Source organism: Lactuca saligna, chromosome 2, assembly GCF_052625555.1.
Source record: "Lactuca saligna cultivar CGN05327 chromosome 2, ASM5262555v1, whole genome shotgun sequence".
NCBI lineage: Eukaryota > Viridiplantae > Streptophyta > Magnoliopsida > Asterales > Asteraceae > Lactuca > Lactuca saligna.
In genome coordinates, this window is record NC_136418.1 from 130686498 (window position 1) to 130758586 (window position 72089).

At 38.1% G+C, this 72089-nt stretch overlaps 1 protein-coding gene across 1 annotated transcript; it reads left to right on the plus strand.

Annotated features, from left to right (window-relative positions):
• Window positions 1-1815: 1815 nt before the first annotated feature.
• Window positions 1816-9857, plus strand: LOC145030087 (uncharacterized). The gene is made up of 4 exons (XM_078978514.1): window positions 1816-2731; window positions 3210-3337; window positions 3470-4220; window positions 9529-9857. Exons 1-4 carry the CDS (start codon window positions 1816-1818, stop codon window positions 9855-9857), a joined length of 2124 nt encoding a protein of 707 aa, XP_078834640.1.
• The last annotated feature ends 62232 nt before the right edge of the window (window positions 9858-72089 follow it).

Genomic DNA, 72089 nt, shown 5'->3' on the forward strand with positions numbered 1-72089 from the left:
TTCAACCCTTTATATTAAATACTTCCCGGTTTAGTCCTTAAACTATTTTTCTTGACATTTTAACACCAAAAATTATTGAAATTAATATTTTTCAACATATTTTTCATAAAAACAGTTTAAGTCCTTGAAAATGCAGTTTTCACGGTTTTAACCCCTTCTTTTCGCAATTTTTACAATTTTGGCCCAATTTGGAAAATTTTTGTAACTTTGGTCCTTTTTAAATTTAAAAAGCATTTTAAACCTTTGAAAAGGAGTTGGAACACTTATAGTCCACTGTTTTACAGAAAGTTACAGTTTTGGCCCTCCAAAACAGAAAAATTCGCATAATGGGCCTTATTGGGCCGAAAATTACAATTTTAGCCCATTAAGCTTAAAATTTATGATTTTAGTCCACTAAATGAGTATATTTCCAGAAATTTACTTATGAAAACTGTTTTAGCACACTTCATCCATCAGAATCTGTGAAATGTCGTTTTGGACCCTTATTTTTGCATTTTTCACATTTTAGGCCCAAAATTTGTGTTTTTAACCCAAAGAAATTATCATTAACTACTTAGCCAAATTTTTTCTTGAAGCACTTAGTGTTTAGAAATATATTTGAAGTTAAAATCATGTAGCACAAGTTACATCTCGGTTTTGATGAGTTTTGAGGCTAGATCCAACATAAAAACACATAAAAGCATACATATAAGCATAAAAATCATACAAGGCACACAAATACATATAGATCTACACATATGACTTGTATTCTCCCCCCAAAAACAAGTGAAAACAGAAAAGAGGGGGTATGAAGCTCACCTTGGGGTGTTGGTTCGGTTTTTGCAAGGGAATGGAAGGAAAAATGAAGTGCTTTTGGCCTTGGTTCCCTTTGATGAAGATCTCGAGTTTGAGATGGTTCTAGGATGCTAGATCACGATTTTTGCATAGATTAGGGAAGGATTTTGATAATAAAAGAATTTAAACCATAGGTCTATGCATAATCTTACCTTAGGAGATGATTTACTTGCAAAATCCCTTTGGAAAGCCTCTAAATTTCGAGATCTTTGGAGAAGGGAAGGAGAGAGCTTCTTGAGTGAGTCTAGAGAGAAATGAGAATATTTTGTGTGTGTGTGGTGATGCTCTCGGCCGAACAAGGAGAGAAGAGGGAGAAGAGGTGATCTTGATATGATGTTTGCTTGGAAACATGTGTGGCATGCATGGAAATCCAACATGTAAAAGTGAGGTGTCAACCCAAGGTCAACTCCCCCTTTTTCCTTGGGCTTGGGCCGAGAATGGAGAGAGGAGAAGGAAAAATTTGGGCTTTTGCCCCTAAGCCCAACATTAGAGGTAGTTTAGGGTATTTATTGGACTTATAAAATAAAATTGTGATTTTTATGCTTTATTAAGCTAGGTTAGGTTAAATTATGGATCAAAACTTGTGTTTTATTTCATCCTAGGTTCTACCTAGCCCAAATTATTGAAATAAACGAGTGTGGGTCTAATTAGAGCCCAATTAGGGTCCTAAACCCATGATAGTCCAATTGGAAGGTCATTGGTCCATTTGGATCCAATAAGGAAGTCTTAGTCCAAAATGGACTTAACAAGAGCTTCTAGAGTCTCCAATTGTTTGATGACTACTTATAGTACTTGTATTTGATTGAAGTTTTTGATTCACATTAGGTTGAATGCATAGATTACATGGCTCAAAATTTACAGTTGTGACAAAGTGAATTATGGAACACACTTGAAGCAAAATATATTGCAGAAGATGCTTCAAGTAAAAAGTTCATTGTTTCTGATTTCAACAATTATAAAATGGTTGATTCTTGATCTGTAATGGAACAATATAATGAAATCCTACGAATTTATGGTCAATTCAAACAACACAACATGTCCATGGATGAATCCTTTGTTGTTTCAAGTGTGATTGATAAACTTCCACCCTCATGGAAGGATTTCAAACACCATCTGAAACATAGAAAGGAAGAAATAAGTTTGATTCAACTTGGGAGTCATTTGAAAATCGAAGAAGGACTTCGTGATCAAGAGAATGACAAAGGAACTGGAAAGGGCAAATCTGATTTTGGACATCCCCAAGTTCATATGGCTGAATGTGATAAAGAAGACAATTCTAATCACAAGGGCAAGAGTAAAAAACGTAAATATGAGGGTCACAACAAGAAGTCCAACAAAAAGTACAAGGATTCCAAGGAACTTGTGTGTTGGAGATACCATCTGAAAGGGCATATGAAACGTGACTGTCAGGTGAAACTTGGAAATAAAGCTGCAAGTAGTAGTGGAAAAGATGGTGCTGGTGGTGGCAGTGGATCTCATGATCAATCTGCAACCAAAGGTCAAATTTCTATTGATCTTGTAAGTTCAGTATTCAATGTTATGCTACTAACTCCAGAAGTTTCTTTTGTACAGGGGGTTGATACAGATTCACGGTGGCTTGATACCTGTTCTACACATCACGTGTGTAATGATGAACGGTGGTTCACGAAGTTGAACATAGTAAATAAAGGTTCTTTCTTACATATGGCGGATGAAGGATCAAAGCCAATTTTAGGATATGGTGTTGTTAGTATTACATTTACTTCTAGAAAAACAATTAATTTGTTTGATGTGTTGTATGTTCCAAAGGTTCGAAAGAACCTTGTGTCTAGTTGTTTGTTGAATTGTATGGGTTATAAACAAGTGATCGAGTCGAACAAGTATGTGTTGTCTAAATGTGGAATATTTGTGGGATTTGGTTATTATTGTGATCGTGTTTTTAAGTTAAATGTTATAAGTTGTTTTGCATCACATGTCAAATCTACTTTTATGACTTCTGCATCTAATCTTGATAACTCTATGTTATGGCATAATAGATTAGGACATGTTCATATTAAAATAATAATTGAAATGTCAAAATCCGGATTTATTCCAGTTTTTGACATTAATTCTAAAAAAATGCAAAACTTGTATGCTAACTAAAATCACGAAACAACCGTTTCCAAATGTTAATAAAAAATCCAAATTGTTGGAATTGATTCATAGTGATCTATGTGATTTCCATGCTACACCTTCCTTGGGAAATAAAGAGTACATTGTTACCTTTATTGATGATTCAAGTCGGTTTTGTTATGTATACTTGTTACATTCCAAAAATGAAGCTTTGGAAAAGTTTAAAGTATATAAAACCGAAGTCGAATTACAGTTGGGTATTTCTATAAAATGTCTTCGGACAGATAGGGGAGGAGAGTGCATGGATTCTGAATACTTTCAATCGGTTGGAATTATTCATGAAACCACAGCTCCTTACAATCCACAGCAAAATGGTGTTGCTGAACGGAAAAATCGAGTTTTAAAAGAAATGGTAAATTCGATGCTTTATTTTTCGGGTTTAAGTGAAGGCTTTTGGGGTGAAGCTATGCTCACAGCCAATTATGTACTAAACCGGGTTCCTAATAAACGGAACAAAGTTACTCCTTATGAACTTTGACACAAGAAAATACCAAATTTGAATTATTTTCGGATTTGGGGATGTCGAGCAGTTGTGAAATTACCCGAACCTAAAAAGAAAAATTTAGGTGAAAGAGGAATTGACTGCATATTTATTGGATATGCAGAACATTCCAAAGCTTATAGGTTTTATGTTATAAAACCTAATGATTCATATTCCATTCATACCATTATAGAGTCGCGGGATGCGATCTTTGATGAGCTGCGGTATTCTTCAATTCAAAGACCAAAAGATCTGATTCCAAGCTCAAGTGAGGTGCCTAAATCAGATGGTAAGGAAGTTGTTTTAGTTCCAGAAACACAACAACTTCGTAAAAGCAAACGAGGTCGAGTCGCGAAAAAATTTGGCGATGAATTTCAACTATTTTTAGTTGAAGGTTCGAGGGATAAAGTAAAGAAACAATATTCATATTCCTATCATCTTGAGACTGATCCAAAGACTTTTAAGGAAGCTATGGAGTCTCGAGATGTTGCATTTTGGAAAGAAGCGGTTGATGAAGAGATGCCATCCACTATGGAGAATAATGTGTGGGTGTTATCTGATTTACCTCCTGGTTCTAAACCTTTAGGATGTAAATGGATTTTCAAGAAGAAAATGAAGGTAGATGGAACCATTGATAAATTCAAGGCTCGTCTGGTCATACAAGGTTTTAGACAAAAAGCCGGTATCGATTATTTTGATACGTATGCATCGGTAGCACGGATTTCTACTATTAGATTGTTGCTTGCTTTGGCAGGTATTCACAATCTAGTGATACATCAAATGGAAAACTGTTGTCGTTTTATTTGTTGTGTGGATATGTCCGGGAAATGTATAACTTCGTTGAAACACAGAAAAACTGAAAGTACGTGTTCTTCTTTATTCTCTCTCAAATTTGATTATGTGTTTTCTGCCTAAAATCAGAATCGTTTCTTCAGGAATTATCCTAGTTTGGATTTCGTGATACCCAAGGCAATTAAGGTCGAAATATCAAACAAGGAAAGTGTATCACACGATTCCTATTTGTGATCCAGATTTCCTATAACCAAATTTCGAAATTCCCCAACATATCAACTATTAATTAAAAAGTGGGATAATGACTTGAAAGGGTAACGAACTTTCGACTTTTGTCACATTTAGTCACTAAACTTTTTTTCGTTATCTATTTGCCATTGAACTATTGAAACTGTTCACATTTTACCCTTATGACCGGCTGTTGCCGGTCATAAGGGTAAAATGTGAACAGTTTCAATAGTTCAATGACAAATAGATAACGAAAAAAAGTTTAGTGACTAAATATGAACAAAATCGAAAGTTTGTTTCCTTCTAAAAAGTTCAATGAATAAATGTGAACAAACATCCTCTTGTATTATGTTTTAGCAAATTATTTATTTTTGTTAAGTTGTAGCAACATTTGTTGATAAAGAAATCTATGAAATAAAAAAAAACAAAACAAAAACAAAACCCTGAAAATATATTTAAAAAAAAAACAAAAAACCAAAACCGAAATAAAAAACCAATGGTTTGACATTTTCCAAAATAAAAAATAAAAATTTCCAATCTGATTTTGGTTTTACAAAAAAATAAACCATTCTCACTGATGTGAATTATGACCATTGGTTTGGCATGCGAAATTTGTATGTAGTTACAACATCGTCTGAACTCGTAATTCATAGTAAGGGTTAGAGTATCATCACATGAATACGTAGTTACAACATCGTCTGAACTCGTAATTTGATCACCTACAGGTTATGGGCCTGCTGGTGTAATGATGTTTCCACTGGGTTGTCTAGAATAATCCGTGGTCGTCATCTATACTCTGGTAGATGACTACATCGCTACATTGCTGGTTAAGGTTATGGTATCTCCTTTCATCCTACATCACATATTCATCATCATCTATTTACCTAATTAGCACCACCTTTCTATCATCACCCATCTCTCATCATTTTATTTCATCACACACCAACTATTTCATCTACCCATGTTTCATTCGCAATATATTTGTAGATATAAAATAAATATACCGTTTAAATCTTTTAAAACATGTATAAAATCGTTCATCCAGCATAGACAACAAGTATTCAAATAATATGCACATATAACACGTAATTTATATAAAATACTTCATATCTATGTGTAAGATGAAAGTAACTATATATACCATAAATGCTTCCAAACTTTGAACCCCAAGGTTTACTCTACTAAAGCTTCGTATTCTCGGCTCTCTGAACCTAGAAGGGTCCAGATCTATCACACCAAAAAGCTCAAGATAGCTCTTCCTCTCACTTTACACACTCAAGCTCGCTAGGGTTCTCACTTACGGGAAAGGTAGTCGCAATTGAAGGCCATAAGTGCCTTTAAATATGGCTTGAGCCCAAAGATTTAGGGTTTCTGCCAACAGCGCGGACTCGTCGAGTCGCCTCACCGACTCGTCGAGTCCATTCATTAATCCGAGTCATCAGTAGCGACCTTACTCGACGAGTTGAGGCGTCAACTCGTCGAGTCTCTCTTCTTAACTCAAAAGAAAAAATACTTAAATGATGATACCTGGAAATCCGGATGTTACATTTTGTTTTTTTATTTCATAGATTTCTTCATCAACAAATGTTGCTACAACTAAACAAAATAAATAATTTTGCTAAAACATAATACAATAGGAAGTTTGTTCACATTTAGTCATTGAACTTTTTAGAGGGAAACGGACTTTCGATTTTGTTCACATTTAGTCACTAAACTTTTTTTCATTATCTATTTGCCACTAAACTATTGAAACTGTTCACATTTTACCCTTATGACCAGTAACAGCCGATCATAAGGGTAAAATGTAAGCAGTTTCAATAGTTCAATGTCAAATAGATAACGAAAAAAAATTTAGTGACTAAATGCGATAAAAATCGAAAGTTTGTTACCCTTTTAAATCATTATCCCTTAAAAAGTAGGTTAGCTTGTCTCCCAAGGGAATAGCCATGGTAATGTTGTACTTCATTTTTCTTTCCTTTTTATGTGTTGTAACATAAACAATCCATAAAATCTGTTTGTTTCTTAGTAAGCTTAATTAACAAACTGAATGTAATTTAAGATATATATTAGCGATGCATTTTATTTTCAACCGTTTGATTGTTTTCTAGTCTGCTATTTTGTGCATATCTGATGCAATCTTCCATTATAGTATCATGGATTATGCTATTTTGTGCATAGTTTATGCAATTTTCCGTTATAGTATCATGGATTATTTGTTTTTTGTAAGTTTTGTTAGAACAGTATTATTATTAACACAAATACGTTGCCTTTTGTATATGAGAAAAATTAAAGACTTAAATGCTTAAAACCTATGTGACATGTCTGTGTACATTGTGTCTAGTAGTTGTAGCAACTCCACATAATTTATGGCTATTTTAGGGTTAACCCGATATCCTATTAACCCGAAACTCAATTGATCCAATGCCGACTAACCTGTATCTTAGTAGGGTTGGGTTTCGGATGAAATTGTTTTTATTTTTTATTTTTTTTATAAAAATCTGACTAACTTGACCAGATGAACCCGAAACCTGATCGGGTTCATCCGATTAACATATATGAGGCTAACATGTTAGAGCGAGCTGCGAAATTGTAGTCTATCTAAATTTTCATGACCATTTTGTCCAATATAATAATAATAATAATAATAATAATAATAATAATAATAATAATAATAATACAATAAAAGACAAAAGACAAAAGAAAAACAATAAAAAAAATCAAATCAAAATGTAAATAAAAGGGAAATATACATGAAATCAGAGATAGCATTAAGTCATCTACAATTTCGTGTCGGAGAAAATGACAATTTTTTTTATACATACATAATCTGTGCGCTTGATGAAACTACATGCATTATCGTGTAGTTTCGCTGGTTAAAAGTGGAAAAATCTTAATGTATGGCTAATTCATGGAAAATAATTAAGAGAAATGGCTAGATTTGTTATTTTTCCCAAAAAAATATTCACAAAAACAACATACTAGATTATGGTAGTGTTTGACAAATATCTATTATGATAATCATATATTTGATTACGGATATTATTGTAAATTACAAATTAATAAAAATGTGAAATCCGGGATAAATCATGTTGACTTGCAGTAAGAAAAAGGATGATGTTGAGATAAAAACGTGAAATCCAAGATAAATTATATAAGCTTTACGGAAAGCGAGACATACAGTAAGAAAAAGGATGATATCGCATTAATTCAATCTTGTTGACTTGTAAAAACACGAAATTCGAGACAAATCATCATACCGTTAGAAAAATATGAAAAATGACGTCAGTGTGATTATGCTACCATGATTTTGAAGGTATGGTCTCACCGTTCGCTGATTGCTATATTTAAACAACGCATCATTCTAAATCATCAGTGCAATTAATGATTAATTTACCGATGAGTTGTGGACTTTTGATCTATTTGGTAAGTTAATTGACGTGTGGGTTCTTAATTCTTATCAATTTAGGTATTTATACTTTGGTGAGTTTGATTAGGAAACCAAAGTGACTTATGGTTGGTTATAAGTGCAACATGTGGGATGAAATTCCTTATAAATACGTAAAAATTTAAACTCAGAGGTAAGTTTTTTCTTTTGTATTCTATTTTAAATGAAACTTTTTCTTATTAGTATTTTACAATATATAATGAAAATACGAAATATATTTTGTATTGTTTTGAGTTAAGGAGTTAAAATGTCTAAATTTACTAAATTGCATAGGCCTTCTAGAATTTCACATACGATCTTACCTCTTTATATAAGGTTCATTGTTCAAGTTATGAGGGGCTTCAATTAGGAGTTAGCTTGGAGATGGTATGTGACTTCTTTGAGTGTCTTAACATATCACGTAAAGGACGAGCCCTCTCCTCCTACCCTTGTAAAGCAAGGAGATGCAGTGGGTAAAGGACGAGCCCTCTCCTCCTACCCTTGTAAAGCAAGGAGATGCAGTGGGCAGTAGAAACTCATTTTGTTCATATGCTCTAAATGTTTTGTATCACTGAAAATAGGGTGTTTATTATATTTTTTCGCGGTTGACTCAGGAGATCAAACTTAAGACTAGGTTGTTAGTGTAACTTCGATAAGAAATCTGGAACGATCAAAGAGGAAAAAAGTTGTGTATCATGTATATGGTTGGAAAGTTTCGGAAGTCTAATTTCCAACTAAAGAAACGGTAAATCATTTGATTTTTTTAATGCTTGTAATTTTGTAGATTGTTTAGTGGATAGATTCATCCGATTTTGATCGATCGTTTTGCTTCCAATAGTCTTTTAAGATATCTATGCATGCTAATGAACTCTAAGTTATCTACGGAGTCTTTTGATCATCCAATGGTTTGGAAAATGTTCCGAAATGACTATAAATCATTGAACTTGGGATTGGAGTCAATATGATAAGTTTGAGAATTTTTTTTAACATAAAGAAGCTATAAGTGGGAAGTCCTCGTGTTGCACCTCTCCTTTTACCAAATGGCTTCTAACCTAACGGTATCAAATGTTGTCTTCCCTCTTTCAGGTTGAGGGTTCAAGTCTCATCTGATACATAGGTAGATTTAAGAGTAGTTTAGGATCATATTATATTTGCTGTTAAAAAAAAGCTATAAGATTTATTTATTTATTGTATCTTTTTGGTGGACTCAATGAGTTATGAATTTACCATATTCTTTGTATATTTGATGTGGATTCCTTGATGCTGTGGGAATTCAATCCCTTATTTGGTTTAGCAACATTTGTAATCTCTTTTGGGTGATACCTAATATGACAACATCATGTTAGTATTAGAAATTTTAATCATATCATATAGGGATAATGACTTAGGAGGGTAATTAGGTTTCCAGTTTATCCGTATTAAGTCACTAAGGTTTTTTTTGTGCGTATTAGACCAATATGGTTGTTATTACCGTTTAAAAATAGTCATTTTTACTGGTTTTTTCCTGTTTAACCGGTTACAAAGTGAATACATGTTATATACGAGTATTACGTGGTTATTAGGCAATTACATGGATTATTAGGTGACATTTAATTTATATTTGGTCTCCTTAAATTAGGGCAAGACGAATCCCCAATCACTTTCTCTTCACTCTCACTCAATCGTTCCCACTTACTGTTCTTACTTCGATCAATCCACGATCAGATGGCTGAAGATGATACATCGGTCGTTGAAGTCCAGTACAACGGGATGTTCATCAATAAATCGTTTATCTATTTTGATCCAGATAAAAAGGAGATAATGTACGCCGATTTCAGGGAGAAAGGGTATGCTGAATTTATTGCTCACCTCATCGTGATTACTAGAAGAATGTGCAAAGATGTATACTATTGTCCAGATGGCCAAACATTGTATCAAGGATTAGCCACATTGCATAACGAATGTTGAACTCTTTTGTTTTCTTATGTATGCATAAGCATGTGATGTTCGAATCTTTTGATATTAAATGTAATGTTGTACTAGACTAAGGGACAAAACTATCCAGATTTTGATGTTCTTTTGATGCTGAATGGGACACCTTTTTAAGGGAGTTTGTTTGTTGACAATATTACCCTTTAATATATTTTTTTGCTTTAAATCTTTTAACTAATTCTTGGTTGTTGAATCATACACTTTACAGATGTACTTTGCCTTTAATTTGGTTGTTCATTATAATTACTGCTTTTGCATTACACTGACATTGGTTGTTCATTATAATATCATTTTAGATTTCAATACACCATATTAACATTACAATTACAGATTTCATTACCAAAAGCTTCATTTGCATTCATAAATATGATTTCATTACATTATAGGTACCCTTACAATCAAAATAACAAAATTATGGGTACCCTTTATATTCAAAAGATGTCTACTGCATCATAATTCCATTCAATATAACTTAACAAAGTACAATACAAACAAGACAATCAAAGCTACTTTATGCCATTTCATCATCTTCTTCATTTCATTCAGCTCATGACTAAGACCCAAAAGCTCATCTGTAACCAGATCTTCAATAACCCATTCCCAAAATCCACAGTTTCTCCCTGTTCTCTATAAAAAAAATGAAAAAGAACAAAGATTTAGGATAAATGTCATAACTTACACACTTATAACAAAGATTTAAAGAGAGAAAAGCTTCACTCTTCAAAATTGGCCATTACCAACGAATTAGGGCATGTTCTGAACCTTTTCCCCGGATTTTGTGGTGTCGTGGAGACTCGAATCTGACTCGGGAGCCCATAGTAGCACATGATTCGGTTGTTTGAGGTGGAGGCGATGAAGGTTTGCGACATCTTTTTCTGTTCTTCTTCAACTCTTCAATTTAGGCCATAAGAAATATGGGACATTGTTTGAGGTGGAGGCGATGGGGTGGTTATAGGCATGCCACTGGACACGTAAGCTGCTAACTAAGCTAAACATGAAGAAACCGGTAAAAATGACTATTTCTAAATGGTAATAACAACCATATTGGTTTAATACGCACAAAAAAACCTTAGTGACCTAATACGAACAAACTAGAAACCTAATTACCCTCCTAAGTCATTATCCATAGCATATATAAGATTAGTCTTGGTGGATATAAAGGAAAATGATGAGGTTGATCCTATCGATGGAATCGATTCACTCTACGACACTTTTCCAGTTTATTTCACATACAACAAAGACAAGGTAGATCCTGTATATGATAATGATTAGGAAGACAAATCATAACATGTTTATGACTCGAAGGAGGATGATGAAACCCTGAGTAAGAATCATCTTTTGTGGATATTCCTTGTGTATTTATGAAAGCAATATGGATCTTCATGCATCAACAATTACAAGAAATAACTTTAAAGAAAAGGAAGTGTTTAAAGGAAGGGCTATGATGGGGAACTCATTTTATGCAATAAGGGAGAGATACTATCCTTATTAAAAATATCAACCACTCTGCTATAGGATAACTTTGTTTTCACATGGCACTGCCAAAAGTTTAAGATCATTGGAATTTTAAAAAGTATATATGGGTTTGATGGTACCCTTGATCGGAGAACTTTTTAGACTCCTTGGGAAGATGTTCCACACCTTGATACCACTCTCACTAACAAGACAATTTTTCAAAAGGTTATTGAGTGGACAAAGTGAGAGTACAAGAACGATCTAATGCGCAGGGACAAGGTTTGAGAATTCAAACCTTGAGTGAATCCTTAAGATCAATGTCTTCTTGCTAATAAATGTTCAAGTCAAGCCTGGAAAGACCAGTCAAGTCTTAGATAATTTGTTCAGCAAATGATCAACTCATTAAATGAAGAACGAGAATAAATAATCAAAGTAAAGCTAATAAATGAAGAACAAGAAGAATGTTTGAGAGAAGTATTAAAACAACTTAGTAAAAGCCAAAAGTAGAGTGAATGATCCGTAGTTGACTTGTATTGCATGCTTCTTTAAATAGGAGTGAAGGATACATCGAATTAACTAGAGTGTTTACATAGGACTGGACAATAGAGGCGAGTCTGACATTCTGATTGTCCAAATACAACAAAAGACTAAGTCCTATGAAACGTTACATCAATACAAAGACAAATACAATAAATGCAATATGAAAAAATTGAGTTGTTCTGGATCAGCATCCATTCCGGACATGAGAGTCATTCTGGAATGTCTTCATCTTCGCTTCGACTTCTTTCCTAGTCAGGACAGGTTCCGGACCACTTCTCCATTATTTACTCCGGAACATTTACTCCGGAATGTAAGTACTTCGGAATTTGGATTAGGATTGCTAGAGGTTCACTTTTTGGTTCCAACAATCTCCCCCTAAGTGAACTTAGCAATCCAGTGAACTTAGTTCATTTATTCCTTGATGAAGGAGTATGCTCTGTGTAACAGCCGGGTTCCCAGGTATATATTATTTTATTTAATTATTTGGAATTATGAGAAGGAAATCGGCGAGTTGATGCGTAGACTCGTCAAGTAGGGTCGCGACTGTTCATCCGGATTCGCTTTGGACTCGGCGAGTCCATGAGTGGACTCGGCGAGTCCACGCTGTTTAATGAAACCTTAAATCCCTAGGTTTGGAGCCTATTTAAGGCCACTTATATCCTCTCATTGCGGCTACCAGTCCCTTGAGAGAACCCTAAGTGAGCCAAATCGTTGAAAGGAAGAAGAAGACACTTTTGATCCTTGTATCTTTGGTTTAGCAAGAAAGAGGTGCAAGAGCAAGAGGGGAGGTGCGATTCTAGCAGTTCCAGGGATTCAGAGACTTCATTTTGAGGTAATGGTTCGAACCTCCTTTTGTTTTGGTGTTGATCTATAAAGTTAGGGTTTTCTAACCCCTTTGGAGAGTGATTATGTGGAGCAAGTGGTCCCTCTTCGAGTTTGTGCCTTAGATCTGGACTCAAAGAGGTCCAGAGGCCTTAACCCTTGGAGCTTTATGGATTAGTTTGGGGTTATTGGACTTAGGTTGCCATTTTTGGGACTAAATCACCTTTTGATGCCTTGTTGTTGTTATACAAGCATCAAGTTTCGAGCTTTACGTGACATTCATGCTTGGGAAGGTCAGATCTTTGATTTAGGGAAACAGATCTGACCTCGGGAGGCCAATAGAGTTTGTGCATGGCATGAACTCTCCGAGTTTTTTCTTGAGACTCGGCGAGTAGGGTTACGGTTTCACGTAAATTGTTCAGTGAGTAGACTTGCTGAGTTGGGGGATGACTCAGTGAGTCAGAAGGGAGTTAGAGGATTGGAGTTCAAGGCAGCACGCGTCGAGTTGTTCTTGAGACTCGACGAGTTGAGTTATGGTTGATGGGTTTTAGCCATAAGAACTTTCCTATGTGCGCATGCAAAACCCTAATGCTCGGATCTAGGCTTTCTAATTAAACATGCTTTGAATCCAAGACTTCTAATGGCTAATTAGGTTAAATAACAACATTGAAACAGATCTAGAATCATACCTTTGGATTCCTTGTTGATCTTGCTGTCTTGGAGCTTCTAGAGTCACAAATGTCACTCCTCTAATGGCTTACAAACACCAATAGCAAGCAAGATGATTTAGGAGAGAGGAGAGGGGAGGAATTCGGCCAGAGTATCTCTACTTTTGATGGTCAGTCGAATTCCCTCACCCCTAGGGTCTATTTATACTTGTAGACTCCTTAAGGGTTACAACCTAAACCCTAATTGGATAATCTTCTCTTAAGGCTATCCAAATCCATTCCATAGATAAACCTTTGGACGATTTTAGCTATCCTATATCTCATAGAATTCGCCCAAAGCATATCCCAATGGATTTATAGTCTAAAGTTTAACTATCAAACAATTGACAGTTTATACCCCTTTATTTAATTAATCTCTTTAAGTCACCAAATTAATTCCAATTAATTTATGACTTATATTAATCAAATAACCATATATTATTCCTTATAATATTTACTCTCTCTTAACAAATCATCCATCAAGTTGCTATGGTGAAGGCAACCCAAAAGGACCATGCACAACCGGATCAAATACTTGCCTAATATAGTTGCAGCCTTAGACACTATTCCAACAGTCTCCCACTTGGATAAGTATAGTAACTATACAAGTACAATTCGGTTGGCAATCGTAGCTCTCAAAGACGCTGTCAACTCTGATCTAATCAATCTTGTCCTTTAGATAAGGGATCTTACAGTCCTCTGTTAGATATCATGCTGACAATCCTATGGAATGGTTAGTCAAGCATTTGATTTCTCGATCTCCGATTTATTTGACATAGAACTTAATCAAACACATCAATTTAGTTCTGACCGGGCCCAGCACATAAGTCAAATCAAATCATCGAGTGGCCAAGATATCTCTTCTACCCTCTTAGGATAAAATTTACAGATAAACTTCGACTTATATGCATTTACTTATTCATTAACCAACTATACACAACAATGCGTTTTATAACACCAAGTTACTGATGCGTTTTCGCATTATCAATGCACAATCAATTAACAAATAATAAATCATATATCTAGGTTTTAAGACTATATGATATTATCGTCTTGCGATCACCTTTTATATCGTATTCCATAAGGTGATTCCAGCAAGCGCGGGTTTATTCCAATGCTCAAAACCAGTTCATAAGCACTCATGAACGTTGCAGCAACCCATGCTATGTCTAACACCATTTAGACATTCTACATACCAATTCATGACAATCTTCATTCATATCTACTCCCAACATATGAACGATTGTGGATCATTTGAATAATTCGATTATTCCTAATAAACTCAATTATTCTGGAAGTCAAAACATGCAAAGTGAAACAATAGTTAAACAATTAACATGTGACAGTAACTTTACTCATAAATAAAACTCCTTTATTTAATCATCAAATGTTAATTATATTTATCTATTATACGTTTCTAATACTATCTAATCTATACTAATATCATCCTTCAGCCCAATACTCCTAGCATGCTGCAAGTGCTTAACTCTACTCAGTCCCTTCGTAAGCGGATCTGCTGGGTTATCTTCTGATGATATCCTCTTCACTACGAGTTGTCCTTCTTCTACACGATGTCTAATGAAGTGATATTTTCTATCGATATGTCGAGATCTACCATGATCCCTCGGTTCCTTGGTCAAGGCAACCGCACCTTCGTTATCACAGAAAATCTCCATGGGCTCCTTTATGGCCGGCACAACCCCAAGATCACCAATGAAGTTCTTTAGCCATATTGCCTCCTTCGATGCTTCGCTCGCTGCAATGTACTCTGATTCGCACGTTGAATCAGCTACGGTTTCCTGCTTGGAACTTTTCCATGTCACTGCTCCTCCATTTAGGGTAAAGACCCAGCCCGACTGCGAACGATAGTTGTCCCTGTCGGTCTGAAAGCTGGCGTCACTATACCCTTGCACCTTCAAGTCATCACTCCCTCCGAGGACTAAGAACCATTCCTTCGTCCTCCGAAGGTACTTAAGGATGTTCTTCACCGCAATCCAATGTGCTTTGCCAGGGTTCCCTTGATATCTGCTAACCATGCTCAAAGCGAAGGCTACATCAGGGTGAGTACAAGTCATAGCGTACATGATTGAGCCAACTGCGGAAGCGTATGGTACTCGGCTCATTTCTGCTATCTCAGCTTCGGTTCTCGGACTTTGAGTCTTACTCAACTTGGCATTTCCTTGTATCGGTAATTCTCCCTTCTTTGAGTTTTCCATACTAAAACGTTTTAGTACCTTCTCTAAGTAAGTATTCTGACTAAGTCCAATTAGTCTCTTACTTCTTTCTCTTACTATCCTTATTCCCAAAATGTAAGAAGCCTCTCCGAGGTCCTTCATAGCGAAACACTTCCCGAGCCAGGACTTAACCTCCTGCAGAGTCGGGATGTCGTTTCCTATGAGTAATATGTCATCGACATATAGAACGAGAAAGCTTACTATACTCCCACTGGCTTTGACATATACACAAGATTCGTCTTCGCTTCGTACAAATCCAAACTCTTTGAATTTCTCATCGAAGCAAAGATTCCATCTGCGAGATGCTTGCTTAAGTCCATAAATGGACTTCTCAAGCTTACACACTCTATTCGGATGCTTCGGATCCACAAACCCCTCTGGCTGAGCCATGTAAACATCCTCAGACAACTTTCTGTTAAGGAAAGCGGTCTTGACATCCATTTGCCAAATCTCATAATCATGAAATGCAGCAATTGCTAGCATCACTCTAATAGATTTAATCTTCGCAACTGGTGAGAAGGTCTCATCATAGTCAACTCCGGGAGTTTGAGTAAAGCCCTTCGCGACCAATCGCGCCTTATATGTGTGTACGTTCCCATCCACGTCGGTCTTCTTTTTGAAGATCCATTTGCACCCAACGGTCTTATGTTCGGGCACATAATCAACCAAATTCCAAACTTGGTGATCGTACATGGATTGGATCTCGCTATCCATTGCCTCTTTCCATTTCGCAGACTCCGGGCCTGCCATGGCTTCCTTATAGCTATTAGGTTCATCAAGATTTACTAGTGTACCATCACTAATATACGTGTCCCCTTCGGTAGTAATATGAAAACCATAAAACTGGGGTTGAACTCTAACTCTATCAGAATGTCTGAGAGGTAAGGATTCGTCAATCGGTTCAACCGGAGTTTCCTCCTCGGGTTGAATGCCAGCGGTAGAGGTTCCTTCATCTATCGACTCTTGAATCTCTTCAAGTTCGATTTGCCTCCCACTGTCTCCTTGGCTTATGAGTTCTCGCTCTCGGAAAACTCCTCTCCTCGCAACAAAGACAACATTGTCTTTCGGTCTATAGAAGAGATATCCAAAGGATGTTTGCGGGTAGCCGATGAAAATACATCGCTCACTTCGAGGTTCAAGCTTGTCGTGAGTATCTGGTCTTACGAAAGCCTCGCAACCCCAAACCTTGATATGTGCCAACGAGGGAGCTTTCCCTGTCCACATCTCGTGAGGTGTTTTGGCAACCTTCTTAGTAGGGACTCGGTTAAGGATATGGGCGGCAGTCTCTAAGGCATACCCCCAAAAGAAGATAGGTAGTGAAGCACGACTCATCATAGAGCGAACCATATCCAATAAGGTTCGATTACGCCTTTCTGCCACACCATTCAATTGCGGTGTCCTAGGAGGCGTCAATTGCGAAACTATTCCACACTCCTTGAGATAATCGTGGAATTCAAGACTTAGGTACTCTCCTCCTCGATTGGATCGAAGCATCTTGATTTTCCTTCCCAATTGATTCTCCACTTCATTCTTGAACTCTTTGAACTTTTCAAAGGTTTCTGACTTTTGCTTGATTAAGTAGATATACCCATATCTACTATAGTCATCGGTAAAAGTTACATAGAAGCGGTTCCCATCCTTCGTGGTTGATCTAAAGGGTCCACATACATCGGTATGTATTAGGTCCAATAGCCCCTCACCCCTTTCACAAGTACTCGTGAAGGGTGACTTAGTCATCTTTCCAAGTAAACAAGACTCGCATGTGTCGTCTTCCTTAAGGTCGAATGACTCCAACACTCCATCCTTTTGGAGTTGTGCTATGCGTTTCTTGTTGACATGTCCAAGACAACAATGCCACAAGGATGCTTTATCCATACTAGTGGAAGAATCAATATTCAAAACATCATTTCCTAAGTTATCAACAATCATAACAGTTTCATATATTCCATTACATGGTATAGCTTCAAAGTAAAAGACACCATTTAGATAAGCCAAAATAGAACCATTCTCATTATTAAAAGAAAATCTAAATCCTTGTCTATATAAACCATGAAATGAAATGATGTTTCTAGCCATTTCTGGCGAATAGCAACAATTGTTCAAATCTAAAACCAAACTATTCCTAAGCACTAAAGAATACACTCCAATCTTGGTCACAGGCGACGATCTTCTGTTCCCCATGATTAGATTGATCCTTCCTTGCTCTACATCCCTACTTCTTCTTAGTCCCTGTATATTAGAACAAATGTGATAACCACAACCGGTATCAAGAACCCAAGAAATAGCATGATTAGAATCGTTAGATTTGATTGTGTATATACCTGCGAAAGATGGCTTGATCTTTCCTTCTTTGATCGCTTGCATGTAATCCGGGCAGCTTCTCTTCCAATGTCCTATCTTGTGGCAGTGGTGGCACTCTGCCTCCTTTGGGTTGGAGCAGGGCTTAGAGGGATCAACTTTGGTCCCACTAGAAGAGGCACCATCTCGGGCTTTCACCTTGCGATAGTTATTCGATGAAGCTTTCCTCTTCTTTCCTTTCCCTTGACCAATAGCCAAGACAGGAGCAGTGGACGTATTGGGAGTTGGTGCAACAGAGTTGTCCTTGAAGTTGCTCTCAGCGACCCTCAAGAGACCTTGGAGTTTGCTTAGGGTGACCTCTTCTTTGTTCATGTGGTATGTCATCCTAAATTGGTTGTACATCGGAGGCAAAGAGTGAAGCACTATATCGATCGCCAAGTCTTCACCGAAGTCAACATTTAACTTGCGAAGGCGGTCGACATACCTTTGCATCTTTTGCAGGTGCACGGTAAGAGATTCTCCATGACCCATCTTAGCGGAGATCATGTTAGTGAAAATCTCGTAACGCTCTTGTCTCGCGTTTTGGTGGTATCTCTCCAACAAGTCTTGATGCATCTCGTATGGATACATGTCCCCGTAGGACTTTTGGAATTCGGAGTTCATGGTGGCGATCATGATGCAATGTACCTTCGTTGCATCTCGCTCATGAGTTTCAAAGGCGGTGATTTCTTCGGGAGTAGCAACTTCGGGGTTGATTTTCTCGAGCTTCTCATCGAGGACATACTCTTTATCCTCATAGCGAGAAATGGTGCGAATGTATCTTATCCATTCGCTAAAGTTCGTTCCATCGAAGGTGACCTTTTGGCAAAGGCTCATCAACGTGAAAGAACTAGCAGCAGCGTTGTTTGCGTTCGACATCTTCAATTAGAAAAAGGACAAAGATAGATTAGAATAATAATCCCTAATTATCACCCAATAAGAAAATTAGGGCTAGGATCCAACAATAACATTTACATACTAGAAAAGGGATGCTGTAATCTAACATGCAAATAAATTGAAGGTAAGTGAATGATGATTCACTAATTCTCCATTACAAAACTTAAACTATTAGTCCTAAGTGTTTTTAAGAATTCCTAGGTTCGGATGAGATTCATTGAACTATTCAATGGCATGTTTAAATCTCGATATGCCCCTCTTGTTTGTGACTGGGATGCCGAGGATCACAAAGCGGGTGTGAATTACCATGCAAATTCACATGGTGCCTTCATTGTAACGATCACCTATTCGATGTGCCGGTAAACCACACACGCTCCATCGAACTATGATAAACAATGAATCACCCTTTGCCACCTTCGCTTAGAACCAATTAGTGTGCCGGTAAACCACACACGCTCCACTAACTTCTTAGCAAGGTACAAAGTGTAATTTCATGGGATTGCATCAATTCACTTTTCCTAAAGTAACTAAGATTGGAAAATTTTTACAACGTGTAGTTACTTTGTATTTCTTATTATACTTTTAATGAGAAGATGAGGTTGCCCTATCCTACCCGTTCGGCTAACGACCCTCCACCAATCAAGCAAGCGGTAGGTGTGAGTGTACACCCATTAAGCGCCATTTTATAGGCCGCAACCTTATACCCACCTTATAGATCGGCTTCGTGAATGAGGCCTACTAACGGTAAGACTAGCATTTAGTTATACATATATATATATATTATTCTAGTAATATCATATTAGTATAGCGTTGTATTTTAAAACTTTTTCAAAATCTAGGGTTTGAAATTTAAGTTGTCTAAATTAAAACTTTTAATCACAAATATAAATTTCAAAACTTTAGGGTAGGTTTTAAACATTTAAAACATGAAGGATCAAATAACAAATAATTCCAATTAACAATTAATATCCTAATTATCTTTATTTGATTTATCCAAGATTTCTTTTAAGATAATTATCAAAATAATTAATCATTTATCACATAAGGAAATTAAATATTTTATTAGATGATAAATATCTTTAATTAGATCAAGATTATAGTCATATATATAAAAAAAACGGATTAGGGTTGATCTAATTTGATTAAGGTAAGTTTCCATAAGATAAACATGAAAAAATCCCGGTTTTGCCTAATCCAGACGCCCGGACTCGCCGAGTACAGGCCTACTCGCCGAGTCCACATTGGAACTCGCCGAGTCCATGACTCATAAACCCAAAATCGAATTTTGCAGGTTTGTTTCAGTTAATCAAGCAACAATTTAAAGAAAACCAAGCTAGTCTCTGATACCACTGATGGGTTTTAGCCATAAGAACTTTCCTATGTGCGCATGCAAAACCCTAATGCTCGGATCTAGGCTTTCTAATTAAACATGCTTTGAATCCAAGACTTCTAATGGCTAATTAGGTTAAATAACAACATTGAAACATATCTAGAATCATACCTTTGGATTCCTTGTTGATCTTGTTGTCTTGGAGCTTCTAGAGTCACAAATGTCACTCCTCTAATGGCTTACAAACACCAATAGCAAGCAAGATGATTTAGGAGAGAGGAGAGGGGAGGAATTCGGCCAGAGTATCTCTACTTTTGATGGTCAGTCGAATTCCCTCACCCCTAGGGTCTATTTATACTTGTAGACTCCTTAAGGGTTACAACCTAAACCCTAATTGGATAATCTTCTCTTAAGGCTATCCAAATCCATTCCATAGATAAACCTTTGGACGATTTTAGCTATCCTATATCTCATAGAATTCGTCCAAAGCATATCCCAATGGATTTATAGTCTAAAGTTTAACTATCAAACAATTGACAGTTTATACCCCTTTATTTAATTAATCTCTTTAAGTCACCAAATTAATTCCAATTAATTTATGACTTATATTAATTAAATAACCACATATTATTCCTTATAATATTTACTCTCTCTTAAAAAATCATCCATCAAGTTGCTATGGTGAAGGCAACCCAAAAGGACCATGCACAACCGGATCAAATACTTGCCTAATATAGTTGCAGCCTTAGACACTATTCCAACAGTGGTGGCCCCGCGATTCATGCCTAGTATGACTTGTCAAGCATAGGGAGGGACTCGGCGTGCCAAGCGGGACAAAGTGTTAAAGAACACGTGTGAACTCGCCGAGTCACCAGAGTGCACTCGTCGAGTAGGGTCAAAGTGTGACCGTTGACTTTTAGGGTTTGGTCAATGGAGTACTTATGTTGAGAGGGGGGTAAAATAGCCTTTTTCCCTCCTGAGGGTGCCAAAGGCAGGTTGAGTCTAGTCTTGAGAATTATATTTATAAGAGTATTTACTTTATGTGAATAGGCGAAGACTAGGCAATATTCCTACCGAGTCAGAGTTTTACCGAGACGCTTGAGGTGAGTCTTCTCACTATACTTTACCTAGTGTGGTAACAGATTTATGTGATAGAGTATTTTAGAGTTATATGCTAGTGAAATTGCATGTTATTTATGTGCTATGATTTATTGTGATATGTGCTATGTATGATTCAGAGTTACAGAGTTAGGACCTTCGGGTCCACAGAGTTAGGACTTTCGGGTCGACAGAGTTAGGGCCAGAGGGCCCATAGAGAGTTGGGGCTGGAGGGCCCCACTGAGACACATAGACCTGAGGGTCAACAGAGTTACAGCCTCGAGTGGCTATTATGTGTTAGAGTGGTATTTTGGGGAACTCACTAAGCATTTATGCTTACAATGTTATGTGTTATGTGTTTCAGGTACCAATGATGATCGCGGGAAGGCGCCAGAATGATCCGTACACACGTATACCGGAGTTTATATATATATATATATATATATATATATATATATATATATATTTTGATCTTGGGTTTTGTATTGATACAATGTTGATATAATGAATTGTTTATGATTTAAAAATGATATTTTTATGGATTATAAAAGCGAAAAATTGTTCAAATTTTTACAGTGTTACACTCTGAACAACCACTCTCGGATTTCTATGTACCATGCCAAATGACTTACAAACTTTGCCTTGACCTGTTACGGAGCATCAGACTTGGATGCCCGGGAAATGAACTTCTTCAGAGCTTTGGTTGGAACTAGATGTTTGTCGAGGACTCGAAAACAGTCCTTCTTGTTTGTTTTCCTTATGGTGTAGACAAAACCTAAAACCGGTTCTTTAATGGGACAATCTCCAAGAACTTTAGCCTCCGGAAGAGCAAAGTCAATTTTGGCAACAAATTGTTCAGTTCTGTAATGGTGTGCAAGCTCATAATCACGCCGACAAAATTCCGCAACGTAATCCTTCAGGAAGCTTAGAGTAGCATGGTAGGCTCCCATACTTATTTCATCCTTCTGATTTTCTCTGAAGTAGGTGGCTAAGGTGACGATGCCATTCGGATTCATGGAGGGAAAGTCCACATCAGTAACAGTACAGGGTGTCGGCTTGTTCCGGAGGATGTGAAAACGGAAGAGAGGACAGTTGAGCTCAAATTTCACCAAAAATTTTCTTCCAAAACCCTCCACTTGGGTAATTCTCTTCCTTGACCACACTTCCTTGAGAGGTTGTGCGTGCTTTGAGTAGAAGGCTTTAAGTCTCTCGCGCTCGGTCCGGATAATCACTTCCGGATCATCAGATGGGTGAAGTGGAGAAAATATGGTGTAGAATTTGCGGTAGGGAGAAAGTGTGACAATCGTCAATCTTGAGTCAAGTCAAGTCATCAAGTCAAACCGATCAACTCGATTAAACCTTGTGTATTAGGGTTTGTGTTATGTTCAAACTGTATAACTTGTTGTATTAATGGGAAAACATCACTTGGGAAAAGTCTTGTGTTAAAATTTCCTAAGCCCTAGTGCTAATCAATGAACTAAACTGATAAAAACCATGTTGCATCCTCATCGAGAGTGTGTTGGATCCTTAATCATGACTTAACGCGGCTCAAGAACCTTGCATTGCGGAGCCAAACACTCACAAATGCCACACTTGAAATCTCTATCAAATATCTCTTGGTATGAGAAATCTCTCCAAGAATGTCAAATCTCTCCCAAATCTCCCCAAGTATGTGAAATCTCTCTCAAATATCTCTTTGTATGAGAAATCTCTCCAAGAATGTCAAATCTCTCCCAAATCTCTACAAGTATGTGAAATCTCTCTCAAATATCTCTTTGTATGAGAAATCTCTCCAAGAATGTCAAATCTCTCCCAAATCTCTCCAAGTATGTGAAATCTCTCTCAAATATCTCTTTGTATGAGAAATCTCTCCAAGAATGTCAAATCTCTCCCAAATCTCCCCAAGTATGTGAAATCTCTCTCAAATATCTCTTTGTATGAGAAATCTCTCCAAGAATGTCAAATCTCTCCCAAATCTCTACAAGTATGTGAAATCTCTCTCAAATATCTCTTTGTATGAGAAATCTCTCCAAGAATGTCAAATCTCTCCCAAATCTCTCCAAGTATGTGAAATCTCTCTCAAATATCTCTTTGTATGAGAAATCTCTCCAAGAATGTCAAATCTCTCCCAAATCTCTACAAGTATGTGAAATCTCTCTCAAATATCTCTTTGTATGAGAAATCTCTCCAAGAATGTCAAATCTCTCCCAAATCTCTCCAAGTATGTGAAATCTCTCCCAAATCTCTCTCAAAAGTTCCCGTAACTTTTTAGAATCATTCGGGTCATTCCGACCCTTAACCGGGTCAAAAACGGCTTAAAACGGGGCGAAAACGAGAAAAATAGGCTTTAGGAACCGAAACCAAGAAGAGAGACCCCTTAGGACCAGAAGCGAGCCTCTGTTGGCTGAGGCATGCGAGACCGAGCCTCGATCTCTGCTCCTCTCGGTCTCTGCTCCTTCTCTCCTGTCTGTTCCTTTCTCTTCGCTCGGTCTCTGTCTTCTCACTCTCTGTCTCTACTCGGTCGCTTGGTCTCTGTCTTCTGACTCTCTGTCTCTACTCGGTTGCTTGGTCTCTGTCTTCTCACTCTCTGTCTCTTCTCTTCTCTCGGTCTCTGTCCTCTCGCCCCTCTGCTCCTTCTTTCCTCTCTGTCTCCTCGCGCACTCTCTGTTCCCTCTTCACCCCTCTCGGTTCCTACCCTCTCTCTTCTCCCCTCTCGGTTTCTGCCTTCTCTCCTCTCGGTTTCAGCATCAGAACACCGAAACTCGGCCAGATTTCGGAAATTTGTCACTTTTAGCCCCTTTTTGATATTTTTAATATTTTAAGCCCGTTTTTCGTGATTTTAAAGCGGGATTTTCTCCAGAAATTATATTTTAACATAATAAACCCTAAATATTCATAATTTAAACATATTTTAATAAAAATCATTATCTAAATGATAAAAATCTAATGGGGGATTTATTTAAGGTGGAGTGTTGACTTTGCCTTAACTTATATCACAAGCAACCACCCCACACCCACTCTATGACCAGCCATACCTCCCCACCTTACCTATGTTACTTCAATGTCCCTTACACTCAAATTACACTCATTCCCACGTTTTTAGAGCTGGAACAAACATCCACTCTCCTCATTTTCTCTCATTTGCTCTCATTCCACTAAGTAACAAACACCACTTTTCTCTCAAACTTTTTCTACACAAATTTCGAGATTCAAGGCTGATTTGAAGTGTTCTTCCACTCTTAGTAAGTAAAATTCATCCTCCCTATTATTATTTCACTTCATTCTACTCAAATCTTTGATTGCTTACACAAACTCCATAACTATAATGTTAGATTCTCGAAAATCTTCAAGGCATCTCCAAGTGTTCTTGAATTAAACACTTCCATTCTTCAACAATCATCTACTGAAATCACTTAAGGTGAGTTCATACCCCTACATTTTCATGTTTTCTCAAGTTTTCAGGGGGGGAATACAAGTTAAAACACTAAGAACATAACTAAATTTTTCTAACAGCCTTCATCAGAAAAGTTCAACTCCATTCACGGACTGTTTTGGGCATCTTAAACATTTTTGTTTTCAAAACTGTACAAGGTGCAAATAGTTCAAGTTCTTAGCTTTAAAATGGCTACTTGCACATCTCCATACGATTTTTCTACAATTTATGGTGATTTTTACAAAACTGCCTATCATTTCAAACAACAATCCGGACCAGTCTGTGATTTTGGACTTATTCACCCAAGTTGGAGGTCGTTAAAAATCGTGATAAAAATTATGAGTAAACTAGACACATTTTTTGAACTCTCAGAATTTACAGATCTAGTTTTTGACTTCGTATGATTTTTCTATGATTTTTCCAAAACAGGGCAGAATGGCTAAAGTTAGCCAACAGCATGTAAATATCATAACACTTTGTATTATGTTGAGCAAAGTGTATAATCATAAGTTCTAATTATTGAATGTGTTTCTTTGTTAGTTTATCATCATGAACTGAAACTAAGTCATTCATAATAAATATTATTCATTCATTTTAGAACACGTATATTAAACTATAAATGTATAGTTTGATAAATTCATAACACTAATATATTTCCATAAAAGAGTTCATACATGTTACATACATTTTAGATAAACTATAATAGGTATAGTTTATGATACATCACTCAACACACTCGTAAAAAAAGGGTACATTCATACAAGAAAGATTTATATTCACACACATTTCACGTAAACTTGTTAACCTATGTTGTGAGACTCTCTCTCTCTCTCCCCGTACGTCCGAGTGCGGGACATAATTCCTGGTAGTTATAATCAGAATCTCCTTGAGGGAGAATGTGATACTTGTATATAGATCTATATTGGGTTTGACACCCCACACCTTGCTGCTAGCTACAGTGGGACCTGCAGGTCTACGAGTGACAAATATCATTTCATTTTCGCGACGCCTGAGAAACGTTGTGGCAGGTTCACATAGTCACAGTATGATTATAGCGACTCACCTAGGGAGATAACAATTCATAAAGTTTACGGGATTTCATAAAACCGAAGTAGGTTTTAGGTTGATTTAAAATTTACTTTCCATATCATTTCAAACTCACGACATTTCTACTAAGTAAGGATGATTTCTTATACATTTTGGTCTTTGGTTATAAGGCTACATTTTACGGATTTCAAGGAAAATATCGGATTTTTCTGAAACAAACGCGACATTTACATGTGAAAGACTTCTACTAAGTTTTATAATAAAAGCTTATGAACTCACCAACCTTTGTGTTGACACTTTTCAAACAACTTGTATTATCAGGAAAACACTAAACAGGTAATCAAGTGCTTTTGAGGATGGGACGTTAAGGCGTCAAACTTTTCATATTTTGTCAACATATTGTAATTGATTTTGAACCATGTAATTCATACAAGTGATGTAACTTTTTCAATTATATATATGTTGGTTGTATTACTATTGAAATTGTGGTTATGATACTATACATGAAGTCCTCCACCCCCGGACGTTTCCGCCATCCTTGGTTTGGGGGTGTGACAGATTGGTATCAGAGCGCGGTTTATAGTGAATTAAGTATGTCAAACCACATAAGATATACAAACTATAAACACATTTGGGACTAAAAGTCTCTGATTCTTAAAATGCTTTAACGAGTTGTACTTTTAGAAAACAAATAATTTCTTGTTTTAAAGTATACTTACATGCATTCTATACTAGCATGGTGTCATAACTTAGGAGAACATAAATTGAAAGAGGAGGAGTCGAACGTTATTAGTACGCCTTAGCATGTGTAATCAGTTCTGGGAGGGATATAGCCTGATCAACTATATCCGTCCAAGAAGTAACTTACGCACACTAAGGAATAGTCGTAATGAGCGACAAATCTGATAACCTAATTACACTCCATAAAGAACACGCTAAGAACCAAATATAAACATTTAAAAATACTATAGGAGTATTGGTATGTTTCTATAGCGCCAGGTTATTATTTTCCGATATGTGCTTCTTAACCCCCGTTTCTCGTGCAGACGACATGGCATGATTTCATATACCCGAGGACCCCTATTTTCCCAATCAGGGAAACGCGGGATGGATCGATGATGAGCCCGAGGAGGATCCCGATGAGGATCCCGAGGAGGATCCCGAAGAGGATCCCGAGGAGGAGCCCGAGGGGGAAGACGAACAAGAAGAAGAAGAGGAAGACGACCAAGAAGAAGAGGAAGACGACCAAGAAGAAGAGGAAGACAAAGAGGAAGAAGAGGAAGGTGATGAGATAGTCATTTTTGGGAACGAAGCGGAGGAACCACCAGAAGTATTCAACCCTCCTTACATCGCGAGGGTACCCGCGCACCGTTTTGGATACAACGGACCTGAACCCCCTTGGGTAACAACGATCGAAAGATGGAGCCGACAACAACGCCAACGGTCACCATATGGCTACCAACGAGGTTACTATGATCTCACTCATGGTGGACCGGCTGACAGAGCTCTCCCTGTCATGATACAACGAATAGCAAGTATGGATGATCGTGGTAGGACGACGACCGATCAGGTCAGGGTTATCCTTTAAAGCTTGGATCCAAATGCTATTCTCTAATGCCTGGTTGATTTCTTCCTTTGACCATCCATGTTTTTGCTTGAGAGGAGGTCCGGAATGAAAATCTTGTTGGTCTGTTAGGGGCATTTTGCCTTTGTCTTTCCTCATCGTGTCAATGATCATCTTCATCTTTTCGTCTATGACATATTCCAGAGTTGAGCTTGGAAGAGGTTCTTCCGGAATTTCATCAGGGATCCGGAGAGGAGAGCCCTGGTCAACTGGATCAATTTTGGGAACTGGAATTGGTGGAAGCATTGAAGGCGTGGCTCGGAAGGCTTGGGCAGTGAGTAGTGATTTTGCTTTATCCATTTGAATGCCAATCCGAAAAGCGTCAGGAAGGGAAGATGGCCATGAAGCAACATACCAAATTCATTTTTCTTCCTCAGTCATGACCTTTGGGAACATTTTCTTTGGAGCCTCGAGACCAAGGACAACCTTGGTTACAAACTCTTCATCACTGTCTTCCTCAATATGTTTAGAGGGGGAGGAAATGCGCTTTATTTCTTCATCATTAGAATCAATTTCATCCCGATGTATGAACTCCGAGGCAGGCTTCCAGATTTGACTGGGACCTTCTCCTCCTCTTGCATCGGTTAGCATCCGGATCGGTGCAAGCATCAGCGATTCACTTAGTCCGTCAAAATTTTCAAACACCTTTTGGAGTTCGGTGTTGAGCTGCTTTGTGAGTGCATCATAGGCTTCCACAATGGGGGCTTGAGCTGAAAGGTGATATGTAACGCCCATAGATCCGGGCTAGTCAATTTAGAGATAATAGGGGTCGAAAATGACTTTTCGACAAAGATTATTTAGAATAAATAATCTTAAACAAGTTGTAGAATATGTATCAAGGGTTCCGTACATACAAAGGGCGCCGAAATCCGAGTTATAACGAAGAAGTTATGACCCGTCGAAGTTTCGCGACGGAGCCGGCACGACACCAGGAAGACGTAAATAGTGAATTTATGATAGAGCGAATTTTAGCCTTAGTGATTTAAATTAAAGTTGTATAATATGTTAACCTAAGGGCGTCCATAAAAATAACGCCAAAATCTGACTTTGCATGAGGAAGTTATGATATTTCTAAGATTTGGCTTAGCAGTGCACGACCCGAAACTCGAATTTTAGTTCGAGCGGTTTTTGGCTTACGCGACCTAAATGAGAGTTGAAGATCTCATTAATAGGAACTCAACGGTAAAAAGATAGATGAAAACGGAGACCGTGTGAAGGAGTTGGGAATTCTTCGCGGTCATTTAACAACCTAAAAATCATCCTACTATTAAATTTAATATTGGTCGAGAATTAGCCGATGGAGTCTAAATGAAAGTTGTAGATCTTGTTTTTATCTATGCGTGGATATAAAGAACGTCGAAAATGGAGTTTGTATACGAATGTTATGAATTTTTGAAAATCGGCTGATTTCCACCCTGTGTGCGATGCCACGTGTCAGCACCAGGCTGTGCCTGGCTGTACCCAGCTGGCCTTGACGTGGGCATCAAATAGCCACGACGTGGGACCCTCTTCATCCTCCTATAAATAGAGACGCCCCTCTCCTTCATTCTTTAGACCTTAACCCTTAATTCCTCTCTTTATACAATCTCTCTAAGCCCCGAACACCCCCCCCCCCCCCCCCCCCCCCCCGGAAAAGCCTAGCGAACCCCCTAGCACGAGGCGGAAGCCCTGGAGTGCCCAATGGCCCTGAGAAGAAGCACCTTTCGACTCGGAAACGATGCTCAAGCGAAGCCCAGTTTCCAAGGGAACTCGCTGTAAGTGAGCTATACCTACCCTATCTTTAGTATAACTTATGTTTTAATATAGTAACGTTACTAGAAACTTATAATAAGTACTTGGGCTATTTTTATGTGTTATATAAGTATTTTTTATGCTTATATAATGGTAATAATAGCTAGACTATTAATTAGTCACGATAAACATTAGACTAAACCCTAGTGGTATTGATACTAGGTTTTGTCAAGGGAAAATTGTTTTGAGATAACGAAGTGCTGTCCGAGTACCGAGTCACCACCTTACCAGGTGAGTGCATAGTTACTTTCATCTTACACATAGATATGAAGTATTTAATATAAATTACATGCTATGTGTTCATATTGTCTGAATACTTGCTGTCTATGTTGGGTGAAATATTTTTATATACGTTTTAAATGATTTAAACTGTATATGTATTTTATATCTACAAAATGTGTTGGGTAAAACATGGGTAGATGTAATAGTTGCTGTGTGACCAAATAAAATAATGAGAGGCCTCGATATGGATGTTATTGATGATCCAGTCATCTAGCGGAGTATAGATGACAACCACGGACTATTCTAGACAGTCCAGTGGAACGCTAGCAGGCTCGCAACCAGTAGGTGTTTATTTGAACTGGCTTCTCACCAGCAGTACTCCATCCCTTTCATGGTTGCCTTATTTGACATGAATTGCTGAGGAACCCACGAAGCATGTGTTTTCACTCCGATGAAAGTCGTTAGACTAGGTTACTTGTGTTAGATGTTTTAGGGACGTAAAGTGAGGATAACGGGAACGGGTAATCGGGTTTGTTTGGTTTGATAAAGTTAATAAACTTATTTATTGTGGGTTGAAAACCCTATGTACTCACCAGGTTTCCCAACCTGACCCACTCAGTTTATTTAAATCACAAGTGTTGATATGAAGTCACATTACACCGAGAGATTAAGGATATATAAATCACTAGTGATAATGAATGTAAGTTCTGTTTATGCTTATGTTTCTATATTGACGATGACATCCCAAATGTTTTAAAATGAATAAAAATACTTTTCTTTGGAAATGCTTTGATAACGTATTTATCATGTTTTACTGGGAACAAATTCTGCAACATTTTTTTAAAAGAGGTACTCTGACTTTTATAAAACATAAACAAAATCGGTCTTTTCTGGCCGTGAAAATGGGGATGTCACATGATCAAACAGATGCCCTAGGACTGCTAACATCTCATCAAACTTTCGATTAAGAATGTCAACAATGTTCCATGTGGATCAAAGTAGTTTGATGAGGACTTGTTGAATAATCAGATTCATTTCATCTTTCTTCTTTATCTCCTTCTCCAGCCTCTGAATTTGTTTTTTGTGACGAACATGTGTCTACTTGATGAGTTTGTTTGTAGCAGACACCAAGTCATTATTAACCTTTAACATAGTGGTGATTGTATCCAGGTAACGTTCAATGGATTCATCATACTTGGCTTCAACTTCCTCCATTGAGGGCTTGAGCCGGAGAGAAATTAATTTATCTAGTTGGGCTTCTCGTTATGCAACAGATGGTTCGGACTGCTGGGATATAGACTAAAGAATGGCATCAAGTTTAGAATCAAGTCCTAAGACTTTTTGATCCTTTTTCGTGTTGAGCTTAGTGACATAAGTATCAATAGATGACACTTTTTTCATAGTGTCCGAGACATTGGTTTGGACCTACAGAGGATTCCAAATCAGAATGAATTATGCAGAGGAGCTTGGCGTGAAGAAGTATTTGTGGAAGGACCCGACTTGGTTGCAACATCGTCTTCATTCAGTTTGGAGTTGAGTTCATCATCCGAAGTGGCTGATGAGGAAGATCCGCAGTCCTAGGCAGACTTGGATACGGATGCCTTTGATTGATAACGGACTGAGGTCATGAAATTTGTGGGTTGAACAGTTTTTGATTCATCATCTAGCATGACTTATTCGGAAATCTCTTCATCCGGACTGGTTTGGAAGATATTATGATGAGTAGTAACAGGTGGCAGTTCGAAAGCAAGTTCGTTATCTGCATCAACGTCAGTGGGAGGAACAGATGTCATATTGCTTTGGATGGCTCAGCTCCTCATGGAGATAAGAGTTGATTCCACTTGAGTTTTGGTGAGATCCGGACACCTTTATGCAACCCTATTAACAAAATCTTCCCATTTGTGATCATTAGTACCTGGTTATCATGTACACCTGCCAGGTATCAGACCGGTTGAGGCGTCGGAAGTTTGAGGGACAACTCCTACTTTGGAATGCTTGGGGTTCAGAACAGGGATTCCGGAGTGTGTGCGTGCAGAAGAAATAATGGGATTATCAAAAGAGACACATGGGTTTGTTCCAGGGGGCAAGGAACTACGGTCAAGACCAGCATTCCCTTTTTGGGAAGAGGAGGGTGGATTATGTGGTGACTCCCCATGAGTGTGTGTAGGTGATTTTGAAACATCGAGGGGTACCTCAGATGAGTGTGTAATAGGGGTGTTCAGACGGCCAGAGCCAGCCTGAATGTCATGGGCATCTTCCTTTGGAGAAGAAGAGCTGACTTTAGTTCTCTTTTTAGGCTTTGACTTGGTGGAAGAAGCCTTTTGTTTGGCAGGTTTCATAACCTTAGGTCCGAATGTTGTAGGCTTGGCCTCTTTCGATATGGGCTCAACTGAGACTGGGGCAGGTTTTTTCGGGTCGAACACAATTGAAGTCTCTAAGTGATGTTTTAGATTAATGGACTCGGAAGGAATAAGGGCCAACATGTGGTCCGTAAATCGTCGAACCGGACCAAAAGAGGATTGGTCCGGAATCCTATAAGCCTTAAAAACTTTGAATGAGACACATACCTCCGGAGGAATGGTGGTAACCAAAAGTGGTTCAGATAACTCTTGGAAGACTTGTTGGAGTGTCAATGCCCAAAACCTAGGGCTCAAAATCTCGTTCTCCTTTCTCTTGATGGCGAATTTGAAAAAATCTTGCCATAAGACTTCCGAAAGATCCACAACATTGTCATGTCTTGAGTAGATGTTGTAGACGACATTGAGCAAGTCCTTGCTTGGCGTATCAGTTCCTCCATGATTTCTGGAGAGCCCTTTGATGATCAGGTGCATTAGCACGGTCCATAGACTGAAGACTGCAGATTTCTTGAAATATTTGGACCTGTAATCTTGATTGTACCCGATGTAAGTTAAAAACATCTGGAACTCTTCAGTCGTTGGTTCTTGAACCTTAAAGCCTCTTGGATTTTCCTTCACACTGATAGCCTTAATGACGGTCGATTTGTAGATTGGAACTGTTCTGTCACCAATGATTGTAGTCTCGAGAGCACCATCCTTGAGTTTGATACTTGTAAAAGCACGATGAAGATGATGAAGTGGCAATGGAGGTTCATAGATTTTAGTGAGGGGAATGGAGATGGGGTGATTAGCGATAAACTTGATCATTACCTTGATGGATTCATCGTATTCCATGGGATTGATAGAAAACAGTTGAGTAGTGTCTCTTAGAAAAGGTTCTTGATCGACAGATGATGATGAACCCTTGAAACCTTTGGCAGTATTCTTGCGTGCAATGGATTTCTTTGGTGTTGATGCAGTTTGAGTGGGTTTTTGTGGAGACGCTATTGTTGCTGGAGATGAATGCTTGAAGAACACGATGAACACAGAGAGAAATCAAGGGTTTGAGAGTATTGGGCGCGTAAAGAGAAAAAGGGAATGTTATTGGGTATTTATAGGTAAGTTAAATGGTTCGGGTTGGTCAAAGTAATGATGAGGATCCGAATGTGAAACAGGTCGCATGTAATGAATGGCACTTTTTGAGGGCTGAGTTGATCTGGGAGGGGAAAGGTTAGGGTGAATGTAGCTCAAAATAGTAATCCTTAAATGACGATTCGACGGTTCCTTTATGGAGGCGTGCAAACGTGTACACGGAAATCAAGGAAGATTGGATAAGGATCTTCTTCAAAAGTAACCATTAAGAGAAAAACGTTTCACCTTATTATCCTTTGGGCTTCTGGATGAATTGTTCCGGACATAGTGTGATCCGGAGGGTAAAGAGTTGTATCCCGGAACATACTTGTTTTGATAAGAGGTCCGGAGTGAGAAATAATCCGGAGAGAGTTTCAATTCCGGAGTAAAAAATTTAGTGTGCTGAAAAAGTTTGTGATTCCGAAACAAAAGTTCAGTTTGATTAAAAAATGGTTGGTGATTCCGGAGCAGAAATTCCGGAGTAGTGATTTTGAAAAAGTTTCCGGAACATAGTTAAGAAAACATTCCAGAGTGAAATTTTAGGAAGGCTTCCGGAGTAAATTTTGAAATTCCGGAGTCGATTTTGAAATTCCAGAGTGCAGAATATAATACCTTTCCAGAATGGAATTCCAAGATGCCATTATGAAGTATATTCCAAGATGACAATCAAATATAATGACAATGTGGTCTTAGAATAACAATCAATCAGGGTGAACTGTACAACTTAAAACTCAAGTGATGGTCATAAATAAAGACAAGTAAAATGATCATATGTGTTATGAGAGAAAGTAGTTTAGAGATTAAAAGGATTTTGAGATCGGAACTAGGTTTCTTTCAAATATGTCTATGAAAGAGAACAAGTCTCTTGAAAGAACTGAGGATCTGGCATCATCATACCCATCTTGTTCAAAAAACCATTGAATTTGGTTTCGTCTAATGCCTTGGTAAAGACATCAGCAATCTCATCGTCAGATGGAACAAAAATGAGTTCAGTGTTACCATTAAGTACATGATCTTTTATGAAATGGTACCTTATATCAATGTGCTTAGTCATTCGGTGCTGAATTGGATTGTGGGAAATCGCAATGGCACTTTGAGAATCACAATATATAGGAATCCGTTGAAAGCAGTAACCATAATCTAAGAGTTGAGATTTCATCCACAAAACCTGAGATGTACAGCTGGCAGCAACAATGTATTCGACTTCGGTTGTATAGAGTGCAATGCAATTCTGTTTCTTGGATGACCAACTGACCAAACGACCACCTAAGAATTGACAGCCACCTGAAGTGCTTTTTCTATCAATTTGAAGACCACCATAATTCGAATCTAAATATGCTTGAACAAGGAAGCTTTCATTTGTTGGATACCAGATTCCGAGACTCTTTGTTCCTTTAAGATATCGGAAGATTTGTTTTACATCCAAGAGATGAGACATTTTTGGATTGACTTGAAATCTGGTACATAAACATGTTGAGAACATGATAATCGGACGACTTGCTGTGAGATAGAGTAGGGATCCAATCATTCTGCGATATTTCTTTTCGTCAACTGAAACACCTGAAGGGTCGAAAAAGATCTTGTGTCTGAAGCCCATTGGTACCTTGGCTGAGGCGCAGGTCTCCATTGAGTATTTTTTGAGGAGTTCCGAAATGTACTTCTTTTGGTGAATGAAGATTCCTCTATTAGTCTGTTTGACTTGAAGGCCAAGAAAGAAGCTTAACTCCCGATTCATGCTCATTTGGAATCGATTGATCATCAGTTTAGTGAAGTCAGCAACCATAGATGAATCTATAGACCTAAAAATGATGTCGTCCACATAAATTTGTACCAACATGAGATGTTTTCCATTTGATATTCAAAATAGAGTAGGATCTAGAATTCCTCTTTGGAAAACGGAGCGCTTGAGAAAATCTGTGAGGGTCTCGTACCATGCGCGAGGAGCCTGTTTAAGTTCGTAGATAGCCTTCTGAAGCTTGCAACAGTAATTGGGAAAAGAGAGATTCACAAAATCGGAGGGCTGTTGAAGGTATACTTCAGTGTCAAGTTCACCATTCAGGAAAGCACTTTTGATGTCCATTTGGTAAACTTTGAAGCCTTTATGAGCAGCATAAGCAAGCAAGATTCTGATAGCTTCAAGTCTTGCAACAGGAGCAAAGGTCTCATCATAGTCGAGCCCTTTAATATGAGTAAAACCTTTAGCCACCAGTCTTGCTTTATTTTGGATAATGACTCCTGCATCATCTAGCTTGTTGGAAAACACCCATCTTGTACCAACAATGGGATGGTTTGGAGGAGGAGGTATGAGATTCCATACTTCATTTTGCTCAAATTCTGCCAGTTCTTCTTGCATGGTTGTAATCCAATCAGCATGATCTAATGCTTCGTTGATGGATTTGGGTTCAACCATGGATATGAATGCTGAGAAATGACATTCATTTAGGATACTTGCAGTAGAACGAGTCTGTACATCGATATTGAGGTTTCCAATCACTCGGTTCGGAGGATGATCTTTGGTCCAGAAATGCAATCTTGGAAGTTCTTGAGCAATAGACAATCTAATATCAACAATAGGATTCAGTTGCTCCCCCCTGAATGGTCTGAAATTTGAGGATGATGATCCCCTTGAACTTCTGAACCGGAGAGGTTGACATCATCATTAGAAGGGAAATCAAATAAATTTTCATTATCATCTATGTTGATCGGATTTGAGTCACCAAAATCAGCAACTGCATCTTGGAAGCCGTCCACATTTGATTCAAGAGAGGGGTGATTCTCCCCCTCAACCTGAGAAGGTTGAAATGGTTCGAAATCAAATGGAGGGAGGCTCAGAATCAGACCGGAGATGTTGTGCGAGACAATAGCTTCTAAATGAGAATTTGTATTTGGAGTAGGCCTCATTTGAGATTCCGTATCAAGGACTAAAGAGAGTTTCAAATTCTACTTTATGAATTACTTGAATGTTTGGACATTCCGGAGGAGGAGCATCATATTCCATGATGTGGGTGGTGATGTGAGTGGGATCGGAAGTCTGAACAAAATTTTCATCAAAGGTAACATCAAAACCCCAATAACTCGAGTACATTGATTGAGGAATCAATAAGCTTTTGATTTTGAGGAATAACCAAGGAAAATAGCTTCGTCGGCCTTGGGTTGGAACTTAGTAAGCTGATTGCGATTATTTTTGATGAAGAATCTGTATCCGAACACATGAAGAAATGAGATTGTTGGCTTTCGTCCATTTATGGCTTCATACAGAGTTTTGTTGAGGCGTCAATTGATAATACTTCTATTCTAAGTGAAGCATGCAGTAGAAACGGCTTCAGCCCAAAAATAGAGTGGAAAATTTGCAAAATCGAGCATTGATTGAGCAGCTTCAAGTAAAGTTCTATTTCTCTGTTCAACTACACCATTTTATTGAGGAGTGTAGGGAACAGAAAAATTGTGGTCAATTCCTTTCCCAATAAGAAAGTTCTCAATGGTGAAGTTTGTGAATTCTGAACCATTATTACTTCAGATGCTCCTAACTGGGAGTTTGATAAGAACTTCTATTCCTTTTATAAAAATGATGAATTCAGATGTTGTTTCGGATTTCAGCCTTAGGAAGAAGACCCAAGTGAATCGTGTAAAATCATAAACAATCACAAGAATGTATTTCTTATGATGAAGACTTTCTACCATGGATGGTCCACAAAGATCGATGTGTAGAAGCTCCAATGGTTCCGAAATGGATTTTTTTGATGATAACAGGATGACCCTTCTTCAATTGCTTACCACACTCACAAGCAGCACACAAATGATTATTTTCGAATTTGAGGAGAGGTAAATGTCTCACCATTTCACCAAATACGAGATCATTCATGTACCAAAAATTTAGATGAGCGAGCCTTCGGTGCCATAACCAACTGACGTCAGCAACAACTTTGGTGAGAAGGCAAAGTTGCGGTTTTCCAATAATCATGTTGATGTCAAGAGGATACATGTTTTTGTTGCGGTTGGACTTGATCAAGCATTCTTTTCTATCTTCAGTAATGATGTAGCTATGTTTTTTTTGCAGAATTCAACTCAATGATTTGCATCAATGAGTTATGTAGCACCTGGTTCCTGGTATGTATTTTAATCTATGTATTTTTGGCATTTTTAGCTGGAACTCGGTGAGTTGTAGGCCCGACTCACCGAGTAGAGACGAGATATTGAGCACGTTTAAGTTGGCGACTCGGTGAGTCCATATCCTGGACTCGGCGAGTCTACCTGTCTGGATAAAACCCTAATTTTAAATGTTTGCACCCTATTTAAACATCTTTTTGTGCCTCATAACGGCCCCATTACGTCCAGAACACTCCCTCACGAAGCCCTAACCCTTCTTTTAGTAATTTGAGTGCTTTTGGTGCAATTCCTTGAAGTTTTGCAGAAAAGAAAAAGGTAGATCAAGAGGAGAGGAAGAAGATCCAGAATCTTGATCTTTGAGTAACGAGCTTATAGTGTTAAGGGACTTCAGATCTAGACATGATTAAGCTATAGGAGCTTGGATCTATTGCCTTTATAAGCCTAACTTGTGTATATGTCCTAGATCTACTCTTCTAGTCCTTGTTAAGCCTCTTATTTCCCTTTTGATGCATGAAAACACGTAAAGTTGGAAACTTGACGTGTAAAACCTACCCTAAGAACCCAGATCTATGAATGGAATGCGTTGGATTCAAGCAGAATCGAGTATATAGTAATTTCATGCATGTGACTCAGCAAGTCGTTCTTTGGACTCGGCGAGTCGAGTCGCGAGTCCCCGTTTTTCCCCTTTTGAGTTACGTTGAGTGGGATCAGTGAGCTATAAGTGGACTCAGTGAGTCGGAAGCTAGACTCAGTAATGGAGGGACTCAGCGAGTCAATGCCCTGACTTGGGGAGTCCAAGGCAATCTTCTTGCCTCAAGAACAGACTCGACGAGTTGTTCATACAAATCAGCGAGTCACAGACCAGAGTGTTCATCGGATGAAGATGAACTCAATGAGTTGTTCATACAACTCGGTGAGTCGAATAAAGGACTATTGGATATCTGTTTAGAAGGATAACTCGTCGAGTCAATGCCTAATTCGACGAGTAGGGACGAGAGTGAGGACAACTGATTGGATAAGGACTCGATGAGTTAGCGAGCCAACTCAGCGAGTCGGGTCACTTGGATGTATACTTTGACTTTGACTTTTGACTTGGCAGGGGTAAAATGGTCATTTTACCCTAAGGACAGTTAGTAGTGTTTGATTTAGTGTTTCGTGGGAATTACAGCCGGAAGATTTTTGGAGTAGCAGCAGTAGACAGACAGTTCCCGCACAGATCAACAGTTACTTCGAGGTGAGTTACCTTCCAGTAGCGGTGGGTCTACGACCACAATGTCGGCCTACCAGTAGGAGTTGTGTGTTAGATGATTGTCTTTGTGATATCATCTAGTTTTGTTACTACCTGATATGTTATATGCTAGCTTGATGTGTTATAGTAGTAGAGTTCGGTTGCTATAACCGAAAGGTAGTCAGACACCCCAGATACGTCTGATAGTATGTGATGTCATGATTATATGCTAGCATGATATGAGATATGTGTTAGGGGTAGTAGGAGGGGAACCGTCCCCGAGTTCGGTTGTTAAGACTGAAGGGTAGTTAGACACTCCAGATATGCTTGATAGTATGTTATGTTATGATATGTGATAGTAGTAGTGGTAAGGGTGAAACAGTCTCCAAGGTTCGGTTAGGACTGAAGGGTGGTCGGCACCCTAGAATGGCCGCACGAGTAGGTCGGCACCCCAAAATGGTCGTACCGGGTGGGTCGGGCACCCCCGAAATGCCTGGCAAGTATGGTATGTTATATGATTGTACTGTATGTTGTATAATTGTATGGTTTGTGGTATGTTGGGGGAACTCACTAAGCTTTGTGCTTACAGTTTTCAGTTTGGTCTCAGGTACCTCTTCATCAAAGGGGAATGAGCTGGCACGGTAGCGATACATCATACACGTACACTATTTTCCGCCTTATGAGATTGTTCTGGAATTTGTACTCTGATATTCAGTTGATTTTGTATTTTGGTTTTCAAACACAATATATGACTGAAATGATTTGATCAGACAATGTTTTATTCACAAATGTTTTTCCCAAGTATTGATTTAAAAATGAAAATTTTGGACGTGAAAATTGGGTTGTTACAAGTTGAGCAACACTTATCAAGGTATGTTTCAGATCAGCTACATATGTCACATTTGAAATCGAGAAATTTCCATTTCTAAGAATGCCATAACTTCGGATTTGGGAATTGGAATTGTTGCCATAAGTTACATATCCAACGTTTGGTGCAAGTTTCAGATCTCACAGAAAGTCCTTCTACCCAGTCATGTGCATGGAGTAAACACTATCAATATACCATATTGTCTCTTGCTCCGAAGCACAGAGTGCTTGCAAAATTAGTGAATAGTGGAGTTTTTAGGCTCCGAGTTAGATTTAGGGACATGGTTACGATTCTTGGGCTTGTGAGGTGACTTATGAGGAACTGGGGGTTTTAAAGGCTTATTCCGAGATTCCTTGGGAAACAAATATAATGATAGAGTTCTTTCGTATATCCAGTAATCATACTCAATAACTCTGATTTTCAGAATGGTGGTTTTCTTTGGATCATGAACTTCCGGAGTGGATGCTTCAACTGACACTTTTGGAGCTACAACTTTATCAACATGATTTTTAATTTTCCACACAAAATTTTGCTTTGAGAATTTTGAAGAACATGTTTTCTTTAAATCTTTTTGATTTCTTAATGACATAGTATTTTGTGAAGACTTTGGTTTAAAAATTGTGCCATCAGATTTAGCGATAAAAACAGATGAGATAGTCTGAGGAGAGGTCTTTTGGACCGAAGCAATGTCCAAATGATTTTTGAAATTGGTTGAATTGACTACATCCTTTGGTTCTTTAGGACCAGCAGAAGGCCTCTTGAGGATCTTAGTGGGAGTGAAGAGGCTTTGACTGAGGATTGAGGATTTATAATTCCGAGATTCACTCTTTTTGGAGTTATCAAGGAATCTGGCATTTTGTCTAGACTTGATCTCCGTTTTGTAAGCATTTCGAGCTTCTACTTTGGAATATACTATATCCTTCCTATTTAGTATGGGTTTTTTAATGGGTTTAGTTAAGGATTTTGAGGTTTGTCCTACAGAAGGATTGTTGAATTTTGGATTAATAGGAACCAAATTGGTTTTTGAAGAAACTACGGATTCTGATTCACACGAATCAGAGGAGACACAACTTGAAGATTCAATTTTATCATCTAAGGATGCCCATACAACCATAGAGGTAGCAGTTTCAGTTTTCATTGGAGGTGATTTCCTCAACAATACAGTTGTGAGGAGGATTATGTCTTGGAACATAATCTACAAAATTTGAAAGACTGTGATGAAATTCCTTGGTTCGAATCAGGTCCAGGTTTGTCAGAGGCAGAAGTGGCGTGGAATCAGGACACTTGACAAGAATTGGTTTGAACTCGGGAATTAAGGACTTAAAATGGTCCGTTGTCTCCGGAAGTGGTGATAAGGGAGACACAGGGGTATCCGAATGTTTAATGTTCAGAATCTCTCCCATGAATGTTAAATTTTGCAATTCCTTCAGGGGACTAGTAATTGGTTTCGGAAACTCACTTCTGAGGCCATGTGCTTTGGACCATGGATAACGAAAATTATGAGTCATCCGAATATTAGCTTCTAGCATATCTAAGGAATTATGCAACGTATCTATCTTAGCGTTAAGATGTTTGTTATCAAAGATAAAAACATTTCGTTCGGAATAGGTGATTTCACATTTATCTTTCAAAATGATACATTCATCGTTTGGCATTACAAGTTCATGCTCTAAGGACTCGATTTTCAACTTTTTATCCTCGAAATGTAACCTAAGACGATTTAACTCGATTTCCTTCTTCTCACTGGCTTCTATGGCTGACTCATAGGCTTTGAAAATGATGTTCATGTCCGATTGGATCTGAGTTAGATATGGTTCACAAACAGACAAATCAAAATTATTATCAGAGATCATAGATTTTACCTGCTGAACGATGATTCGACTTGGTGGATCGTTGGTTGCCATGTAGCAATAGTGAGGTTCAACAACATCATATTCATCTTTTGACCCTGAAGACCAATACCGTTAATCACATTCAACCATTTTTTTGCCATCAGATACATATTTCTTCCAGTTACCATGTCGTCATCATCCCCGGAAGACCAATATCCTTCAACATCTGTTGAAATCGTTGTTACAAAAGCTTTTTCACTTTCAGCTATCTTTTGTGCCTTTCGGGCGTAGTAGGGCGAATCCTTGATTTTTGGTTTCTGCGGAGCATCATCCACATAATCTTTAGCAAAATGGTTTTCATATCCACACTTATGACATGCAATTTTTGGTTTATCTGATTTGGAATTCTGAGAGGGATCGGAAGTAGAGTTTGGCTTAGAAATGTTTGGTTTGTATGCATGAGGATTTTCAAAAGAGGGTTTAGGTTCCAGAGATGAGTATGGTTGAGGATTGTTCTGGTGAGGAGCATGGAATCAGTTTTTGTATGGTTTGTAAGAGGAATTGAAAGGGCATTTTTACTTCGTTAAGAGTAGAGCAAACTCCTGTTGGAAAAATAGTTCAGAGTCCATTGCTTCAGAATCATCAATAGGATATATTTGTGTAGGTATGGTAGATACGGATGTTTGAACTGATGGAACAGTGGGTTTGAAAGGATCCAAAGTAGACAGGTTTGGAATGGTTGATTCGAAAGAACTGACAAAGGCAAGGGGACCTCCAGAGAGTTCCCTTATGGTTTGAACAAAATTAGGTTCATGCCCTTGAAGCTCATAAAAAAGTTGATAGAGTTTCAAATTTTTCAAGGAACCATTTCTTTGTACACAGGATTTCACATTTCCCCATCCTTTCCCTAGACTGTTTTTGAACTTGAGATTTTACTCTAGTGGAGTTCGAACAATCCCATGAGTATTCATATTGTTGACCACGATTCGGTAACAGTTGGAGGTTGAAGCCATTGATTCGCGAGGAGTGGTTACGAAGGTGTCAAAGTCATTAACGACTGAGGTAAGGCGCTTATCTTTCATATTTTCCGAACCTTCAATTAGGTCCTGAAGAGTGTCCCAAATCTCTTTGGCTGATTTGCATAGCTTGATGTGCTCAAAGAATGAAGGAGGAACACCAAACACCATTTATAAGAAAGCAACTTGATCAGCATGGAACTTCTCAATATCATCTGCAGTTAGAGGAGCTGGACGAATTTCAGCTTGACCCATAATCTGAGTAGCAGCATCTCTTACAGTTGTTCTTACAGGAACATGAGGACCTTCTTTGATGGATCTCCAGATTTCTTCACCTTTATCTTTGGCTAATAGAAATCTTTCCATTCCAACTTTCCAGTGATCATATTCTTCCACAACTAGTAATGGAGCACGTGTAGGGCCACCCACACTATTTTTGATTTGCATGGAAATCATTTGATAAGGATTAGAAGCAGCCATTGAAGTTAAGATATCTTGAGCAAAAGTGGTATATAGAATAACTTTTATCCTGAACACATAAATGATTAAAATACCAATGTAATTTCAAATCAATGATAATCTGATCTTATGGATTCAATGGACAACCACTCAAGCTCTGATACCAATTGAGAGTACAAGAGCGATCTAATGCGCAGGGACAAGGTTTGAGAATTCAAACCTTGAGTGAATGCTTAAGATCAATGTCTGCTTGCTAATAAATGTTGAATTCAAGCCTGGAAAGACCAGTCAAGTCTTAGACAATGTGTTCAACAAATGATCAAGTCATTAAATGAAGAATGAGAATAAATGATCAAAGTAAAGCTAATAAATGAAGAACAATAAGAATGTTTGAGAGAAGTATTAAAACAACTTAGTAAAAGCCAAAAGTAGAGTAAATGATCCATAGTTGACTTGTATTGAATGCTCCTTTAAATAGGAGTCAAGGATATAGCGAATTAACTAGAGTGTTTACATAGGACTGGATAATAGAGGTGATTCTGACATTCTGATTGTCCAAATACAACAAAAGACTAAGTCCTATGAAACGTTACATCAATACAAAGACAAATACAATAAATGCAATAAGACAAAATTGAGTTGTTCCGGACCAGCATCCATTCCAGACATGAGAGTCATTCTGGAATGTCTTCATCTTTGCTTCAACTTCTTTCTTGGTCAGGACAGGTTCTTGAACACTTCTCCATTTTACTCTGGAACATTTACTCCGAAATGCAAGTACTTCGGAATTTGGACTTAGGATTGCTAGAGGTTCAAATTTAGGTTCCAACACAAAGGAAGTTAATGTTTTTGAAAAATTTGGAGCAACCATATTAAGTAGGAAATTACCTACCTGATTGCTTACAATAGAATCATAATCCAAACATGTTTTTTTTTATTTAATACACAACATTTCAGGTAGCCATAAAATGGTTGAAATTATCTACTTAGTTGCGTATGAGTGATTTTAAATCAATCAATTGTCACTCACTAATCACTCATTAATAGCCGATTAATTTACATGGGAAGTACATCTGTACTCCAAAACACCATTGACAACTAATAATGTTGCCATATTTGGTAATGAGGTATGAACAACATCTATTATGTGGATTGCATCATTTTCGTCATATAACTCGATAATATATTTCACTTTAAGATGTTGGAAAGGTAAACGTATTTTAATATATAATGTCCCAATTTTCAACCCAAAATTTTTATTTTTAAAATATAAATAGGACAACTCAGAACCCTATGTATCCATTAAAAGGTCATATTCATACATTCATTAAACATAAAATAGAGTTTAGCATCTATCTTAAAACATATTTATTTCCTTCTTGCGAATACCGTCATGCTGGAGCCTTCCCACACTCAGAGGAACTATTTGAAAAATATTTAATCCACAACTGTAAGCCAAGGCTTAGTGCGTTCCCCAAAAGACCACATAAAATAATACACACACACACAATACATACAAATAATGACCTTCAACATGAATTTAGTTTGTCTCCTTGGTCTTCAGCATAAAACAGGTCAGCCCCTTTTGCCTTCAGTATAAAGTTGGTCTGCTCGAGTATACTGGCCTACAACACAACATTGGACTGCCCCTCAACTCACAACACAACATGTCGGTATATATATATATATATATATATATATATATATATATATATATATATATATATATATATATATATATATATAATAAACAAACAAACAAACAATTCAACACAACAACTAACTAAACTAGTATATTTGCCTAACAACACATTTACAACATAGCAACATCCTAACATACATGGGATACATAGTGTAATGTATAGTATAATGAGAAAACTCACCTGCATAATGTCGAAGCAGCTAAGTAGGTTGGTTTGTATATAACTCAACCAATATGTAACAACATATAATGTACTATTATGGTTACTAACTATTTGAGTAGAATAAATAAATTTAGACCCTTCACTAATCCCAAAATATTTTCATGGCTAGCAAATACGGATCAGCCAATCAAGACAGTCGGGAGGTGGGACGATTTCAACATATAGCTTTTCTTAAATCCCAAAACCAGGCCAACGTGGCTATACTACACACCTCTCCCATAAGTAGACCAATCAACACATTAATTTGGAATCAATGACTAATCTAGTACTATAGGCCTATATCAACGAATATGAATACTATAGATAAGATTCAGTGTAAGTTACTCGATTTTAAAAAATCCAAAATGTTGCGAGTATAACTTCGACGCTTACTTTGTTATATCCTTCCGAAACCTAAATAGCTTAGATGACTAAATTACATAATGAGAAGTCAAATTGCGAGGGTTCCGAAATGCTTGAGGGAAAGGGAGAAAGACTCTTTGAATAATAATGGGGGCAACAAATGAGGGAGGCTAATTTAGAATCAATGACTAATCTAGTACTATAGGTCCATATCAACGTCTATGAATATTATAGATAAGAGTAAGTGTAACTTACTTGATTTGAAAAAAATCGCCATAAGCATAACTTCAAAACTTACATTCTCATATCCTTTTGAAGCTTCCAGAGCTTCGGTAACCAGATTACAGAACGTGAAGTCGAATTACGATGCACCGAAATTGTCATACCCCCGGCCAACGGCGGAAATGTCGAGGGTTGACGACGTGTACAAATCATAGAATGGAAATCTTCTTTTATTAATACTATCAAATACATTGACTAGAATGAAACCTATCTATCTTTGTGCAGATCGTGCTTCGTTGCGTTGAGCTTCTCTTCACCCTAGAAACATATGTGATTTTTGAAAACATCAACTTGATGTTGGTGAGTTCACATGTTTTATAAATATTGATAAAATTCTTTTTAACCTTTTAGGATTTTTGTTTATGAATATGTTTATCTTTCACAAGTTCCTTATTTTCTAGGATTTTTACATCTAATAATCCTATTTTAATTTCTTGAATCTTATCCTTAGGACATGACATACTATCTATCCCAATATTTTAGAATTTTCTTTCCTTATAGACTGTTTTTTTTTTTTTTAGGATATAATACCTGTCCTAAAATTCTATAATTGTTATCGAATCATTTTTAATCAAATCATACAACTACTTGAAGGCGTTTCTTTAGGTAGTTTAAATTAAGAATCTCCGAACAATATTACCATGAGCCCCTATAATCGATGTTGTAATCTGCTATATTCCCGATAAAATGATTCATTGGACATTGAATAATATTATTTTTATACTTAAGAAAGTTATCCTACTGGGATTGTAGCTAGAAATCATAGGTGGGGGTATCATCCCCTTATAAATCTATACATATATTTCTGGATCTCACAAGATTAACGATTATAGGTTTGGGCTAGTCGAATTTAATCAGACTATAGGATGAATAATAACATATCACTAACACATGTTTATTTAATCTTAAGTATGGTTACCGTTTTATCTTTTCCTTGCTTAGTCTTTCCTTGATACTAATTTCTTTACATAATTATTCATATATACTAAACCCTATATACAATAATGAGCTTTTTATAGATATCCTTTGATAGGTTATGGTACAGTTAAGTACATTGCCTATCCTTACATTTTTTTCCATAACTATCACTAATGAGGGAGGACAAGGAATCTATTTACATGCCAATTTCTCAAGGAACGCTTCGGGTGTATAGAGGACAAGCCACACATATTGACCTAGAATGACATTTTCTTTCGTGCACGAAACATCGGTTTTCATGTATGCAAGCTTGATTGCAGATTCTAGGTGCATTAAATGTGGTTCCCATCACTCCTGAGCGATGCCCTGTCCCCCTGATAACAACCCAACGCTTCTGGAATCTGTCAAAAGTTTGAAAAAGTCACAACTTTCTCATACATATTCTGTTTTTGACGTTCTTTATATTCATGCATTCATATTGAAGTTTACTACAACTTTCATGTTGAAGACTTTAGCTAAACAAAAATATATTGTCACTTTCATTTTTATGAACAAATGTTTAGAGTTATCAACTTTTACAAGTGAAAATGAGTGTTACATATTATATGTTAAATTTAACTCTTTTTGCCACCAAATTAACCAATTCATAAAAGTTTATACTTGAACAAAAATCTATACTATAATTTTCCACTAGTATTGTCATGTACTAACTATGATCTTAATTCTCTCATGATTATACATAACAAAGAAACATTCTAATATTCCAGTGGATGAATTCACTTTGATAAAGAAAAGTGTTTTTAACATGTTATTTGAATATGAATATTAGGTTTTTTGAAGTATTTAAGGGGAGATGATGAGTTAAGAAATCCAATATATGAATTAAGACATGATGAAATGTAAACACACAACAAGTAAATATCATGTTTTAGCTTAATATTGACACGGAAGGAGGTTAGAGAGTATAAGCAAGTGAATGAGAGTGAAATGTATATGTGTGCATGAGTGAGACTTCGACATTTAAGTACATACTGAAAGTGGTACATGAAATAAAACGATATATCGACATAGAAAATTTCGATATAGACAATAAAACATACATTTGATACATGAGACTCGACATTTCCTACTCTTTAAAGATACTTTCAACATTTAAGCTTCTTCAAAACAAACCATACTCAACATTCTCTCCCTTTGTGAAGAATAGTAGTATCTTTAAATTGCAGGTAAATTCTTCATAGCATCTAAAAGTGTCTTCCTTATCTCCAAGTACCAAAAAATTATATGAAACGACCCTAAAATACGACCCAAAATTTTCGTTTTTCAATATAATCAAACCATAATATAAGTGTCATAACGTAAATCATACGCGGTGCATCCTTAAAACATAATAAAATACGGTGCGGAAGATTGTATCATACTACATCAATTCCAAAATATCAAAAAGTTATCCCCAGGACAAAAGCTGTGCTGTAGTGTGTGTGCGATGCTGTCACCCCGAGCTCTTCCCTTTACTTGCGGAAGTACCTGAAACCAAAACTGAAACTATAAGCACGAAGCTTAGTGAGCTCCCCCAAAATACCACATACCATACAATAACATATAAACACATATTGGGCCTTGCCCACTGCATCGGGCCGAAGCCCGGAAACTGCATCGGATCGAAGTCCGGAACTGACTGGGACCTTGTCCCCTACATCAGACCAAAGTCCGGAACTAACTGCATTGGACCAAAGTCCGGAACTGACTGCATCGGAACGAAGTCCGGAACTGACTGGGACCGTGTCCCCTGCATCGGACCGAAGTCCGGAACTGACTGAGCATAGCATAGCATATCATCTAGCATGAACAAATATACTACATACTGCATCGGGCCGTAGCCCGGAACACATAACATAAAACACATAACACATAGCGCATAAATCCTGTCTGAACCACGAAGGCATCAAACATACTAACTACTACATCGGACCGAAGTCCGAAAACTACTGCTAACTGGACGGGCCGGCATTGTGGCCTTAGACCCGTCCTTACTGGAGGGAAACTCACCTCGTAAGCTAGCTGATGAGTGTGTGGCTCGAAAAGCTAACGGCTGCTGCTCCTGAATCTCCTCGGCTACAAATCCATAAACACACTCAATCAAATACTAACACTACACTTGGGGGTAAAATGACTCTTTTACCCTTGGTCAAAGTCAACTCACTCTGGGCTGACTCGCCGAGTCGGGCTACCCAACTCGCCGAGTCCTAGTCTCATCTCTCAGCTCTTCACGCTGCTACTCGCCGAGTGTGGCATCGACTCGACGAGTACCCTCTGGATCCAAGAACTCAGACAATCTTCATCCGACTCGCCGAGTCGTATGAACAGACTCGACGAGTTGTTCTTGATCCCCAAGAAGATTGCCTTGGACTCGCCGAGTTGTATGAACAAACTCACCGAGTCCCTCCATCACTGAGTCTACTCTCAACTCGCTGAGTCCACATCCTGACTCACCTCGTCCACTCGACACTGATAAAACTGAAGGACTCGGGACTCGCGACCCGACTCGTCGAGTCGTTCTTCCGACTCGCCGAGTTGCCGCCATGCAACTGATTTTTACTTGATTTTGTTTGAATCCAATGCATACAATTGATAGATCTGAGTCCAATAAGCTGTTTTACCACGTAAAGTTTCCAACTTTACGTGCACAACCTCATGAATAAGGGAAATAAGGCTAAAAGATGCATAAGATGGGTAGATCCATGGTTATCATGCAATATAACTCCAAAAAGACAGTAGAGCTGGGCTCTACAACACCCCAACATTCAGATCCATAGATATATCGACTTAATAAAACGTTCATGCAAGAGAAAGGCTTGAAACAAGCACCAATTAGCTCTTAGGAGAGCTCTAATGGAAGTTTAAAGCATATAATAAGATGGAACTCCGAAAATACCTCAATAAACTCTGATTTGGCCTTGGATCTTTGCACTCCAACCCTTCTCCTTGCTTCTTCCTTCTTCTCCTTCTTCACACCTTCACAAGGAGGGCACCAAACACAAATAAGCTCTTCAATGGAGGTTTGGGGGCTCTAACACTGTGTTCTCAGGGTGAGGGAGGCGAGAATGGGGGCTATAAGGTGGTATAAATAGTGGGCAACCCGGGGATTTAGGGTTTCACCCAGACGGATCGACTCGCCGAGTCCATAATATGGACTCGTCGAGTCGCCGGCTCCTGCGTGCCCTCAGACGCGACCCGACTCGGCGAGTCAGGCTAGAACTCGCCGAGTCCCTCTAGAAAATTCACTATAATTACCAATAAATCAACGTACCGGGAACGGGTCGTTACAATTCTCCCCCACTTGTCTCAGACTTCGTCCTCGAAGTCTGCTACGGCTGGATCTGCAAATAACTCCGGGTAGTGCGCTCTCATTTCTTCTTCAGCCTCCCACGTCCATTCAGACCCCTTCCGGTGCTGCCAATGCACCTTTACTAGCTGAATTACCTTGTTCCTCAAGGTCTTGGTCTTCCGTTCTAGAATTGCGACCGACTTCTCGATATAATTCAGGCCGCTATCAACTTGGATGTCCTCTAAGGGAACGACTGCTGTCTCGTCCACCAAACACTTCCTCAACTGCGACACGTGGAAGGTGTTGTGTATCTGACTAAGCTCCTCAGGGAGATCTAACCGATAAGCAACCCGACCCACTCGGGCCAAAACCCTGAAAGGACCAATGAATCTGGGGCCCAATTTTCCCCTCTTCCGGAACCTGATGACACCTTTCCAAGGTGAGACTTTCAGAAGAACCATATCTCCCACCTGGAACTCCAAGTCTGAACGCCTCCTATCGGTGTAGCTCTTCTGCCGACTTTGCGCAGTCTGCAGCCTACTACGGACCTGCTGGATCAATTCCGTCGTCTTGAGCACCACTTCGGTGCTCCCTATAACTCGCTGACCGACCTCGCCCCAACAAATCGGGGTCCTGCACTTCCTGCCATATAACATCTCAAAAGGAGGTCGATCAATACTCGCATGATAACTGTTGTTCTACGAGAATTCCGCTAACGGAAGATACGTATCCCAACTGCCCCTAAAATCTAGAACACATGCCCTAAGCATGTCCTCGAGAGTCTGAATCGTCCTCTCGCTCTGCCCGTCAGTCTGAGGATGAAAAGCGGTACTGAAATGGAGACGAGTACCCATCTCGTCGTGGAATCGCTTCCAGAATCTGGACGTGAAACGAACATCTCGGTCCGACACCACCGATACTGGCACTCCATGACGTGCCACAATCTCTCGCACATAGATATCGGCTAACTTTTCCGCCGATATACTCTCCTGAATTGGAATAAAATGGGCACTCTTCGTCAACCGATCCACTACTACCATATCGAGTCCACCCCGCGTGCGGTCCTAGGGAGTTTGGTGACAAAATCCATGGTGATATCCTCCCATTTCCACACGGGAATGTCTAACGGCTGCATCTTGCCGTGAGGTCTCTGGTGCTCCGCCTTGACCTTCCGGCAGGTCAAACATCTCTCCACATACCAAGCGACATCTCGCTTCATGCAGGGCCACCAATAATCAGATCGAAGATCTCGATACATCTTCGTCGCTCCTGGGTGGATAGAAAATCGAGACTTATGAGCCTCGTCCATCAATACTTGCTGTACCCCACCCCAATACGGTACCCATATCCTACCATGAAGCATCAACAAACCCTGACTGTCGTAATCAAATGAAGCTACTCGGCCCACTATCCTCTCACACTTCTGCCTCTCCTCCTTGAGACCCTCCATCTGAGCCTCCTTGATCCGCTCCAACAACGGAGTGATCACTGTCATCCTCATACACAGATCTCTGATAGGGGCCGTCGAAACCTTGCGGCTCAGGGCGTCGGCCACCACATTGGCCTTCCCTGGATGATAAAGGATCTCACAGTCATAGTCCTTCAGCACGTCTAACCATCTCCTCTGTCTCATGTTCAAACTCGGCTGATCCATAAGATATCGCAAACTCTTGTGATCCGTGTAAATAGTACAGCGGACCCCATAAAGGTAATGTCTCCAAATCTTGAGGGCAAACACAACCGCCCCCAGCTCCAAATCGTGGGTAGGATAATTAACCTCGTGAGGCTTCAACTGTCTCGAGGCATAAGCTACTACATGGCCTCGCTGCATCAATACTGCTCCCATACCTGTGATCGAAGCATCACAATAGACTACGAAATCCTCTACTCCCTCTGGCAAGGTAAGGATCGGAGCCTCGCACAATCTCTGCCTGAGAGTCTCGAACGCCGCCTGCTGCTCAGGCCCCCAATGAAAAACCACCGACTTCTTGGTTAGTCGGGTGAGCGGCACTGCTATCTTGGAGAAGTCCTGAATAAATCTCCGACAATACCCTGCCGAAAGGAAGCTCCGAATCTCAGATGGAGACCTTGGGACCTCCCACTGCATCACGGCCTCAATCTTGGCCGGATCTACCAAAATACCCTTCTGGTTGACGAGATAACCAAGAAACTGCACCTCGCGCAACCAGAACTCACACTTGGAGAACTTTGCGAAAAGTCTCTCCCTCCTCAAAGTCTCCAACACCTCCCGCAGGTGCTCCTCATGCTGCCCCTGGGTCTTGGAATACACCAAGATGTCATCTATAAACACTATCACTGACCGATCCAGCATCGGTATGCACACGCGGTTCATGAGGTCCATAAACGCGGCTGGGGCATTGGTGAGCCCAAATGGCATCACCACGAACTCATAATGACCATACCGGGTCCTGAAAGCAGTCTTCTGTACATCCTCATCTCTAACCCTCATCTGATGATAACCGGAGCGTAGATCAATCTTGGAGAACCAAGACGCTCCCTGAAGCTGATCAAACAAGTCATCTATCCTCGGAAGTGGGTAACGGTTCTTCACCGTTACTTTGTTCAACTCCCGATAATCAATGCACATACGATGCGACCCATCCTTCTTCCTCACAAACAAGATCGGCGCTCCCCAAGGCGAACTGCTCGGCCGAATGAAACCCTTGTCTAACAGCTCCTGAAGCTGTGTAGACAACTCCTGCATCTCCGGGGGAGCAAGTCGATACGGTGCTTTGGCTATCGGAGCCGCACCAGGAACTAGGTCGATCCTGAACTCAACCTGCCTCTCTGGAGGTATCCCCGGCAAATCCTCGGGAAACACATCCGGGTAGTCACGAACAACAGGTACATCATCAATCGTCGTCTTGCCCTTCTCCCGGGCATCCAAGACGTAAGCTACAAAACCGGCGCAACCCTGCTGAACATAGCGCGTCGCCCTCGCGGCGGAACAAAAGATCGGTCCTCGCTGGGGCCTCTCGCCCTGAATCACTATCTCTCCCCCACTGGGGGTGCGAACCCTCACTAGCTGTAGCTCACAATCAATCACCGCCCCATTGGGGCTCAGCCAATCCATGCCCACGATAACTTTATTCCCACGCAGGGGAATAGGAACCAGGTCCACTGAAAACTGCTCATCAAATATCTGAAGGGAACACCCTCTATGTACTCTGCCGACCCTCACGGTCCTATCATCTGCTATCTCAACCTCTAGTGGGCAATCCAGCTCCTCGGGAGCTCTGCTAAGTCTCTTTCTAAGCGCAAGCGATACAAATGATCGGGTAGCCCCCGAATCGAACAATACCAAAGCAGGGATTCCGTTCACCGAGAACGACCCTAAATAAAACATATCATCAAATAATATACAAACGATATAATAAAAATTAAAGATGAAGGAAAGATTCATACCCGTCACCACATCAGGAGTCGCTCGCGCCTCCTCTGCTGTCATCTGAAATGCCTTGCTCTTCGCCACCGGCGCATCAGCTCGGCCCTGCCGGCCATCCGTAATCCTCAGGGTGGCAGGGGCAGGTGCAACCACCTTCCCTGCTGCAGCTAAACTGGGACACTGGGACCTTTTGTGTCCCCTCTGATTGCACTGAAAGCAAATCAGATCCGATGCTGTAACCGCAGTAGCAGGGGCCGTACAATCCCTACTCATATGCCCAGTCCGACCGCACTTGTAGCAGCCGGAACTCCCTGCCTTGCACGCCCCCTCGTGCAATCTCCCACACTTGCCACACCGACCGTGGCTCTGCTGACCCCTGGACCTGTGATCTGAAACCTTGGGCTTTTTGCCCACACTGCCTAAACCCGAAACCGCCTCCGGTTTCCTCTTCTTCTCCATCTCGAGATCAATCTCCCTCTCTCTGGCTCTAGCAATCATGTCGTCCAGCGTTTTGCAACTGGACCGGCTCACAAACATATGAATGTCACTCCGCAACATCTCGTGATAACGGGCCTTCTTCATCTCCTCATCGGCTGCATACTGAGGAACAAGAAGGGCCCTCTCCCTGAACTTGGCGGTGATCTCCGCCACTGTCTCGGTAGTCTGGGTAAGATCCTGGAACTCCCTAGCTAACTGTTGCACCTCGATGACCGGTGCAAACTCTGCTCTGAACCTGGTAGAGAAATCAGCCCAGGTCATGGCATCCAGTGCCGCATCATCCCCGATGGCATGTCCGACCTCCTCCCACCAGTCTCGTGCCCTGTCCTTCAGAAGACAGGACGCCAATCTGACCTTGTCCCCCTCGGGACATCTGCTAGTGCGGAATGCGTTGGCCACATCCGCCAACCACCTGGTACTCGCTATGGGGTCCCACGCCCCATGATAGTCAGGAGCCCCGCATGCCCTGAACTCCCTGAACGTAAGTGTGCGCGACCCCATCACGGCCGCCATCTCGGCACGGAAAGTACTCAATCTCTCATCCATCAGCTCTAAAATACCCTCCTTGATCGAACCGAAGATCACAGGAGTCTGCTCTAGTATGATGCGGGTAACCTCAGAAGAAAGGAACTCCTTAGTCTGCTCATCCATCCGCCCGGCCTCCGGGCCTGATCCCGATCCTGATCCCCCTCCGGCATCTGAACTGCCGGCTGCTGGCCTCGGACGCAAAACTACCATTCTGAAACATATCATAACAACATCAGAACACTGAAATATCTCAAGGGATCATGATACTACTACTAGCTTCCTGGTCTTGTCTTGGCCTTCCTTAATTCGAGTATGGATCCTCTGCTTTCAGTAGTATGGGCCCCTACTACCTTCCACATCTATCCGTACTTTCCTCAAGAACTGCCTTGACTCCACCAAGTCACTTCTACTACTGCCATTCTCTGCTACTCTCATCCTAGGCTTGCCCTAGAGAAAACTCAAGCTCAATACGACTGGTCCTCAGCTGCTGTAGGTCTCCTCGTACTGCCAGTTAGCCACCACCTGAACACCATCACATGTGGTGAGGATCGGATAATCCTTCAAGTAAAAGATCCGTCCCTACAATGGTTGGACTCAAACAAGAGTTGCGCAGTAGGGCCAGTTCCAGCACTCTGGGATTATTCAAACCTGATTACATGTGGTGTAACGTGTCCACCTAATGGCTAACTCCCATTACTCGGAACCCCACCAAGCACGAAGCAAGCAGCATTCGGATAAGGGAAACAGACTCCAGCAAAACTATTCTTATACAAGAAACTGTACTAGCATCGGATGCTAAGCTCATACTATCAGGCATAACCTAAACAGGCTATCCTACTGCTGTCTACTCAATTCTAGCATGCAATATTCATAAAGCTGTAACACATAAGCAGGCACATAAGGCATACCCTAGATCCTTAGTCCTACACTAGCATGCTGTTCTACTGAAACTGAAACTGAACAAATAAGTTGTATGGGTAATTTGGGAGTACTTACTTGAACTCGGCTGACCGCATGCACACACCTCTATCTTGTTAAAACAATTCTTTCTTTCTAAGTGTTTTCAAAATTCTTTTTGTAAAACATTTTTATTTTATTAAAATCTTTTATTTCCCTTAGTTTGAGTTCAGATACACCCGAAAGTGTATCCGAATCCCTCAAACCAGGGCTCTGATACCAACTTGAAACGACCCTAAAATACGATCCAAAAATTTTCGTTTTTCAATATAATCAAACCATAATATAAGTGTCATAACGTAAATCATACGCGGTGTATCCTTAAAACATAATAAAATACGGTGATGAAGATTGTATCATACTACATCAATTCCAAAATATCAAAAAGTTATCCCCAGGACAAAAGCTGTGCTGTAGTGTGTGTGCGATGCTGTCACCCCGAGCTCTTCCTTTTACTTGCGGAAGTACCTGAAACCAAAACTGAAACTGTAAGCACGAAGCTTAGTGAGCTCCCCCAAAATACCACATACCATACAATAACATATAAACACATATTGGGCCTTGCCCACTGCATCGGGCCGAAGCCCGGAAACTGCATCGGACCGAAGTCCGGAACTGACTGGGACCTTGTCCCCTGCATCGGACCAAAGTCCGGAACTAACTGCATCGGACCAAAGTCCGGAACTGACTGCATCGGACCGAAGTCCGGAACTGACTGGGACCGTGTCCCCTGCATCGGACCGAAGTCCGGAACTGACTGAGCATAGCATAGCATATCATCTAGCATGAACAAATATACTGCATACTGCATCGGGCCGTAGCCCGGAACACATAACATAAAACACATAACACATAGCGCATAAATCCTGTCTGAACCACGAAGGCATCAAACATACTAACTACTACATCGGACCGAAGTCCGGAAACTACTGCTAACTGGACGGGCCGGCATTGTGGCCTTAGACCCGTCCTTACTGGAGGGAAACTCACCTCGTAAGCTAGCTGATGAGTGTGTGGCTCGAAAAGCTAACGGCTGCTGCTCTTGAATCTCCTCGGCTACAAATCCATAAACACACTCAATCAAATACTAACACTACACTTGGGGGTAAAATGACTCTTTTACCCTTGGTCAAAGTCAACTCACTCTGGGCTGACTCGCCGAGTCGGGCTACCCAACTCGCCGAGTCCTAGTCTCATCTCTCAGCTCTTCACGCTGCTACTCGTCGAGTGTGGCATCGACTCGACGAGTACCCTCTGGATCCAAGAACTCAGACAATCTTCATCCGACTCGCCGATTCGTATGAACAGACTCGACGAGTTGTTCTTGATCCCCAAGAAGATTGCCTTGGACTCGCCGAGTTGTATGAACAAACTCGCCGAGTCCCTCCATCACTGAGTCTACTCTCAACTCGCTGAGTCCACATCCTGACTCACCTCGTCCACTCGACACTGATAAAACTGAAGGACTCGGGACTCGCGACCCGACTCGTCGAGTCGTTCTTCCGACTCGCCGAGTTGCCGCCATGCACCTGATTTTTACTTGATTTTGTTTGAATCCAATGCATACAATTGATAGATCTGAGTCCAATAAGCTGTTTTACCACGTAAAGTTTCCAACTTTACGTGCACAACCTCATGAATAAGGGAAATAAGGCTAAAAGATGCATAAGATGGGTAGATCCATGGTTATCATGCAATATAACTCCAAAAAGACAGTAGAGCTGGGCTCTACAACACCCCAACATTCAGATCCATAGATATATCGACTTAATAAAACGTTCATGCAAGAGAAAGGCTTGAAACAAGCACCAATTAGCTCTTAGGAGAGCTCTAATGGAAGTTTAAAGCATATAATAAGATGGAACTCCGAAAATACCTCAATAAACTCTGATTTGGCCTTGGATCTTTGCACTCCAACCCTTCTCCTTGCTTCTTCCTTCTTCTCCTTCTTCACACCTTCACAAGGAGGGCACCAAACACAAATAAGCTCTTCAATGGAGGTTTGGGGGCTCTAACACTGTGTTCTCAGGGTGAGGGAGGCGAGAATGGGGGCTATAAGGTGGTATAAATAGTGGGCAACCCGGGGATTTAGGGTTTCACCCAGACGGATCGACTCGTCGAGTCGCCGGCTCCCGCGTGCCCTCAGACGCGACCCGACTCGGCAAGTCAGGCTAGAACTCGCCGAGTCCCTCTATAAAATTCACTATAATTACCAATAAATCAACGTACCGGGAACGGGTCGTTACATTATATTTCGAATTTATCTTCTATCTTTTTCATAATTCTTTTTGCAATTGACATTTATAACCATAATATTGTTCAGATTTGCTGTAGAAAATATCTTCTTGAAATAAGTATAAAACATATTCTTCTTTTGAACACCCTTTATCTTCTTTCCTCGAAATACAAATCCTTTTGGCTTCATAAGAATTTCTCAATCTTCATACTGATCGATATCATCCAAATTTGTGCTTGGATTCTTAACAAGTTTCTTGTATGCTTTGGAATACTGAAAATAAGTTAAACCTAAATAAACAAAGTAACAATATATGAAGTTCTTCATATGAGCATAACCAATTACATAAGCTATCTTGTCTGTCACTTCAGAATAATTAAGTCCTTTAATGATTTTTGCCACAGTAATGAGATGAGATTTATTAAAGGAAAATCAGTTATTGTAAAATAACACGCTTTATTGTTAGCACAGATAACTTTGTATTGGTAATTTTGAAGAAGATTATAAAAAATCACATCTTTCGATGTGACATCCTCTAATTTTCGGAACCAAAAAGAACTTTCTGTATGCTTTCAAAATCATGCTACTTCATTTGCTAAAAATCCCAGTATATAAAAATCTTTTGAAAAAAATATTGCCTCAAATAAAATCGTAAGGATGTCATATTTAATACATATACATAAGTTACAACATAAAGACCTAATGGTCCAGAACACCACTGTAGACTGTCTGTTAATTGCCCAACATCCTAATAAAGTTCTAGTAGATTAAATCTTGATACATGTGATTCATACAAACTATGTGGGTTAGGTTGGGAAACATGGTAAGATACATAGGGATTTCAATCCCATAATGTTATAATATATATATATATATATATATATATATATATATATATATATATATATATATATATATATAGATTAAATCTAGAATGATCAAGTGTTATGATCTTACTCTGGGAGATTACCAGACATAATGTTATAGTTGCCTGATCTGGACCCATAATTTCTTGTCATCCAAAAAAGAATACTATTTGTACTCTGGTACATATTTTGTACCATCGACACCTAAAAGTGTCACAAAACAAAACTCTACTCTCTTTTTCTAACTTACACACAATCTTCAAATGATACTACCTAATATCAAAATTAATTGAACTAGGCATCCATAATAAGTCTATTCTCATCAACGAGCAAAACTACTAGGCTCCAAATACCAACTTGTTTAGAGACACTATCGTATTTCAGTATATATATATATATATATATATATATATATATATATATATATATATATATATATATATATATTTAGCACATAGTATTTAGGTAGTAATATCTTCTCTCTCTCTCTCTCTCTCTCTCTCTCCCTTCCTCTAATAATTCTTCTTTTATTATTATCACGTAATAATAGATAAATATTTCTTAACACATATAGAACCATATCTAGTGTTAGAAATTGGGGTATAATAAAGCTTGGAATTCTGAGAATTGTGTAAAATACTTTCAGATTAAAGCATTTGGGTGGTTCTCCCAAGATAGTCGAGGAACTCTGAACTAAGATACTCACCACCTCGATCGGATCAAAGCATCTTAATGTTCCTGCCCAATTGATTCTCGACTTCCTGTTTAAATTCCTTAAACCTTTCGAAAGTCTCTGACTTATGCTTGATTAAGTAGACATATCCATATCTACTGTAATCATCAATAAAAGTCAAATAATAACGATTAGCATCCCTTGTGGCATGTTTGAATGGTCCACACACATCCATGTACAAGATCCAACAAACCTTCACCCCTCTCACAAGAACCTGTGAAGGGTGACTTTGTCATTTTTCCAAGTAAGCATGATTCGCAACTATCATCAGACTTTAGGTCAAATGACTCCAAGATTCCATCCTTTTGGAGTTGGCCTATGCGTTTCTTGCTTATATGTCCAAGATGACAATGCTATAGTGATGCTTTATCCAAGTTATTATTATTAACAGAATCAACACACAATACATTATTTCCTAAGTTATCAACCACATATACAGTTTCATACACGCCATCACAAGGTACTGCTTTAAAATAAAGAACATTATTAAAGAAAGCATTAATCGAACCAAATTCATTATCAAATGAAAAGTTGAAAGCTTGTTTAAAATAAAGAATAAATGTTAGTCCTTAATAAAACACCCAAATTTAGTATTAAGGCTAGGACCCAATCATAATATATTATACTTAGAAGAGGTATGACATAATCTAAGTAATAACATATTTGAAAGGTAGGTGAATGACGATTCACCAATTTCCACCAAAGTGGAAATATTAAAAATATTTAATTTGGTTCTAAGAAACTCCTAGATTCTTTTGAGATTCAATGAAATTTTCAAAGGCATGTTTCAATCTCGAGTGTTCCCTCCAAGTTTTTTGACTGGGATGCCGAGGATCACAAAACGAGGTGTGAAGTAACCATGCAAATTACTTGGTACCCTTAATAAATTACCCCTCAATTGATGTGTCGGTTAACCGCACATGCTCCATCGATACTATGATAAATATTAAGTCACCCTTTACCTACCTTGTTAAGTCCAAGTTAGTGTTCCGGTTAACCACACACGCTCCACTAATGACTTAGACAAAGTGTAAAGTGTAATGTCATGGATTAGCACCTTTTTCACATTTTTCCTAAAGTAACTAAGATTGGGAATTTAATAAAACATTTAGTTACTTTATAATATTCATCATACTTTTAATGAGAATTTATAAGTCCTTGTCTTACCCGTTCGGCTAACGACCCTCCACCAGTCAAGCAAGCGGTGGGTGAGAGTGAACACCCATTAAGTTGTCATTTTATAGGCAACAACCTTATACCCACCTTATAGACCGGCTTCGTGAATGAGGTGTACTAGCGGTAAGACGACTTTAATCTTATACATATATATTATTATTAACTTATAATATTATAAGTATAAGGGTTGAATTTCAACTTTTTAAAATTCTAAGGGTTGGAACTAAAGTTTTAATCAAGACTTTACTTGTTCCAAAACTTGAGGGCAAATTTTGTAAACTTTCAAAAATTTTCATTTCTTGTAACTTATGAGTTTATTAGGGTATTAAAAATGAAGGCTCTTCATTTTTATAACCCATGTGTTCTTTTAATGGTTTTTAAACAAAGTGACTTTTTTCCATAACTTGAGGACAAGTTATGGACTCCATTAAAACACATAATGATCAAGAATTAATCTACCACATAGGTTATAAATAATTCCTATGATCATCTAAGCATCATAAGATCAAGAACATGAATATGAACACATTCATGAATCAAAACTTACACTTAAAACTTTGTAACTTTGATAAATTGTTGTTGTAAATGGATTCGCAAAGACATTACACCATCTAAAACAGGTTTTCAAGTACCAGAACAGTTTAGCGTAATGCTTCTAGTCCATTTCCAGCAACTAAAGTAAAAAATCTGCAATATGAGGCTCCTACTCGCAGAGTGAATGAACCTACTCGAGGAGTAGGTTGAAGGTTCACATCAACTCGGAGAGTCCCCCCATGGACTCGGCGAGTTCATCAGTCAGATTGCAAAAATATTGACTTTTTTCAACTATTTAGCACAAATAACAAACAAACACACCCGGCTCTGATACCACTGTTGGGTTTTGAGCATTCTAACACTTCCTAAGTGTACATGCAACCCTAATAACCTTGGATCTATGTTTGTCTAATTATCATGTAAAGTTGAGTTCCAAGGCTATGATCCTATCTAGCATCCATGGGGAACAATTTTAACTTGAATAATAGATAAAACTACATACCTTGTTGTTGAAAGTGTTCCTTGAAACCTTGTGAGCCTAGCACCTCAAGTGTGATGCCTCAAATGCTTCACACAACACCAAATGCAAATTATAAACTTGAGAGAATACTCTAACACACTCAAAATCGGCCAAGCCCTCTTGTTTCTCTTGTGTAGCTGATTTTGGGGAGAGACATGGTCCTTATATAGTGTGTTGCATTAGGTAAAACCCTAATGTAACATGAATCTTCATTTCTGAATCCATGGGTCAACTCCATGGAGCATCCTATGGGTGGAACCCTACTTGATAATCCATGGAGCCTTTTAGCCCACTATATAAGATATGGAAGATTTACATAATCTACCCATATATTTAATTAGTTATTCTTTTGATCACTTAATTAATTCTAAATTAATTCTTGATCAAAAACAAATTAAATAATATTATTAATATATTAGTACTTATAATATATTAATAAACCATATGTGTTATTTCTCTCATTTAGTTTATCCAATTGCATGGTGCCATGCAACCCAATGGACCATGCCGGGTCGGGTCAAGTATTTACCAGAAATAGTTATGGACTTAGACACCTTATCCAACAAAAGTCACAGTAGAATATCAAAATACCTCAGGTTTATTACAACAACCGGAAATACCTGAGTAGAAGTGGGAGCGAATTACAATGGATTTCATAACCAAGTTACCCAGGACAACGGGTGGTCATGACACCAAATGGGTGGCCGTCAACAGATTAACCAAATCCACACACTTCTTGCCAATAAAAGAAAATGATAAAATGGAGAAGTTAACAAGGACGTACATTAAAGTGATAGTATGATTGCATGATGTGCGAATATCTATTTTCTCTGACCGGGATAATAGATTTACCTCGCAGTTTTGGCAATCACTACAAAAGTCCTTGGGAACCAAACTTTACATGAGTACAACGTACCATTCTCAGATGGATGGGTAAAGTGAGACAGCCATACAAATGCTGTAAGACATGTTAAGAGCTTGTATGATAGATTTTGGTAAAGCTGGGATACCCATTTACCACTCATTAAATTCTCATACAACAATAACTATCACACTAGCATCAAAGTTGCACCCTTTGAAGCTCTTTATGGCCGTAAGTATAGATCTCCTCTATGCTGGGCTGAAGTTTGTGATACACAACTAGCCAAGAACCATGTAACCGATAGTACTCTAATAGGCCCCGACATCATTCAAGAAACCACATAGAAGATTGTACAAATCTGGGAACGATTTAAAGCTTTTAGAGACAGACAAAACAGTTGTGCAGACAAATGAAGAAACCCCTTGAAATTTCAAGTTTGTGACCGTGTCCTGTTAAAGGTCTCACCCTAGAAAGGAATGATACGTTTTGGTAAACGTATAAAACTAAATTATAGGTACATCGGACCATTCAAGATTCTTGCTAGAATTGGTCCGGTTGCTTATAAACTTAAAATACCATATGAAATCAATAACATACATCCCATTTTTTACGTATCTAATCTCAAATAAGTGTCTGTCTAGTGAGACTCTTGTAATTCCAATCGACAAAATCGAATTAAACAAGAGTTTGCACTTCGTAGAAGAACCAGTGGAGGTCATGGACAGGGAAGTCAAGAGAACAAAACAAAGCCATATACTAATAGTGAAGGTTCGCTGGAATGGCAAGCGGAGACGTGAATTCACTTGGGAACAGGAAGATCAAAGGAACCAAAAGTATCCACATCTTTTCCCTAGCTCATGAGTATCACTTTAGAAACAATTTCGAGACAAAATTCCATCTAATGGGGGAATAATGTAACAACCCGTTATTTCAGATCAATGTAAGTCTAAACTACAACAATATGCAAGTAACTTAACATCATAACATTTATGCAGTAATAACTTTGATTGCCATAGATCATGTTTATATAAGTTATTGTGTAAACATACTTTGAAAACCATACTCTTATGAATTTATATATAATGATTAATGAAACATATATTGATTAAGTTCTAGTTCAAATAAAAGGGCTTATACTTAGCTTAAAATATTAAAATTTAAAGTGTATATATAGTGTTTACGGTTTAGGGAATATTATCCCAAAATCAAAACATGAACACCCCCTTTGGAATAAAGATCAAACCGTGAACACCGTTTGAAATAAAAGTCAAACCGTGAACACCTCATTATATTGAAAGCAAACTGTAAACACTTCCTTTATGGAAGTGTATGACCGTAAACCCCTATTCTTTGAATTTAAGATCTAAAAACTCCATTTCATTTTTAATCTAAATCGTAAACACTTCATATATGGGAGTGTAGGACCGTCAACACTTCAAAAATCTTCATATCTTATCCAAAGTTAGCTTGGCAATGTCATTACCATAGTAAACCTAACATTCACCCCCTCACGAGTTTCCTTCACATTTAAGATACAAATGAATTCATTTGACACATATAGTAAACTCATTTAACTCATATGATCTCAAAACACATATCAAAATCCTTCGTATCTGCAAGTAGTTACCGAGAAGTCTTCAAACCTTCAAACTTTCATAAGAATTTCTCTTCAACTAGTAAGTAATCTATACAAACTAGTGTTAATTATCATGATAAATTATTAAATATCTAATTTATGCATACAATTATGTGTGAAATATAATTAGGATATGGTTAATTACAACTATTAACGAGCGATATCATTTTATAACTGTTAAACAATACATTTCAACCACTATGTACAGACACGGGTCAGAGATGAAACACTAGATGGAAAGACCATTTTGGCATTTAAGCACTTCTGAAATCCAACAACCTTATGCGTCCCTTCAAACCAGATTTCCCATACTGCGAGTAGTTAAAAGATATTATAATAACACTTTGTATATTATATTTTATTATATATGTGTATATATATATATATGTATATGTATATGTATATGTATATGTATATGTGTATATATATATATATATATATATATATATATATATATATATATATATATATATATTATTTACAAGCGCATAATAACGATATTGAACTTAAATGTAAGCTATACTTAAAGTAGGGTAAGAATAACTTACTTATAAGGGGGTTTGGCTAGGAATCAGCTCTGCAGGGTTAGAACTTCCAAGCCAAAAGCTCTTCATCTCAGATCCTTCTGGTGCTCCGAGACTCACCTCTTAGCACTTGGAAGTACTAGGGGTTGGGAGGGGTTTAGAGAGAAGTTTGAGAGAGAAAGAAGGGTGAAGGTGTGAGTTTTTGGGTTGATTTGTGCCTCCATTTATAGGCTGAGTTCAGTGCGAACACAGGGCATACCATTGCTGAACGTTAGGCATTCATGGCCAGGTGTCATCATCTGGTGTCAAGCCGTAGTAAGGAAGTAGTTGCTTAGATCATGCCACATGTCGCTCACTAGTTACTCCAAAAACTAATTATCTTCTGAAATCCATAACTTTTACATACGAGCTCCAATTTTGAAGTTCTTTATATCCACGCATAGGTATCGATGGAATCTAGAACTTTCATTTAGACTCCGTCGTCTAATTTTGAATTTATTTTTAAAGTTATATTTTAACATACTTAGATAGTTAAAATCCGTTAAAATTTCATAACTTTGTCATCCGATGCCCTTTTTTGGCTGTCTTTATATCGTTAAGCTCCTATTAATAAGTTCTTCAATTCTCATTTAGGTTGTGTCGACTAAAAATTGATCGATCTAAAATTTGAATATCGGGCTATGCATTGCTATGCTAAATCTTAGAAAAATCATAACTTCCTCATACGAAGTCAGATTTTGACGTTCTTTTTATGCATACTCTCGGTTTAACGTATACTATGACTATTGTTTAGATCACTAAGGATAAAAAGTATTTTATCATAAACTCACTTTTTACGATTCTCGGTATCGTGTCAGTTTTGCCGTAAAATTCGACAGGTCATAACTTCTTCGTTATAACTCGGATTTGAACATTTTTTATATGTAAGGAACCATTGTGACATATACTATAACTTAGTAAATATTATTTATTCTAAATAATCTTATATCAATAAGTTATTTTTAATGCTTATTATCTCTAAATTGACTAGTCTGAATCTGCAGGCATTACACTATGCCCATTAAATTACAAATTGTTTATGAAGTTTGGCAAATCTTACGTGGATAGTGGCAAACATAACACTATTCTCTCTTGTTCGAAAAGCAACTAGGAAAAAAAACAAAATTGTCGCAATAGGTAGACCACCCAATTTAGGCGATAGAATTGAATAACTTTTCTGGACAATGGACTCATTTCAACATTCTCTAGTGTACTTGTGTAGCTATTAAAATAAAATCATTTTTCATCATTTTTTTCATTTTTCAAGATTTATAACTAATTCAAATAAATACCGTATATTTCATTTCTATTATGTATAAACCTATAATTATTTATTAAAATCTTATTTTATAAATTAAAGTGAAGTGTCTAGACAATATCTTTTATGAAAGTTTTCTTTTCCAAAATTAATAACATAGTCTAAAGACAAACCTCGTCACTTGAATTTTCCTTTTGAAAATAAAAATGTTGTCACCCTCTTACTATAAAAATTCCTTTTTAATAAATTATACTCAACATAAATACCTCAATTTAAATTTCAAGGAGAATTATCATTCAAGATGATTGATCCGGATAATTTGGAAATGGCCATGAAAAATATTTCTACAAATCATTGTTGCATGTATTAAGATGCTTTATCAAATTCTCTAGGCAATCTCTCCTCATGAAAAATCTCCGATTTTTATATCATAATAACGAAGGGTATTATTTTCTTTGTATAATAAACATGACATGCTCCCCACTCTACTTCATATGAACTACTATATAATCAAGACTTGATATTGTTGCAGTCAATCATTTACCCCCCATGAGCACTCATAATCTATGGACTTTTCACAACCATGTATGATCAACAGGTTGTACAAGAGTGATGAGTCTGTCAACTCAAATTGGAAAATCATGAATGAATCCACTATTCAATATAGAACTGAAGCACTAATTTTTTGATCCATCATCATAATTATTATTACAACTAAACCTTCAGACCAGGTATAATGATTATTCATATAAAAAGATTTGGGTTCAATAATTTCTATCATTAAATGAAAACAGATTGACAATACATACAAGTTATACTTAATAAATACACCAACAGCTAGTAATCAAGGACCAGAAGATAAGTGTTCCCTAATGGGGTAATTCCATCAAGCAAGTGGATGTGAATAACACATAAATATCCTTATGGTAGTTGAACATTTAAAGTATGTGTTTAAAATGTATGTTATTTTTGAATCTTATGTTTGTGTGGCTTTAATGTGTGTAAAGTTTGTATCTCATCTATGTGAGTACACAATATCACAAGAAAATGGGGTTATCAGGAAGATGTGAAATAAGAGGGAAAAGAGAGGAGAAAAGTTTGTGGCTTAGGATTAGTCCTCTTGTAACACATCAACAATAATCTCTCTTATGACACATCAATAATAACCATGCAACTTTATCCTTAAATACTAAGGATTTAAAACTTTAGTCACATATAGAGTCAACAATATATTTGTTGGATTGAATGTCTAAGCCCATAACTATATTTGGTATAAACATGAATTGATAGTAGCAGAGTCCTTTTAGGTTGCCCTTAAACTTAGTATTTGAATATGATAACTTTTAGAGAGAGAGAGAGAGAGATTGATTTATTAATTTATTATATGATTAATAAACTAATTAGAAATAAAAATAAATGTTTTTGTTAATATATTATGATAATAATATATTAATTAGAAATAATAAAATTTAATTGATAATTAATCAGAAATTAATATGAACTAATTTTGGGATTAATTGAATTAATTAAAAGTAAAGGGGTTAAAGTGTAATTGTTCAATAGTTGAGCAAGAGACATTCTAGAACCTTCTTGTTGTCTTGGACGGTTTTAGGAGGATCTAGGGATTCTAGAATTATCCTTGGAGGATAATTAGGAAGCCGGATAATTACCAAAAAGAAAAAATATTATTTTATTTCTTTTATGATTATCTAGGGTTTCCTTGTTACACTATAAAAAAGACCCTTGGGATACAAATTTCGTATATTCCTTCTAGAGAAAGGTTACGGCCAAAATTTTGACTTCTCTCCTCTCTCTCTCTCTCTCTCTCTCTCTTCAATTTCCTTGGTCGCTAGCGTTTGGGTGTGAACCATTAGACGCACGACACTTGTGGTGCTTGCTTCTAAGAGTTTTTCAAGAAGATTTTTGATTAGTTATTTACTACAATAACAAAAAGGTATGTGAACCCTATTTTTGTTTTGTTATATTCGAAATTGCCTACGTTTATGATTTTTGTTGTTTAGTAGAATATACTTCAATAGTGGTATCAGAGCATAGGTTGTCTAACAATTGAATGTATATTTCTTGAACCAGGACAAAATCAAATTTTTCTAAAAAATTAGATCTCACAACATGATATTAGTAGATCACGACGTGAGCATAGGTTAATACGGAAATTTGTTTATGCTATACTCTACTCATGGCGTGAGCACATTATATTCTGAATTTTCAGATTTTCTTGCTTAATTTGATTTATTTGGTTGTTAGTTGGTAATTATCTTTTATATATTCCGCCATAATCCAAAATTTTGTCAGATTAGATAATTAAACCCTAAATATTAGGAGATGGTTATAGATAAGATAATCATAAATTTATATGATTAATTAATATTATCCTTATGGGTCTTATTATTAATTTAATTATATGATTAATTAAAAGATAATTAATAAATCCATAAAATGGTTTAAATTTAATTGAATTAAAAGTTTAACTTGTTAAAAGATTAAACCTTGTATTTTTAAATGTTTTAAAATACACCTTATACTATATGCAAAATTAAAAGTTTAATTATTACTATATGTATAAGACTAAGTCAGTCAAATTGCTAGTCTGTCTCATTCAAGAAGCCATATTATAGGGGAGTGTAAGGAACCTGCCTATAAAATGACCATCATTGGATATCCATTCTTACCCACCGCTCTCTTGTATGGTAGAGGTTCGTTAGTCGAACAGAATTGAAAGGACATGAAATCTCACTAAAAGTATAATGCTATTAAACTAATAGAATTATTTTATCCCAAATCTAGTTACTTTAGCAAAAATGTGAAAAGTATGCTAATGCTTAAAAACGCACATCATGCTTTATATGTGTCACACCCAAACCGGAACGACAGAAACGTTCGGGGGTGGATGACGTCGTGTACAATATCACAACAATTGAAAAATAGTAATCAAAGTACAACAACCATGTATTGAAAAAGTATAAGTTTTTACATATGTGTTCAAGTCATTGTATACATGCCACACAAATGTATATCAAAAGTTAAAATACATGCGTCTATGAATCTCCGTCTTCTCAAAAATCCATGGATGTACCTATCTACTGATTTCCAATGAATACAAGTAGTTTTGAAAATAGTGTCAACAATTAAGTTGGTGAGTTCATAAGCGTGTTTGTAATTGAAATTTGTTGTTTGTTCCTTGAATATGTAAGTTTCTTTTCCTAGAAAATCCTATTTTTCTGTTGTAATGTGTTGTACTCAAAACGTGTAATTGTTGTTGTACTCTGAAATGGTTTAATGTAATTTTAATTCAAATAAAACCCTGAAAAGTATGTTTTCTCTGCACTGAAATAGTATTATGTAATTGTACACATATGAAAATAGTGTAATTCTAACTGTCTCGATTCACCAACTGTGCTTGTAGAATATTGTATTATAGTTTTAGTTTTTTAATAAAACTATGTGAAGTTGTTTACTTATTCATACACTAATCGTATTATTCAATACCCAATTGTGAGTTATCATAACCATGCTTTATGACCTAGTATGGCCTGAACAGGACGTTCTTCAGGTGTCGCAATCAGTACGACATTTGTCACCCCAGGACTGCCGGCCTAACTGTAGCGAACAGTTAAGTTGCGGGATTGTCAGTCCCGAATAGATCTATACACAAGTGTCACGCTCTCCTTCCAGGAGACTCTGTTTATAATTTCAGGACTTGGTTGGTACATAGATAAGTACTTGAAGTGTGTCTCACAAACGCTATATTGACAATTATGTGTAGAATAATGAAAAATTACTTTGTAACGCATAAACCGTAAGCATATCTAATAAACTATATTGAATATAGTTTATAGGTTTGTTATCTGTAAGTTATTCTGAATATGTATAGTAGTATATATGATCCACAGACTATTTCTATTATAGTTTATATGTTTGTTTTCCTTATTGTAATCTTAACACTGAAAAGTAACATTTAAGTTTCATAAACTATGCCTATTATAGATTATTTGTTTGTGTTTTACCGAAATGAAAACTTTTGTATTGTAAATAATTTGGTAAGTTTAAATCGAAAATATGTGATACGGTTGTCCCGTGTAATTCAATATTTATACCCAAATGGTATTAAATTAGTTTGCAAAATTTATATATTTGTTTAAGATGTTTAAAATGAATTTGTACTTATATAAATATAATATTTATATAATTTAATGGAGTTATCTTATTTATCTCTATTTAAATTGATTCTTTTTATGATTGGATTAATTCTCCTATGTATCAAGATATCAGTGGTTGAGATCAAGTGGTAGGGTTCAAGTTAGTCTGAGAATCGAAGGATTGTGAAGTTGTGACATTCTAGCATATGTCAAGTGGAGGAGAGTGGAACCTCACAGCAGGAAGACCTTGTACCAAAGGTTTGGTTCTCAGGTGTATTTTTCAAAGTTCAAGACTTCCACACAATTGTTGAATCTTCTAATTTCGCGTGAAGATCATCGTCAATAGTTAGATTTCTCTTCGAGTCGTATTAGTTTTGTTGTGATAACATATGTAGGTGGTGCTTCTGCTTTAGACTCTAGGTTGTTAGGATCCTAGGTTGAGGGATATGATGAGGGGTTACCTTGTCTATTCTTCTTTGATTGGGGCTTGGAGATCTAAGTCACGACCCGAAGACCTAGTAGGAATAGTTAAGTCTTGTTGAGCCTGAGCGGTAATTTTGGTTAATGGATTGGGGGATGGGTTAGGTCCGAGTACTATTGTTGGTTATTCGATCGGGGTAGGCTTGAGTACTGTTTTCGGTTAGTGGATCAGGGGTAAGCCTGATTGTTGTTAGTGGATAGCTAAGTTGGCATGTCGGAGCTGAGTAGGGGTGGGCTTGTATAATATGTAACTAGTTGGTTTTTGTCGTGATTATACACTTATATGCGGGGTTAACATTACAATGTTTGGCTGTGGACTTCTGGACAACTTGGATCATGTGATGGGTTGTATCAATAAGTGGAAGCAAGAGCTGATTTCGAGGATGAAATCTAATTTAAGTGGGGGAGAATTGTAACATCATGTTTCCTGTCATTTCCTATTTTAAAGATGTGGGCCGGAAGTCGACTGTGTAAAGGCTTTATGCCTTAAGGAGGTAAAGTTTAGAACTGGTGAAAAGAGGTAATGCTGGTTAAGAGATTTAACCCTTGAACTATGTATTGGGCTAAAGGGTAGAAAGGGGAAGTTCATACGCTGGGTTCTTGCATGAAATATGGGTTTCTGTTCCAGAACCTTTTCATCCAATATATCTAGATAATATTATAGGGACCTTCAATACCTTTATGTGGATATAAAGATCATCAAAATTGGAGTTAGAACGAAGAAGTTATGACCGTTCGAAGTTAGGAAGGTTTTGGGTTTAGCATAGTATATTGGGCATACAAGGTGTACGCTGAGCGTACCAGGCATGGCTGATTGTGAAGATCCATCTGGTACATTGAGAGTACGCATTTATGATGTAAACCCTAGTGTTTAGGTCTTTGATACTATTTAAAGACCTTAAATCATTTCAAAATCTTATTACATTCAATCTCTGTCCTCCCTAACCCTAATTTCGAAACCCTAGCCCTATTTTTGAGATCCTTGAGTTTTTTCGTGCTTTGGAGTGTTCTTGGTGCATCTTAGAGAAGGAGCTCATTGGAGTAGTGTTGGTTGCATTAGATCTTGTTGATCCAGACCTTGTTCACGTTGATCTTTCTTCTAGAGGTAAAAAGCTTTAATCTTGATAATGCATTTGTTAGATCTAGCAAGTTATGAGTATTATGAGCTTTTGGTCACATTAGTGCATAATGTTTACGTCTTGATAGTTTGCAACCTTTTTATGGAAAATTTTGGAAACTTTATCCATCTAATCATCATATTGATTCAAATTTGAAGGTTAGAGATTTGGACTTAATGGATTAAGTTGAGAAAGATGCACTTTTGTTGCTTTGAGACTTAAAGAATAGATCTTGGTTGTTCGGACCATTCTAATGGATAAATTTTGAAACCTTATCTATTATGAAGCTACTAGCAACCACAAAAATGTGATATTGATCCTTTTATCCCCTCCATGTAAGATTTATGATGTCTTAATGGACTAATAAGTTAGGGTTTTTGATTTTTGGACCATTTCCTAGCCATGAAAAGTCATAAAGGTGTAAACTTTATGAATTAAGTCGATGTTTTGAGTCTAGATCTGAGCTATGAAAAAAATTCCTTAACTGATAAAGTGCTTAATGGAGGAGTGAGGACATGTCGCGTATGTTGGATCAAACTTGAGGATTTTGGGCTATTGATTAAGACTCTTTTTGGTTCTGGTGTTAGTGGAATCACGGATGCAAGAAATGCTGAAAAGGGATCGTAGCTCTGTTTTTCAAAGTTCTTTGATTCATGTGAGTATTGCCTCATTGTACCATGGATCGAAGGCACCAATACCGACCCACTAGTTATGGTTATTGTAACCCCCTGACTCCCAGGTATAAATTTTAAAATTTAATATTCATTTTTGAACCTACTCGATGAGTTGTTTACCCCAACTCGTTGTGTAGAGACAGATATGGTCACGTGGTTTATGGAACCTACTCGAGTTGGATGACCCCAACTCGACGAGTAGAGGCTGTGCATGAAAACCCTAATTGTTTAGGGTTTGCACCCTATTTAAATGACCTTAAGTCCTTCCTTCCAGCCTCCTTACCACCTTTTCACGTCTAGAAGAAAACCCTAAGCGATCTAACCCCATTTTGAGTGTTAGTGTGGCTAAACGTGTGTTGTTGGTGCATTTCTTGAAGGGATTTGAGGAGCTAGCAGCCTGGAACGAGAAGGGGCTTGTAGATCCAGTATCTACATTATTTTGGCATTCATTTGAAGGTAAAAAGTCATTACCTTGATCATTCTTTTAATATATCTCTTCATCCTTTAGTTTTAGGCCATTTCTAGCTTAATCTTGAGGCTCTTCCGATATTTAGCACATTTTGGAATGGGGAGTTCATATCTGAATTCCTCTAAGCCCTCTTAGTCATAAAGTTTTCGAATTTGTCAAGCATTGGCCTTCTCTTTACCCTAGAGCCTCTTCCTTAGCTTGGTTTTGGCATTTCGGGCTTTGCATGTG

Coding starts and splice junctions, on each gene's coding strand:
- LOC145030087 (XM_078978514.1), top strand. CDS start 1,816: ATGGAACAATATAATGAAATCCTACGAATTTATGGTCAATTCAAACAA. Junction 2,732..3,209: donor TGGAATATTTGTGGGATTTG/GTTATTATTGTG, acceptor GTCTTCGGACAG/ATAGGGGAGGAGAGTGCATG. Junction 4,221..9,528: donor ATTGTTGCTTGCTTTGGCAG/GTATTCACAATC, acceptor TCCTTAAATTAG/GGCAAGACGAATCCCCAATC.